This window comes from Oryx dammah, unplaced genomic scaffold, assembly GCF_014754425.2.
Source record: "Oryx dammah isolate SB20612 unplaced genomic scaffold, SCBI_Odam_1.1 HiC_scaffold_18, whole genome shotgun sequence".
Taxonomy (NCBI): domain Eukaryota; kingdom Metazoa; phylum Chordata; class Mammalia; order Artiodactyla; family Bovidae; genus Oryx; species Oryx dammah.
Window position 1 is genome coordinate 80,089,311 of NW_024070202.1, and position 72,089 is coordinate 80,161,399.

Sequence of the window (72,089 nt, forward strand, 5' to 3'; positions counted from 1 at the left end):
GATTTATGAATGAAAAAGAATTGCAAGGGACCTGAACCAGAAGGCTTAAAGACTAGGTCATCTCTTTATGTTCTCAGTGGCAGGACTGCTGATAATTTTTCTAGCACTCTACTCTGCAAGCTATCCTGAAATTCCCCTTTGTATTTCCTTACCCCTATATTTATATTTATCTTCTTCTCCTCTTGCTACCAGTTAAATTATTTATTTCACCATTTCTTAGAAAATCTGATTTGCCACTTTTATCACATAATAAAAATTTGTTTAAAAAGTCTGTCTAAAGGAAAATTATATAGTTAAACACACACCAATTAGCAAAATATTCCTTGTACATTTTAATGCATATAATAATTAAAATTTAAACTTGACATTGGTGAGCCTCTTAAAAAATTGCACATACCTTCCCCCAATAAAATTCTGTAATGAATAGGTGTGCTAGGCATAGTACAATATACTATAAAGGTAATTGAACAGTTCTTAGGCAAGTTGACTCTTATTACTACTTTTTAGGTCTTAGAGACCTGCCAAGAATTCCCTTAATGTATTTCTTATTCTGAGAGAGTATATAGATTGTGGGAATATTTATAATTGTGCTATTTGTTTGACGTGGTTAAAATATTTCATTTTATACTGTTATAGCTTTGCTCATATGATATATTCTGTGTGTGTTTTAAGGTACCAGATTAGGTTGGATTTTATTTTAATTTTTTCTTGGTGATGGAGGGAGTAATATGAAGTAATTATTATTGATATGAAGAATATAAAGGCTGCTGGGAATTGGGGTCAGAGAAACCCCTGAACTTTCTGGTTTGAGAATGAACACAATTCCTAACCCTACCCTGCTGATTCTGAGTACAGGTTTCCCCGCAGATCTGAAAGCAGAATATTCTTATGAAGCCTTTAGTAAGCTGGAGTGGAAGAAAGCAAAGAAACAACTATCTTAAGCCACATCTTGCTAACAGATGCATAGAGTAAAGGGAGATAAAGCACAGATGCTCACAGACACAGTTTAAAGCTATGGCGGCTGGATGCTGAGTGTAGTTTCTGGGGAAGGAGCTTGGCGGTGCCACTCTCCCTGCTAGGCACGTGTGTGTGCTGTGCTTAGTCGCTCAGTTGTGTCCTACTCTTTGGTTCCCCATGGACTGTAGCCCACCAGGCTCATCTGTCCATGGGGATTCTCTAGGCAAGAATACTGGAGTGGGTCTCCATGCCCTCCTCCAGGGGTTCGTCCCAACCCAGGGATCGAACCCAGGTCTCCCTCATTGCAGGCAGATTATTTCCCTTCTGAGCCACCAGGGAAGTCCAAGAATACTGGAGTGGCCTATCTCTATTAATGTGCTTGCTGCAAAACAGACACTGATATTATTTTCAATTTTCACCTCTTTTCACAAAAGTAAAAATTCTCTTTGAATTTCTTTCTCGTGGTAAAAACAGGTAGTAGTGTAGGTCCTTCTGTAAAAGTGACGTAGCATAAGGCAGTGGACAGTGCAGCTGACAGCCTTCCTATTAGGGAGGAAAAGTCATGATCCTACAGTGAAGTCACAAAAGGATAGCGGTCTAGACACCACTTGGCCTCTGGCTTAGTCTTGTGTTTGAGGCAGAGTAATTCCAGGTTTTCAGAGAGTGCATTTGGAAACTAATCATGATGCTGTGCTCCTGGAGGCTGGGTTGGCCTCCAGGAAGGGGCTTCTTGAGAAAGAACCTAAAGAGCTGTCACAAGGAGACCCAGGTCAATTTGCTGTAGAGCAAGGAGGAGGGCTCCTCCACTCTCATACCCATAAGAGCCTCTGTGGCCTTAACAGGAAGCCAGCTCTGACTGTGGCAGCAACAGGCACCAAAGTCTCAGCTCCAAATGCTTGGATTCATTGATGTCCACTGACACCAAAAGCTTGACTCCAAATGCGAGGACTCAGACGTGTTCACTGACAACTCAATTTAGTTGCTCAGTTGTGTCCGATTCTTTGCAACCCCAAGGACTTCAGCACATCAGGCTTCCCTGTCCATCACCAATTCCTGGAGCTTGCTCGCACTCATGTCCATCGAGTCAGTGATGCCATCCAACCCTCTCGTCTTCTGTCATCCTCTGCTCCTCCTGCCTTCAATCTTTCCCAGCATCTTTTCTACAATGTCAGTTCTTCACATGGCTGTAACAAATAAGGACTGAGGAGTTTTTCTTCGCATGGAAGCAAGTGTGAATGACTTCCAGATGCAAATGAGTGGCAAGAAGAAACAGACTGGTTTCTCAGTATTTTTTCAATACCAAGGGCAATTATTTCCTAATAATCTGGGTGGAAAGAAAAGAATAAGAGGAAGAGTTCCAATGAGCTTGAATTGCTGCCAATCCGGTCCATGGGAGCTCGCTGATGTGTACATGGGTCACTACAGGGAGGCCATATTTTGCACACAGTGTAACATGAGGCAACCCCACAAACAGGTAGCAAATAAACACTGATGCTCTGTATGGGAGGCTCATCTCACCGTGTCTTGAGCTTCCTGGGAAGCCAGAAAGATAAACTCACTAGAAGTCTAAATAAACGGAGATGTGGCAATGTCAATGGAGTGCACTGAATAGACTATGGGATGGGGAAACAAGAAGTACGAGCCAAGATTTGCTGAAGGTATTGGAAAGTTTCACTGCATTATTTGGACATTGAGATTATTTATCAAACAGCCCTAATTATTACAAATCTGTCTCACATATTACATGCTCGCATAGGATGCTAGAATTTTCCCAGGAGTCGTATCCTATGATTTTTATTCATTTATAATGAATTGAACCATTAACTTTAAAAAGACTTTCCAGAAAAACTTATATAGCTAATTATAAACTATCTAGAAGGGCTAATTATTCATTCTGCAGATAGCTCATTCCTTCTTTCCCTTATTGCATACTCATTATTTATGAGTTGATCAAAAGATGAGCAATTAAATGTAGAGACTATAGAACAATGATTCTTGAATTGCAGTTTTTAAAAAATCACCTAAGATCTTTCCATCAATGCACATTCACCCATTTTCTGCTTCCATCCCCCAACACCTGTAGAGACCTGACATTGTGGTCCTGAGAAAAGGGTAAAGATTCTGTACTTTAAATAAACACCCCAGGTGGATTCTGATGCAGATGGTCCCAGGACAGTGCTTGGGAAAACATGGCAGAGGACTTTGATTAAATAGCTTTTGCAGCTCTACTATAAAATTTCGTGAGAAAACAAGGTAAGGAATGCTTAGCCTTGTATTCTTGTATAAGGTTATACATATCCTTATTAGCTCCAAGACCAGGTAAGAAAGCTGAGATATGGAAAAATAAGTGGTAGGTAAAATGATATAGAGACACCCTTGTGGGCAGAGGAAAACTGCAGCCTGCTCTTTCTGGGGCCCCCACAAACCTTACACAATATAAACTTCACACATAATAGGATGACAACGAAGTGTAGGTCATCTTATTTTGGTTGGCTCCAGTGAAACCCATTCAGTCCTGCTCATGTGGTAATACATTCTCAAGAAAAATAACAGCTGTGTATCTCCTGTATTGATGTCTGTACCCCCTTGTAACAGAGCATTATAAAGTGAGTCTTGAGTTTTCTATACTACAAATGAACAGGTTTGCTTAAGAAAGAATTACAAGCTCTTTAATTAATTATACTCCTATTCCCCTTTCTACCTGGAGCATTAAATCTCATTGTTTACAAAATACTGGTCCATAGTTCTGTCTAAGAATAAAAGTAGGATTTTATTTAGGATTTCTGGTCACACATTAAGTATCTCAGGACCCTGGTGCCCTTGAGTAATAATCCAGCATTTGATTATACTCTCCTTAACTATTTAGACACTTTCTTTGTCCATGCTTGTTAAACAACCCTGGTCACAACCATAACTGGATCTACTGAGGACAATTAATAGGCACATAATTCTCTAGGCTGCAAGAGAACCAGGCAAAGCCCTATGAACTTAAGCAAGCATTGCACTGGAAAATATTTTTATTACTTTTCATTGTATTAAATCTGGGATTACTTTGAGGGGGCATGGGCTGTGGCATGAGTGGTGGGCTTCTTTAATAATTACTAAATTTAATTCATATTTATTCATTAACTTGCAAAACACAAAACAAGATTTCTTTTTAACTAGCTCAAACTTCTGGATATTTTCTTTCCTTTTTATTCATCCAAAAGTCCAGAAGATTTCTGATTCTTCAAATCAAATTATATCATCTTTTGAGCTTACCTAATTTACAGGAAGGATAGGAAGAAACTTTTCATCAGTTGCCTAATTTAAAGATGTTCTGACACTGTATTTTGTTTACTTATTAAGGTTTTGGTTGAATACCTAAAAATTAATTAAGTTACCACAGCCTGAGGTCAAAAGATATTTCACATTGCCTATTACTTAAATGGAATCTAATAATGTTAGGTTAGTGAATAAAAGAACTATGAGAACCAAACTTGTAAAAGTAAATTAATCAGTGTATTGTACAGTGCTTCTATGGAAATTATGTCATTTTTCCAGTGCATAAAACATACTATTGTCTTAGGGTTTTCTGTATGAAAAAAGAAAATGATATAAGAATGCAAAAACAACAAACATGATGCTTGTTTTTATACCCAGAATCATGGTTTATGTGTAAAAGGTGAAGAAGACATTGAACACTGGGAACCAGCCCAGATTCCTCGTGCACCCTCAGTTTATTCTAAGACTCCTCCCCTCAAAATATTCTGCATAAATTACTGCAGTTTTTTGACTTTTGGATGAATAAAGAGGAAAGAAAATATACAGAATTTTGAGCTAGTTAAAACATCCTATGTCCTGTTTTTGTAAATTAATGAATAAATAATATAATAGAATCTTAACTGTATTTCTGTATTCCATGGAAAATAAAACAAGTCTCCTATAGCCGAAAACACAAACAAAAAGAATAGAAACCTGAAACCAGACCAGAGAGCTGTAAGTCAGGAATGGTGAGCAATATGTAACAAGGAAGGGGAAGACCGTGCTGAAGGCACATTTCTTTATCAGAGCTGTGATTCCAAGATTAAACCTTCTGGCCACAAGATGGAAAAGCTATACTTGAACATTTCCCATTGGGCAGAGACCTTTTAGAAGGTCCAAGAATAGGATTTAGCTTGTTCCAGGATGATAGCATTGTCTGCTTTCTGGCAGAAACAAATACAAATTATATCTATAACCAGGCCTCAAGAGTTCCCCAGATTAAATTATATTCAATGCATACAATGGAAAAGAAATTGTGATTGGGGCCAGCAGAAATCACAAGCAATGGATCTATGTCTCCAAAAATATTCTAAAACAAAATATGAGATCATGACAATTGTTAAAAGTTATAAAATAAAAATTTATAACATTATTATGAAGAAATGATGAATAATTATTGGAATGTAATGAATGAGTAAGGGGCAAACCAGAAACAAGTGACTATTAAAAAAATAAAGTCCAAATTGGTTTGGAAAAAGAACCATAAAGAAATGCTATGTTTACCAACACAGTTCTGTAAAGCAATTATCCTTCAATTTAAAAAAATAATTTAAAGAAAAAAGAAATGTTATATTTGAAACATAAATTGAATTAAAAAGTCAACTGATAAATTATATAGCATATTAGACATAGCGGAAAAGACTTTTCATATTAGAAATAGAAAACTGTAAGATCAATTTTAATAGATTATTCAGAATGCAGCCAAAAGAGGTAAGGAAATGAGACGTGCTGTGCTTAATCACTCAGTCATGTTTGACTCTTTGCAACCATGTGGACTGTAGCCTGGCAGCTTCCCCTGGCCATGGAGATTCTCCAGGCAAGAATACTTGAATGGGTTGGCATGCCCTCCTCCAGGGGACCTTCCCAACCTGGGGACTGAGCCCAGGTCTCCTGCATTGCAAGTAGGTCCTGCATTGTAGTAGACTGAACCACGACATGTGGAATATTGACGAGTGTTAAAGAGAGAATGATAAAGTCTAAGCAAGATTTTGATAGAGCAGCCTGATTACTCCTGATGCTTACAATAAAATGAGAGAAGGAAGATATGATTTACAAATGAAATTACTCAGAAAAAAAGGAAGTGACACTGAAAGATTTGAAGAGTTATTGGCCTATCCATACTGTAAAAAATGAGAAATTGTCGGGAAGAGAACACTAAAGGTGTGGCCAAGCTACTATTTCATAAGATGATAAGTATGGATGAGCCATGTCAATAGACAGATGCTAAGAGTTATTCTCCAAGACAGTAGAAGAATAATTCTATCTTCTGGGAAGATAATTCAGAGATCCGAGGGGCTACTATTTCCAGAAGAGGCTCAGAGACTATGAATCCAGGGCACAGAATGGTGTCAAAAAGGGGCCCATGCTCTTTCTTTCAACAGGTCAGAAGTCCTCCAACTGAAGTTGGGGAGAAAAGGCTTCCCAGAGCTGTGGGGTCCCACCTAGAAGAGGAAGGTGACTATAAGGAGCTTCAGTGACTTTTTACAGAAGACACAAGAGAGAAGTAAGAGAAGTTGATGATTTATATCGGAAAGGATGAGTATAGGGATCCTAATAGAAATTAGGTTTATCATTGATAGAGAAAATTCTTGGAAGATCTTCATGAAAGAATTAAGCACCTGGATAAAAATGGTTCACAACCAATGTTTTCAAATGCGTAAAAAGAGGCAGAGATAATTGAGCTACAATGAAAGACAGGAATACAGAGTGGAAATAAAAGCTCTGCAGTTAGATATTCCACTATATGAGAGATTTTAACTCCAAGTAGTGAAGAACCTCTGATGTGGTAGAGATTGGTGTTATCCAAAGGAAAGAGGTCACAGGTCTATTTGTTACCAAGTCTATCTGCAGTTCTAACATTTCTACCCAGTCCTCCAATACCATACCTTGGGACTCAGCTCCCTTCTCAGAAACCCAAGTTAGAAATTAAACTCTTTTTTAATATGCTCCCAACTCTTTGACCAAAATAACTGTCATCTAGTCTGGTGTGGCAAAAAAAAAGAAAAATAGTTCTTGGTTAATTGTATGTACTTTCAAATGTATTGATCAATACCTGAATCTCAGATTTAAGACTCTAAATTCCACACAATTGAATGCTTACAGCAGTAAGAATTAGCTACCTACAATCAGATAGAGCAAGGCAGATAAATCTCACAAATAATGTTGAATAAAATAAGCCAGGCCAAATGTTCACATACATGTATATTTTATTTATATAAAGAAAAAAAAAAAACAGGCAAAATTAATCTGGCTATTTGAAGTAATTTAGCCTCAGAAGAGTAGAAGAACTTCTGGCAAAGTGGCATATTTTCTAAGGCTTAGCCAGTTTTAGCTCTGAATTCCTGAATACAGCCAGTCAGCCTTCTCTATCTGTAGAGAGTAAGCAGATAGGTGAGCCAAGGCAGTTCTGTAGGCTTTCAAAGTCTTCAACAGATGCAAAGAATCCAGAGGTTTTCTGTGTTCCGTTGAGAGGACATTTCTGTTGTGGAAAGTGCCAGTGGGTATACAGAGACTGGAATTTGGGTGAAGATGAAGACACTGGGTGTAGTCCTCCAGAAAGAGGCAAATGGCCAGGGCCAGCATCCTAAGAGTTGATGCCAGGACAATTTTGCTTAAAGTCAGGGGGCATCAGTTCTTCCAAAGAGCTTCATTATTAATCAAATAATTCCTTTTGGAAGCAGACATATGCAGATACCCAGAGGAGCCCATGGATATCTATCGTAGATCTGAAGATTTTATCCTTATCATTATGGGTCATTACAAAGCACACTGTGAACCCTGATGCTAGATGATAAGTCCGGGTTTAAGGACAGGAAATTTGAAAGACTATGCATTTTACCTAAAGAACTGTGCATTTATCTCTATTAAATAGATGGTTTAAGGGATTGCAATGGATTAATGTTATTGCTTTGGATGGCTTTGGACTGAAATCTAAATGTTTTGCTTTTTTTTTTTTTAATTAACTGATAACCAGGGTGGGGTGAGGGGGGTAGGGAGGCACATAAGAGAGATCATAAGAGTCAAAGCTGAAAAAAGAGACCCATTTTGTTTTCATTCCTGAGTAAAGTGAGAGAAAATATATGGCTCCATTTCACCTGAAAGGTGGTTTCCTAAAGACTAGGCAAGCTCAGCAGTGCACTCAACATGACAGTAGCAGAGATAAACATTCTAGCTAACCTGAGACAGGGAAAGCAGGCCCCTCTCTGCAGGCCACAGTCCTCAAAGCCTTCTGTCACGTGGCTATTTGGCTGTTGACTACTTTCTCCCTGCTCCATGTCAGTCTCTCAAGAAGGGAGGGGCTCTTATTGCCAAACTACAGGTAAGTGCTGATTGTCAAGTCCTGGTTCAGGTTCCCGGAGAAGGCAACGGCACCCACTCCAGTCCTCTTGCCTGGAAAATCCCATGGATGGAGGAGCCTGGGAGGCTGCAGTCCATGGGGTTGCTAGGAGTCGGACATGAATAAGCGACTTCCTTTTCACTTTCATGCATTGGAGAAGGAAAGGGCAACCCACTCCAGTGTTCTTGCCTGGAGAATCCCAGGGATGGGGGAACCTGGTGGGCTTCCGTCTATGGGGTCGCACAGAGTCACACATGACTAAAGCAACTTAGCAGCAGCAGCAGCAGTTCAAATTCCATTCAGTGAGATCCATAGGTTCTACATTCTTGGCTAGGTAACCATGCAAGCTGGTGTTTTTCAAACAGGTGTGAATTTTTCTTGAGGATAGAACATCCATTAAATACAAAGAGTCTCCTATTAGCATAGCCTTTTTTTAAAAAAATCATTTTGAAGCAATTATTGTGCCTTTTCTGGCTTCATCTGAGCCTTGGTATAACAAATGCACACACCACTATAACATGTGTCTCCACCTCGAATTATTCACTTATTAGCTTTAGTCACTAAAATAGTATGGGTTTGTCTGGTCATGAATCCTCTTCCATCATCTCATACTCACCACTCCTCCCTGCATCTTCCCTAATCCACCTTCCCACTGTTCCCCATCTACCCCACCATTTTGGAAACCACAGTTTCATTGTCTAGAGTTCTCTTTCACCTGCTAACCTCTGCTCCATCTACTTCCCTTATTTAAGTGAGTTGACTCTCCCTTGGTGATACTGTGTCCCTCATAACAGCTAAATCTTCCACAACTACATCTCTCTCAATTAAGGGATGGGATTGACTAGCCCCCCATCTCTCTTATATGTTGTAACCTATCACCCCCATCAGGCTAAGTCCCTGTTTTCTTGAGACTCTGTTTTCCAGTAGAAGCCTCTTAGCCTTCCATGGACACACTTCTTAGGGCTGGTCAGCATCTATCACAGACTTGGAAATTCATAGCCTTCCTCCTCCCCATTCCCAACATTAAAACTCAGTTAACTTTAGGGTTTATAAAATCAGCACAGTGTTATGAACCTCCATCCATAGTTCTGCAGGCAGTCTATCTATCAGATCTAATCCCCTGAATCTATTTGTCACTTGCATTGTATAATTTTAAGAGACTTGATTTAGGTCATACTTGAATTGTCCAGAGGGTTTCCTTACTTTCTTCAGTTTAAGTCTGAGTATTGCAATGAGTTCATGATCTGAGCTACAGTCAGCTCCTGGGTCTTGTTTTTGTTCATAAATAAATTCAAGGGATTAGATCTGATAGATGGAGTGCCTGCAGAATTATGGACATAACATCATATAGGAGGCAGTGATCAAAACCATCCCCAAGAAAAAGAAATGCAAAAAGGCAAAATGGTTGTCTGAGTAGGTCTTACAAATGCTGAGAAAAGAAGAGAAGTGAAAGGCAGAGGAGAAAAGGAAAGCTATATCCATCTGAATGCAGAGTTCCAAAGAATAGCAAGGAAAGATAAGAAAGCCTTCCTAAGTGATTGGTACAAAGAAATAGGAAAACAATAGAATGGAAAAGACTAGAGATCTCTTCAAGAAAATTAGAGATACCAAGGGAACATTTCATGCAAAGGTGGGCTCGATAAAGGACAGAAATGGTATGGACCTAACAGAATCAAGAGATATTAAGAAGAGGTGGCAAGGATACACAGAACTATACAAAGATCCCAATGACCCAGATAACCACAATGCTGGTGTGATCACTCACCTAGAGCTAGACATTCGGGAGTCCAAAGTCATGTGGGCTTTAGGAAACATCACTACAAATAAAACTAGTGGAGGTGATGGAATTTCAGCTGATCTAGTTCAAATCCTAAAAGGCGAGGCTGTTAAAAGTGCTGCACTCAATATGCCAACAAATTTGGAAAACTCAGCAGTGACCACAGGACTGGAAAAGGCCAGTTTTCATTCCAATTCCCAAAAAGGGAATGCCAAAGAATATTCAAACTGTCACAAAATTGCATTCATCTCACAGGATAGCACAGTAATGTTCAAAATTCTCCAAGCTAGTCTTCAACAGTACATGAACTGAGAACTTCCAGATATTAAAGCTCAATTTAGAAAAGGCAGAGGAACCAGAGATCAAATTGCCAACATCTGCTGGATCATATAAAAAGCAAGAGAATTCCAGAAAAAACATCTACTTTTGCCTCATTGACCATGCTAAAGCCTTTGACTGTGTGTAACAAACTGGAAATTCTTAAGAGATGGGTATTCCAGACCACCTTACCTGCCTTCTGAGAAATCTGTATGCAGGTCAAGAAGCAAAGTTAGAACTGGATATGGAACAATGGACTGGTTCAAAACTGGGAAAGGAGTACATCAAGGCTGTATGTTGTCACCTTGCTTATTTAATTTATATGCAGAGTACATCATGCAAAATGCCAGACTAGATGAAGCACAAGCTGGAATCAAGATTTCAGGGAGAAATATCAATAATCTCAGATATGCAGATGACACCACCCTTGTGGCAGAAAGTGAAGAGGAACTAAAGAGGCTCTTGATGAAAGTGAAAGAGGAGTTTGAAAAATCTGGCTTAATACTCAATATTCATAAAACTAATATGGCTTCTGGTCCCATCACTTCATGGAAAATAGATGTGGACACAGTATGATGGACTTTTATTTTCTTGGGCTCCAAAATCACTGCAGATGGTGATTGCAGCCATGAAATTAAAAGACACTTGCTCCTTGTAAGAAAAGCTATGACAAAACCAGAAAGCATATTAAAAAGCAGGGACATTACTTTACTCACAAAGTTATGTATAATCTAAGCTATGGTTTTTCCAGTCATCACTTATGGATTTGAGAATTGGACCATAAACAAAGCTGAGCACCAAAGAACTGATGTTTTTGAACTATGGTGTCAGAGAAGACTCCTGAGAGTCTCTTGGACTGCAAGGAGATCAAATCAGTCTAAAGGAAAGCAGTCCTGAATATTCATTGAAAAGACTGATGCTAAAGCTGAAGCTCTGATACTTGGGCCACCTGATGCACAGAACTGATTCACTGGAAAAGACCCTGATGCTGGGAAAAATTGAGAGCCAAGGAGAAGGAGACAACAGAGGATGAGATGGCTGGATGGCATCATCAACTCAATGGACATGAGTCTGAGCAAGCTCTGGGAGTTGGTGATGGACAGGGAGGCCTGGCATGTTGCAGTTCGTGGGGTCACAAAGAGTCAGACACAACGGAGTGACTGAACTGACCTGAAAGATCAGCACACACAGTTCCTTCATATCCTTAACCTCAAACATTTTCTCCTTTAGTCTCTGGCAAGACTAGAGCTCTCATCATCACAGGAAATCTCTTTGTCTAACTATAATCATTGGTCCCATCACTTCATGGCAAATAGAAGGGGAAAAAGTGGAAGCAGTGACAGATTTATTTTCTTGGGCTCAAAAATCACTGCAGATAGTGACTGCAGCCATGAAATTTAAAAAATTCTTGCTCCTTGTAAGAAAAGTTATGGCTAACCTAGACAGCATGTTAAAAAGCAGAGACATCACTTTGCTGACAAAGGTCCATATAGTCAAAGCTATGGTTTTTCTAGTAGTCATGAATGGAGCTGAGAACTGGACCATGAAGAAGACTGATCACCAAAGAAATGATGCTTCTGAACTGTGGTGCTGGAGAAGACTTGAGAGTCCTTTGGACAACAAGCAGATTAAACAAGTCAATCCTAAAGGAAATCAACCCTGACTATTCATTGGAAGGACTGATGCTTAAACTGAAGCTCCAATATTTTGGCTGCTGTTGCTGTTGCTAAGTCACTTCAGTTGTGTCCGACTCTGTGCGACCCCATAGACGGCAGTCCATCAGGCTCTACCATCCCTGGGATTCTCCAGGCAAGAACACTGGCGTGGGTTGCCATTTTCTTCTCCAGTGCATGAAAGTGAAAAGTGAAAGTGAAGTCGCTCAGTCGTGTCAGACTCACAGTGACCTCATGGACTGCAGCCTACCAGGTTTCTCCATCCATGGGATTTTTCAGGCAAGAGTACTGGAGTGGGGTGCCATTGCCTTCCTGATGCAAAGAGACGACTCACTGGAAAAGACCCTGATGCTGTGAAAGACTGAAGGCAAAAAGAGAAGGAGGTGGCAGAAGATGAGATGGTTAGACAGCATCACTGACTTAATGGACATGAATTTGAGCAAACTCCAGGAGATAATAGAGGACAGAGGAGCCTGGCATGCTGCAGTCCATGGGGTCACAAAGAGTTGGCTTATCTCACTAGCCCCAGCTATGATACTATTTCATCTGGATTGTCAGTCTACTATCCTTCTGTTTCACTTCCAGGCGAAACTCTTACTCAAATTCAACCCAACTGCCTGCCTTCTCTGCTTCTTTGTCTCCAGCTAGAGATAAATTACTCAACTGCACACATTGAATTCACTAAAAATTCAAGATTTCTACCCTTCCTTGATAGCTCAGTTGGTTAAGAATCTGCCTGCATGCAAGAGACCCCAGTTCGATTCCTGGGTTGGGAAGATCATCTGGAGAACGGATAGGCTATCCACGCCAGTATTCTCGGATTTCCCTTGTGACTCAGCTGGTAAAGAATCCGCCTGCAATGCAGGAGACCTGGGTTCAATCCCTGGGTTGGGAAGATCCCCTGGAGAAGGGAACAGCTACCCACTCCAGTATTCTGGCCTAGAGATTTCCATGAACTGTATAGACCATGGGGTTGCAAAGAGTCGGACACAACTGAGGACTTCACTTTCACCCTAAATTGGGTGCTCGGTGTTGTCTCACTTCTGAGGATGGGTGGTGAGCTTACAGGATCATTGCTCACAGTGGTCATGTTCCACTGCTCCCTTCCCTACCCTGTGATGGTCTTGCTTTCTACTTGACTGAAAAGCAGAAGCTTGCAATTGGAAACTCCATAAGCTTCCTTCCCTTCCCATCTGGGCACCCTCGTGGAAGAACAGACATTCTTCTCTGTGTCATGGTGACTGGTTCACAGCACTTGGCAGTGATTATTCTTTTCTGTAAATATTCTCCAGGTATGATACCTACCACCAATGATGCTCCCTGTACATCCCAAAATGGAGCTTTCCTTTCCAACAACCAGCAGTTGCTGCAAAGTGAAGTGGCAGTGAAGTGCCTTCCTGGATTTCATTACTGAATACTGTCTTTTCCCACTCAATGCACTTTGGCTGGGTAATTTAACCTCTCGATAATTCCAAATACCATTTTCATGTTTTGGTTTCCAAATTTATATTTCTGGCCTGAATCTCTTGATCTCATGTTCTCCATGCCACAATGTGTTCCAACAGTCCTAATTTACTTTAACAGGCAGCCCAAGGTCTGCACATGCTACTTACTGCCCCGAGAATCTCTTCTTCCTGTGACCCTTCCTTTATCTGCATAACTCCTATTTCTAGGATGCTTTACTCAGTAACACACCTCTGGATCACCTGCCTATTCTATTGTTGTTCCTAGGAAACCTTGCATCACCCCGTGAAAGCACTCATCGTGTCCTCATGATCTGATCCCTCACTAGGAGTTTAGCTGGTTGAGGAAGCATATGTCCCATACCCAGAACAAAGTCTCATTCATAGTAGACATCCCACATATATTTTGAAGTGAATTAATAAATCAACAAACAAGTGAACTTATTAGTTTGAGACTTTTGCCCAGGCCTTTGAATTCAGACCAGTGTTCACTTAAGTGAAAAAATCATACTTTCTGATACTAAAAAGGTAATTGTTTAATTAAATGAGTTAAGCAATGTGAAAGTGCTTTGTGAGTAGCACAGTTGCTTTATAGATACAGAGCAAAACATGGCATTGCTACGCTTGCCTTCATAAGAGATTTTTTTCACATCATCATGGTTTGAAAACATAGCATCATTTTTCAAATGTCTCAATTTTGAGGCCACATAGCCAAGGAGTTGCAAAGTTAAATCATGGAATTATTTAACAATGAACTTGCCAACTTATGTTTTCATAAAATATTAATTGAGTACTAATTTGGAAAGTTGTACCCTACAAATCATAGGAATAATCCCACACATGAATCATTAACATTTGCTATTTTTAATAAATGATTATAAAAGAGATTTTAGTTTTGTTAGGAAAAATCAATTTTCTACAAGTTTAAGAAAATCTATATCTATTAGAATTGAAACTCTGGAAATAATACATTGATGTTTCAGTTCAGTTCAGTCGCTCAGGCGTGTCCGACTCTTTACGACCCCATGAATCACAGCACGCCAGGCTTCCCTGTCCATCACCAACTCCTGGAGTTTACCCAGACTCATGTCCATCGAGTCGGTGATGCCATCCAGCCATCTCATCCTCTGTCGTCCCCTTCTCCTCCTGCCCTCAATCCCTCCCAGCATCAGGATCTTTTCCAATGAGTCAACCCTTTTCATGAGGTGGCCAAAGTATTGGAGTTTCAGCTTCAGCATCAGTCCTTCCAATGAACACCCAGGACTGATCTCCTTTAGGATGGACTGGTTGGATCTCCTTGCAATCCAGGGGACTCTCAAGAGTCTTCTCCAACACCACAGTTCAAAAGCATCAATTCTTCGGTGCTCAGCTTTCTTCACAGTCTAACTCTCACATCCATACATGACCACTGGAAAAACCATAGCCTTGACTAGACGGACCTTTGTTGGCAAAGTAATGTCTCTGCTTTTTATGTTTAGCAAATCGTAATTATTTTATGACATGGTTACCTTAAGAGTCATTGATAGACTTTTATAATTTCTTTGCAGTTTAAATATAATGGGCCATGCATTTTACTTCAGAAATTTTGTAAGTTATGATTTTGACCTTTCTATGAGTCATTTGCTTATACATATTGTTACAATCTTTGCTTGTAATGTTTTCAATTTTTTCCAATAAAATAACCTAACCTAAAAGGAGAATTTTTAAAATTAAAATTGTATATAAAAGAAATTGAATTAGTGAATGTTTTTTTCCTTATTATAAGAATAATAATGTAAATGTATCAATAATTCTTTTCCATTTAATTTTTTTAATTGAGTACTTATGCTTATTGAGTAAGATATAGCTCCTTCCTCACCAGCATTTACTAAAGAAAATCAACTTTGGAGCACTCCTGGAGTTCCTAATTTATCAAGAGAAAAAAAAAAAACCTATTTTTAACTAAGTATAAGTCAAAGGTACTAGAGAAAAGGTATATAATACAGTTCTTTGGAGGGAAGAAAAAGTGGTAGTTCTGCCTGGAGAAATTGAAAAGTCTCAGGAAGTGATTCCTTTTAAAATGCTTTCTGAAGGAAGAATAAGCATTTTGAAAATGGTTAAGTAGAGAAGAGCTCTCAAGATACAAGAAATTTCTAGAACTAAACTATGAGGGTATAAAGGATGCCATATATCTTTTGTAAAAACAACAAACTACTATGTGTAGAGCAGTAGTTTCCAAACGTCAGTGTGCAGGCTTGTTGGACTGCAGATAGCTGATGCAGGAGGTGGGGGGAGGGGGTTGAGAATTTGCATTTCTAACAAGTTCCCTGGTGATTCAGAGGTGACTGTTTTGGCAGGAAAACCACTATATTTGATAAAAGTTGATACTGTTCAGAGAATTTTAGAAGACCATTTTTTTTTTTTAAGGCTGTAGTCAAAATATAAAGATACTTGATATACACGCTAAGGCATTTTTAGTTTGTTTTAGCTAATTGGGAAAAGCAGGAGTAAAAGTATTTTACAATAGATTGGAATGGGAAAAGCCTGTGGGCCATTGATATACATGGCCTAGTTGATAAAAGGGGATTAGATGGGATAACCATCAAAAATACACAGTTGGCAGGGCCTTGGAACTTCTTGACTTGGGAAAAATAGAAGTCAGTAGATTCTGTGAGGCAGCATTAATTACCTGCATATGTATCCACCTGCAATTCAAGAGATCCCAGTTCGATTCCTGGGTTGGGAAGATCTGCTGGTGAAGGGATAGGCGACCCACACCAGTATTCTTGGGCTTCCCTGGTGGCTCAGCTGGTAAAGAATCTACTTGCAATGTGGGAGACCTGGGTTCAGTCCCTGGGTTGGGAAGATCCCCTGGAGAAGGGAACAGCTACCCACTCCAGTATTCTGGCCTAGAGATTTCTATGGACTGTATAGTCGATGGGGTCGCAAAGAGTTGGACACAACTGAGCGACTTTCACTTCACTTCACATTGATTACCTGAGGTTGGTCATTTCCTGAGCTAGGAGCCCCAGGAGCAGTTGCATTTCTGGACTAGGTGTGGGTGTAGGATAAGGGGAGGGGACTCAGTAGGTGATAGGACTGATTTTAATGTGCTATAGTACACTCAAGGACAGGAGCTAAAAAGTTATTTGGAAATCTGTGTCTAGGATTCAGAAGAGGTGGAAGGAGTTTTCATGGATATGCAGATCAGAAATAAGGAAAGTCAGAAGAGTGGGTGAGATTTCCCAGGGAAATACTGTGACAAGAAAGAGACGAGGTTAAGGAAAGAAATCTGAATACTACCTAAAAACCATGGGGAAGAATCCAAGGTAGGTTGCAGAGCCTGGAACTTTCCAAATGTTGATAAAAGATGCACTTAACATTTTGAAACAAAACAAAATTTCCTACACTTGCTATCCATAAAATTCGGGGAACTTTCCTAAAATCTGGCATTGGTATAACTTTTGCCTATCACCCCACTGAATGTAAACATGCTATTCTGAGTGTTTGTGGACTTGCTACAGTGTGTTCTATTTGGAAACACAGAATTTTTAACTGAATTTAGAGATTGAGTCTTCCCTGACGGCTCAGCAGTGAAGAATCTGCCTGAAATGCAGGAGATGTGGGCTCAATCCTTGGGTTAGGAAGATCCCCTGAAGAAGGAAATGGCAACCCATGCCACTATTCTTGCCTGAAAAATCCCATGGACAGAGGAGCCTGCTGTGCTATAATCCAAAGGGTCACAAAGAGTTGGACACAAATGAGTGACTGAGAACACACACACAGGTTAGGAGGCTTGTTAAACTATGTCAAGATGTAAGAAGATACTAAAAGTTTTTAAGCAAAGGATGACATCTTAAAACATTTGTTTATCAAGATTTTTTTGGCCCTTGGAGAGGAAAACAGATCTTGGAGTGTCAACTGGCTACAGGGAGATATCTGACTTAGAGTACACTTGTGGAAGTAGAGAAGTGATGAATGAATTCAAGGGGTACTAGAGATATACGAGCTCCTGGTGGCTCAGATGGTAAAAAATCTGCCTGCAATATGGGAGACCTAGGTTTGATCCCTGAGTCTGGAAGATATGCTGGAGAAGGGAACGGTTACCTACTTCAGTATTCTTGCCTGGGGAATCCCAAGGAGAGAGGAGCCTGGCAGGCTACTGTCCATGGCCTCGCAAAGAGTTTTCCCTGGTGGCTGAGATGGTAAAGAATTTGCCTGCAATGCAGAGACCCAGATTTAATCCCTGAGTTGGGCAGATCCCCTGGAGAAGGAAATGGCAACCTGCACCAGTATTATGGCCTGGAAAATTCCATGGATAGAGGAGCTTGGTGGGCTACAGTCCATAGGATCACAAAGAGTTGGATGCAACTGAGCGACTAAATATCAGAGATATTTAATTGACCATTTCATATCTTGATGCATTTGAGACATGAAGAAAGTCAGACTAAGAATAGCATCTTAGTTTTTTATTTCAGGAATCAGGTGAACAGTACCTCCATTGAGTGAAGGAAAAGGTCTAGTTGACTGAGTGACAGAGCTAAAGAGTAATGTAAAATGTTCGATCTGTTTTCTGAATCTCAGTGCAGAAAATTACTTCAGACACTACAAGGTTATCCATGAATTCACTGTTAGAAAATCAAATGGGAGGAAAAAAAAAAAACCAAATAAACCTCAGACAAATTCAGCTATGAACTTAAGTATATATTTTGGTTTTAAATATTTCAACGGAAAAATAAAACTTTAGCAAATGACTCGATCTCTTTTACCTAATTTGGTTTTCAAAAATTGTGGGGAACACAAGGATTTTGAGTGATTTGAGAGTTTTAGACCTAGTATGCAGATGTACAGTATAAGATACTTTAAAAAATGTTAAGACTAAAGCTAAAATCAAACTCCGGGATTTGTTAAGTTTTTCTTGATGATTTGAAAATGTCCAAATGAATGAGCATCTGATCCCTTCAGGAAGCCTGATGATAACACAGGAGAATTATTCACTCAGAACGAAAGCTCCAGAATGCGTTAGGAGCAGTTGGAAGCAGATACAATTACATCAGGTGAAGTTCTTTTATGACTGCTGGAGTTGCTCCGAGGTGAAAGAGAAAATGCAGAAACTTGGGACTCCAGATGGCAGGAGATCTATTTTTAGGCCAATAGAAACTCATATTTGGTTGGGGCACTTAATAGAATGAGTAGCAGGAATGTGTTGAAAAAGTAATACCTACATTTGAGACTTCAGCATGGAGCAGATGGGAACAGGTGCCATGGAAACGGTCTAGGTCAGCCAGCAAGTAGAAAAATAAAAAGAGAAAAGAGCAAATATTTTAGTGATAAGTTACTCTGAAATTTTGGTTTTCCCTAATCCTTGCTGAGATATTTATAAGTGAAAAAGGGGAAGTAACCAGTATATAGGAAATTTAATTCTGTGCTGGAAAAAAAAAATAATTAAGGTATAATGGTGGTTAGATTTTCAGGCAAGTCAACAAAATGCTCCTTTAATAACTGCTAATATCCCTACTGTGAGACTGAAGTTAGGTTCCTGGAGGCAAGAGATTCTGGGGAAGATGAGGAAGAGGAAGGAAAAAGAGAAAAAAATGAAGATTTTTTTGCTTTCCCAGGTGCAATTTTTTTAAATGGAAAAACTTAGAACTATTTCAGTTTCCAGGGCCACTCGCTATAGCGCATAAAAGTGTGAGTGTTGGTTTCTCATCATGTTGACTCTTTGTGACCCCATGGACTGTAGCCCACCAGGATCCTCCGTCCATGGAATTCTCCAGGCAAGAATACTGGAGTGAGTAGCCATTCCTTTCTCCAGGAGACCTTTCCAACCCAGGCATCAAATCCAGGTCTCCCACACTGCAAGCGGATCTGACCCACCAGGACAGCCCACAGGAATATCTCAAACACTCACAAGACTGTGTGGTCCCCACCAAGATCTGCTTTTCTCACCTGTTCCAACACATTTAGGTATCTCTTCTCTCTGGTCCTTTCCATTCCCTTCTCCCCAACAAGAGAAAGAGCTGAGGCCCATTCAGGCACTGTGACAGCTGAGAGCAAATGGGATTTGACATGAGAAAATCCATGTTCATCTATTGGCTATAAGTTACATGAAATTTAGAACTTGGGTGCCACCTCAAGTTCTCTGATTCTGCTTACACATTAAAAACAAAGTTGTGAATAATTTTAACATCACAGATTAGGGTGATAATTAAAAAAAAAACAATGTAAAAATGAATTGCAAGGTGGAAATTGTAGGGTGCAAAACTTAATGTTGTTAATGTTGTTATCAAATTTTATATTAAGAAAAATGTTGATTGAATGAAATTACCTAAATGTGTGAATTTCTAAATAGCCAACTCCAAAGGCTACAAGGCATGGATTTGTTTGATTAAAAAAATTTTTAAAACCAGAATATCTATTTAATGAAATTTTAAGAATAAAATTAACTGAAGTGAAAAGAAGAAGTTAGAGGAGAAGGTATTTTTAGCCACTGAGATCCTGCCAGGAAGTATACCACTGTGGTTACTAAATTTCCCTTTGCGTAAAATTGGAGCAACGTACCTGCTCCTTGCCCAACTGCCAACATTTTGAGGGAAAGTTTGTCCATGTGTATGAGAATACTTGGCACCCTTAAAAGTAGCTGTGCTGTGTTATTGTTATTATTCAAGTTCATTTAACTTAAATTTAAAATTGGATGTCTGAAAAATTAGTTTACATAGAAAATATTTTACTATGCTATAATATTAAATTTTATATTTTCAATGTGATAGTAAGCATTATTGCAAAGTATGTCTGATAGCTGATCGCTTACTTGTATGATTTAGTACTTTAACTGGGGGACTGAGTTGTCATCAAACTGGGTAGGTAAAAATTATGCTTCTGCTAAGTAAAGCACTTAAATTCATGTCCCATAGAACCATGGACACTTTATTTCCATTCTTCCTGTATGTGTTTCCTCATCTTAAGAAAGAAAGAAATTAAAAAAATGTTGGTATACTTAGGAAAACCTGATGTCTTGTGGGAAAACAGAAAATCCAAACTGGCTTTCAAACTAATAGAACTGAAGTAAAAGAGAGAGTAATTTTCCAAGATCACTAGAAGTCTGTTTTAAAGCTAAGTTGCAACAGGAAGGAAGCTGCGATTTCAAATAGGGCTTTAAAGTTAAGGATCCAATCCAAACTCTATTGCTGCACAGATCCTATTGTGATGGTAATGACATGGTGCGTGGGAAGTGGTGGTTTTACTTGGAATGAGGAGAGAGAGAAACTTGCCATGATTGATGTACCATATGCAGGTCAAACCGCAAACTCACTAACTTACTGGCTGTCCAGCTAAATGAAATTGTGTTGCTTATTTTCCTACGAATTCCAAGTTTTTGTATATATGTCTGTGTTTGTGGGACTACTTCATAAATTGAATGCAGTTTCTTTGTGGGGGAGGGGTGTTATAGTTAACATTAAAGTCACTTTCTATGGGTTTATGAGCGGTTACTAATCAAATTAGAATTGTCTACTCATCAGTGCAATAGAAGACCACCCAAGTGGTCTTCCGTGGTTTGCACTAAGTTTCCTACATTTTAGCAACAGGCTATTGAAGGTAACTAATGGGAAATTATGCATCACCCATCCAAGTGTTTCACAATTTGGCTGGGGATCCAAAAGAATAAATTTGAGATTCCATTATTTTCAGAGCATTTATAAGACATTACTAGAACCATTAAGTGGATTAAATATCTTTTTCATATTTCATCTTCATCTTAACCTTTCCAAGCAAATTAAAGTGTATGAACACATTTGAAGGTGAGCCATAGCAGTAGCAAGTAGTTCTGAAGGATGTTCCCAGACATCCTTTTGGAGTAAAACAGGGGAAACTGGTGGTTGAACAAGAAGAGGCCAAAATTTTCCTAAAGAACCATCACTACCAGCCCTATAGAGTTCAGTAAGGAAAGAAATGTAAACCTGAAATTTCTCAATCCAAGAAGATTAAATTTTAACAGTTACCTTAAAGTTCTGATAAAATGAAAGAGCCTTCAAAGGAAAAAAAAATCAAGATTGCATTTTACTTTCCAGGGAAAATGGCTAGGTTTCAAACGAAAAAAAAATACTAAATATAAAATAACTTGTCTTTCCAAAAGAGAAACTTAAAGTCAGATCTGAGACTCTTTTAACTTTTTACAGAATTCTTAGGAATCCACTTTTCTTCACTAGCTCCAAAACAACAGTTTTCAGAGTGCACTGGTCTAGAATTTTCTGAAACACTGTAACAGTTTCTTTCAAAATAATTTAAAACAGTCAGGCACCAATATAATGAATTATAATAGAAAAAAAGTAAGAAGTCTTTGAAAATCTAATATGTCTTTAATTGATTTTAATTTCTTTAAAGTATGAAAAAACAGTTAATAGAGAACTTGCTATTTAGTACTGTATTTAATGAAACAAAGCAATCATTTTGAACTTTTCAATTTTCTTTAATACATTTTGAGTTTTGAAAAGCTTGAAAAATGGTCAATAGCTTAGATCACTTTCTCAGTGAGGGTTTCTCTTCTGAATCACAGAATACAAAAACTGAATGTGGTGACAATTACCTCAATTCTGTCAAGAATGGTACATACTAATGTTGTTCTCCATCACAGGAGAAGAGTTAATTCATTAGTACAATGTATAGCTTACAAGCCTTAATGTTTACTTTTCTCCTGGATTTATATTTTCACTGGCTTCTGATTGGGGTTTCCCGAGGCAATGGCAACCCACTCCAGTGTTCTTGCCTGGAGAATCCCAGGGACGAGAGAGCCTGGTGGGCTATCATCTATGGGGTGGCACAGAGTCAGACACGACTGAAGTGACTTGGCAGCAGCATGGCACTATTTCAACTTTTAAATTTATTTAATTTCATTTTATCATTTTTTTATTGAGACATAAATCACATATAACATATTAGTTTCAGGTGCACACCACAAGAATTCAGTTTTTATATATGTTGTGAAATGATTATCACAATGCTGCTGCTGCTAAGTCGCTTCAGTTGTGTCCGACTGTGCAACCCCATAGATGGCAACCCACCAGGCTCCTCCGTCCCTGGGAAACTGCAGGCAAGAACACTGGAGTGGGTTGCCATTTCCTTCTCCAATGCACGAAAGTGAAAAGTGAAAGTGATGTCTCTCGGTCCTGCCGACTCTTAGCAACCCCATGGACTGTAGCCTACCAGAGTCCTCTGTCCATGGGATTTTCCAGGCAAGAGTACTGGAGTGGGGTGCCATTTCCTTCTCCAGATCATCACAATAAATCCATTTAAACCCATCACTATATATAGTTAGAATTTTTTTTCTTGTGATGAGCATTTTTAAGATTTACTCTCTTAGCAACTTTCAAATATGCAATACTGTACTATTAATTATAGTTGCCATGCTGTACACTCATGGCACTATTTTAAATGCACCATGTCATCATGATATATTGAGGGCCCATTTTTATTTACTATGTTCTTCTCCTCTCTGTTTTTTTGATAGTAAAGCACTTAAAGCCCACATGAAGAACTCATATCAGAAGAAAGAAGTAATGAGTTCTGAAGGTTTTGGTCATTGTACCCTCCCACTTCTCCCATCTCTAGTGATTCTTTAGCTCTCTTTCTCCTTCCTGGAAAATTTAAAGATATTAAGAGTTTTCCACACGAACACTTTTGAGGGTCAACCTCATGTAAGGTTTCTGTGGTCTGCAGGTCAATGCCAAAGACCAGATAATTTAGACTAAAGCAATGGACTTTGCCAAGTTGCAAGAAACTTAGGTCTTATCGCTCCTGTAATCAACAAGTTGTAAGAACAAATGGCTCATTAGTTACTGATTTCCTGATACTATATAATTAAGTCAGCCCAGTAACAAATACTTCATTGTTGTCTATAATTCTAAAATGTTAACAGTCAGTTAATGACAAGAGAAAACTTCTACATGACAGATAGGTTACAGTCCAATAAAACCTGGCTTGCTTGATGAATGTTTGAGTCTTAGAGTTTTTTTTTGAGAAGAGAGCTAAAAAAAATGTAAATTGCAATATACATAATAAAAAGTCTATTGACACTCGAAGTAGAAATTCAATAAAATATATTCACTCAAGAACCAGAGAGTGAAGAGGGAAAAATTGAAGAGGGATAAATGAAGGGTAACAATTGAAGATGCTGTTTACATTACATGAATATTTTCATTTAAAATCCTATTATGAATAAGTTTGTCCATAGAAGAGCAAAAATGCTTTCTATGTAGCTGGTTTAGGGGTTATACATTACAAAAGAAAGTATTTTAAAATACATCACACATAATACTCAATGGTGAAAAGCTGAAAGCTTTTCCTCTAAAACCAGGAACAAGACAAAGGTGCTCACTATTTTTGATAACTTTAAATGGAGTACAGTCTATTAAAAATATCAAATATTATACACTTGAGACTAATATTGTAGATCAACTATACTTCATTTTAAAATAAATGAATAAACAAATATTGCTTAAAAAATAAAAATTCTCTAATTTCTACAGTTTATCACATAAATCCATATTCCAATTTTAATTAAAGTGGATTTATATCAGAATTAGTTTTTGAAAGGGACTTTGAAGACTATGAAATAACTACATTTCATCTCTTATAATTTCTTTTCTCACAAATGCCACTTTGAGGGGATTAATACTTTAGGTAGCACAGGTACTCAGTTTATGAAAATTATTTGTGCAAAGTGTTAATTTATAGATTGTCTTACCTATCACTGCAAAAACAAAGTTATCCAAAAATAGGTCAGTTGTGCCAAGTAGAAGTCATATATTTGTTCTTCAGCTTTCAATTTACTAGGATTTTGAGACTAATCAAATGGTTACCACCAAGAACTGATCATTTTTATTTCCTTCTCACTGGGAAAACCTAGAATAAGGCTGGAAGCTGAAACTGTGATAGAAACAATGGATGGAGAATGTTAAAAAAAACTATTTCCCCCAAATTAGCAATTTTGATGCTCAAGTCCAGATTGTGGCTATATTAATACAGAAAATGTTGTCCAGCGTTGCAGGCAGATTCTTTACTGGCTGAGCCACCAGGGAAGCCCACACATAGAATAATAATGTAAAAGTTTTCTTTGCACAATCTTATATGCCATTCAAAGAAACCTTAATGATTTTCTGATTTCAGTTTTCCCAGGTGGTGCAGCACTAAAGAATCTGCCTACCAGTGCAGAAGACACAAGAGACACAGTTTTGATACCTGGGTTGGGAAGATCCTCTGGAGAAGGAAATGGCAACCCACATCAGTATTCTTGAAAGAAAAATCCCATGGACAGAGGAGCCTGGTAGGCTACAGTCCATGGGCTTGCAAAGGGTCGGCATGACTAAGCGCACACATTACATTCCCATGTACCAGGCACTATTTAAGGTGCTGCAAAATCAAAACAATTTTCTGCTTTATAAGGGAAAATTTATTAAAATATAACTATTTGTTATGTGGTGCTAGAGTCTAATGCTTTATAATAATATGCTTTAAAAAATGAAATGCTTTGTCACAAATTATTAAGAGTAACCCTCAAAATGTGAATGAATAAGCAAGATTTTTTTCTTGCCTAACTCTACTGAAAAGCCTTACAACTTAAAGCTCAGGACTTAAATATCTAGAGTCTGATATATTTCATCTTTTAAAATGAAGAGTTCAGTATTCCATTCCCATCAACGGTGGATTAGTTTGCATTAGACACCAATCTTCCTGCTGAGAACAACTAGAATAATTGGATAGAATATTGAAAAATATATAAAGAATCATAGAGCTCTCAAGGCAATATAACTTGAAGAAGCAAGGGACACCTGGGGAGCTGAGCCCAAGAGTCAAGGTTGCTTTCCCCTGGAGGCATTTGCTGATTCACCAGTGACAGGCTAGGAGACAGAAAAGTACAGTGGGAGCATTTGCAGGCTGATTACAATGGGAAGTCAAAACTAGAATTTAGGGCCCACTGAAGAGTTTCTGGTGATTTTCCCAAGCTTTTGTTTTGGATACCACAGTAGTTAAGGAGTAACTTAAAGACAAGTACACACAGTGCATCCACCAAAGTAGACCATATGCTAGACCATAAAGCAAGGCTGAATGAATTTCAAAGAACTGATATCATACAGAGTTTGTACTCCATCCACAATTCGAAATCTACAACAATAAAATAACTAAAGAGAAGTCACTCAGTCATGTCAAACTCTTTGCGACCCCATGGATGCCCGGCTCCTTCATCCATGGGATTCTCCAGGCAAGAATACTGGGGTGGGTGGCTGTTTCCTTCTCCAGTGGATCATCCTGACCCAGGGATCAAACCTGGGTCTCCCACATTGCTGGCAGACTCTTTACCATCTGAGCCACCAGTGAAACCCAAAATAACTAAAGAAAACTCAAATACTGGGAATAAAACAACAGTTCTAAATAATCCATGAGAAAAATAATAATATAAATTATGAAATATTTTAACTGAATGATAATGAAAATCTAGCATATCAACATTTGTAGAATGCATATGCATATATGTGGAAAGCATATAAAAACAGTGCTGAGGGTTTTTTTTTTTTTTGCTTTTTTATTTCTTTTAATTGCTTTACATGCTTATATCAGAAAGGCAAAGTCTAAAATCAGTGACCTAAGATTTCACTTTAAAAAGCTAGAAAAAGAAGGTCAAAGGAAAGTTAAAAGAAATAGAGGAAACGATAGCAATAAAGATTAGAAATAGAAAATAGAACCAGAATACACAAAACAATCTTGAAACGAACAAATGTAGAGGATTTATATGATTTGGTTTCAAGATCTATTATAAACTATAACTAATCAAGACTCAGTTGCACTGAAGTAATGGTTGACAAATTCATCAGCAGTGACTAGATAGCCTGGAAGAATACCTACTTAAATAGTCACTTGATTTTTGACAATGATAGCAAGGCAATTTGATGGGAGAAAGGAAGGTTTTTTCACCAAATGGTGTGAGAATAAGGGGATATACATTCCTACTTCATATCAAACACACTAATTTAAGATGGATCACAGACCTAAACACAAATTCTAAAACTGAATGCTTTTAAGAGGAAATATAAGCAAATATTTTGATCACTTAGAGATAGGCAGATATTTCTTTTTTTATTGAAGTGTAGTCAGTTCATGACATTGTGTTATTTTCAGGTATAGCACAGATTCTTTTCTCTTATAGGTTACTATCAAATATTGATATGGTTCCTTGTGTTATACAGTAGGTCGTTGTTGGTTATCTATTTTGTATACAGTAGTGTATACATATTAATCCCAAACTCCTAGTTTATCCCTCCACCTTTTTCCCCTTTGGTAATCATAAGTTTCTTTTCTAGGTCTATAGATCTATTTTTGTTTTGTAAATAAGGTCATTCGTATCTTTTTTCTTTAGATTCCATATATAAGAAATGTCGTATGATATTTGTCTTTCTCTTTTGGTTTACTTCACTTAGTATGATAATTTCTAAGTTCATTCATGTTGCTACAAGTGGCATTATTTCATTCTTTTTTATGGCTAAGTAATATTCTATTGTATTAATATGTATATATGTATATATACACTCACACAACATTTTTTTTATCCATTCATCTGTTGGTAAATATTTAGGTTGCTTCCATGTCTTTTCTTTTATAAATAGAGCTGTAATAAATATTGGGGTTCACATAACCATTTGAATTATAGTTTTCTCTGGATATAAAGCAGATATTTCTTAGGTCACAGAAATTAATATGATAAAATAGGTTTCATCAAAATTAAAATAGTTTGCTATCAAGAAATACCATTAAAAAATGAATATGCAAGCCATGGACTAGAGAAAATATGTGCAGTTTAAATACCAGACAATGATTGGGCATCTAGGATTAGTCTAAGGAATTCTGATAACCCAATAATAAAAAGACAAATATCCCAATCAAAAATATGGACAATGATTCAAATACACATCTTACAAAAGAACATAGTAGCAAAACCAATACAGAATTGTAAAGTAAAATAAAAAATAAATTAATTAATTAATTAAAAAAATAAAAAAAAGAACATAGTCAATAAAAGAAATGTTTAATAATACTTTTCATCAAGGAAAAGCAAATTATAATATAGCCACAAGAATGGATCATTAATAATAATAATAAAGACAACACTAAACACTGGTGAGTCTGTAGTGTGGCTGGTACTCTTTAAACATTATTAGTGGTACAGTGGTGAACAATTTTTGAAAAATTCTGACATATTTTTATATTTATATATTATATATTTATATTATATATATTATATTTATATATTTTATAAAAATCACTTCAGTCATGCCTGACTCTTTGTAATTCTTTGGAGTGTAGCCCACCAGACTCCTCTCTGTCCATGGGATTCTCCAGGCAAGAATACTGGAGTGGGCTGCCATTTCCTCCTCCAGGAGATCTTCCTGACCCAGAGGTTGAATGTCTCTTATTTTACCACTAGTGACACCTGGTTTTCTATGGAATTGGTTTCCATAAAAGTAAATACACATAATTCCACTTCTAGATATTTTGCTCAAGAACAATGAAATGTTCACAGCAGTTATATTTATTATAACCAAGAACTATAAAAACTCAAGTGTCCATAAACAGACTGTAATATAGTCATACAATGAAATATTACTAAGCAATAAAAAAGAAAAAAATACACAAAAAACCATGGATGAGTCTCAAAAAACAGTATGCTGAATGAAAGAAACTTTACCTGAAAAAGGTTTAAAATTCTAGAACAGACAAAACAAATCTGTGGAGGAAAAATCGGAAACAGTGGTTGACTCCAGGAGAGTAGAGACAGGGGTTGACTGAGAAGACACACGAGGGAACAGTCTGTGGATAACACAGGTGTATGTGTTTGTCAAATCTCAGTGAATTTACACTCAATATTCAGCATTTCACTGTGTAAATCTTATGTCAAAAGAAAAAGTAAATAAAAAAGAAATTTATTTAATGACAAAAATCTAAATATTTAGGGAAAATTATATAAGATGTGTAATTTGCTTTTAAATGTATCAAAGAAATTCCATGGACTAGATGAGGATCCAAATGGATAGATATAGATCTTAATAAAGCAAATGTAGTAAAATGCTCATGCTAGAATCTACATGGTATACATGCATACAAGTTTGCATTATAAAATTCTTTTAACTTTGCTGGATATTTGCAAACAGTTATAATAAAATATTGGGTAAAATAAAGGCATAATAAAATCATTTTCACACACACAAAAACACATATATCTGAGAGAATTTACCAACAGAATTCACTAAATAAATCAGCAAATAAATCAATAAATCTGTCCTCTGAGACAGACGAAAAATGATCCAGGTTGGAAGCATGCAAATTCAAGGAAAGAAGTATAACAGAAAAGGTCAATATTTGGATAAGCCTAAACTATCAGATATGCAGATGACACCACCCTTATGGCAGAAAGTGAAGAGGAGCTAAAGAGTCTCTTGATGCAAGTGAAAGTGGAGAATGAAAAAGTTGGCTTAAAGCTCAACATTCAGAAAACAAAGATCATGGCATCTGGTCCCATCACTTCATAGCAAATAGATGGGGAAACAGTGGAAACAGTGGCAGACTTTATTTTTTTGGGCACCAGAATCACTGCAGATGGTGACTGCAGCCATGAAATTAAAAGATGCTTACTCCTTGGAAGAAAAGTTATGACCAACCTAGATAGCATATTTAAAAGCAGAGACATTACTTTGCCAACAAAGGTCCATCTAGTCAAAGCTATGGTTTTTCCAGTGGTCATGTATGGATGTGAGAGTTGGACTGTGAAGAAAGCTGAGCGCTGAACAATTGATGCTTTTGAACTGTGGTGTTGGAGAAGACTCTTGAGAGTCCCTTGGACTGCCAGGAGATCCAACCAGTCCATTCTGAAGGAGATCAGCCCTGGGATTTCTTTGAAAGGAATGATGCTGAAGCTGAAGCTCCAGTACTTTGGCCACCTCATGCGAAGAGTTGACTCATTGGAAAAGACTCTGATGCTGGGAGGGATTGGGGGCAGGAGGAGAAGGGGACGACCGAGGATGAGATGGCTGGATGGCATCACTGACTTGATGGGCTTGGGTTTGTGTGAACTCCGGGAGATGGTGATGGACAGGGAGGCCTGGCGTGCTGCGATTCATGGGGTCGCAAAGAGTTGGACACAACTGAGCGACTGAACTGAACTGAACTGAAACTGTCATTGACTGAGAAAACAATATATGTGTTCCAAGACAAAACTGGGAGTGAGTGGAGTTAGAATGTTCTAAGATTCTTTCGTGGATTTGGTAACAACACCAAGTATTGGACTATGTCAAAGTTACATTTCATAACATCTAGGATAAACACTGTATTAGTTTCCCAGGATTGCCATAACAAATTACCACAAACCGAGTGTCTTAAAACAACAGAAATTTATTCTCTCACAGTCCTGGGATCTAAGGGACCAAAATAAGGTACTGGCTGAGCCACATCCCTTTTGAAGTCTCCAGGGAAGAATCCTTCCTCATCTCCAGCTTCTGGTGGTTCCTAGCAACGCCTGATGTCTCTCGGGTTGCAGCAGCATTACTCTAATCTCTGCCTCCATTGTTACATGGTATTCTTCCCTTGTGCCTCTCTATGCATCTTCTCCTCTTCTTATAAAGACAAAAACCATTGGATGTAGGGCTCACCATGAGTTCAGCATGATCCCATGCTAACTAATTACCATGGCAAAGATGCTATTTTCAAATAAAGGTCAAATTCTGAAGCATGGGCATGAATTTTGGGGAAACACTTACCAATACACTTCAAGCACTAAAAGAAAATGAGAATATATAACAAACAAGCTAACAAAGAGGGTGAAGCAAATATTAAAAATGCAAAATATATTTCCAAAGAGAAGAGATTAAAAGAAATATTGAGGAAATGGATAAAAAATAGTAAATAGGAAGATAGGAGATTAAACCCCAAATATCAGTAATTACATCAAATGGAAACTGACTAAACATTCCCATTTGAAACACAGATTTTTCAGACTAGGGAAAATTTTCAATTACATATAGAGTTAAATTACCTGAAACAACTGCATTAAGAGCAGAACTATGGTCAGTGGAGTTACATAAAATATAACACATATTTTTTTAGATAAAAGATAAAATATTATACAAACACTAATCAAAACAAAGCTGATATTGCCATACTAATATCAGACAAACTAGCTTTTAAAACAAGCAGCATTATTAGAGATATAGATATATTTTATAATAATGAAAGGATTGAGTCACCAAGAAGATTAAAAAAATTCCAAATGTATAAGCATATAATAATATAAGCTCAGACAAGTAAAGTAAGATTTAAAGAATATAGAGAAATTAACAATCTATATATCTCAGTAATTGATGAAAAACTACCAAAAAAGTCAGTATAGATATGGAAGATTTGAAGAACAAAATTAACTTGAACAAATTGATACAGAAAAAAGCCCCCAATGGTTGCATTATACTTATTCTTTTCAATAATTCTTGGTACATTCACCAAAATTGATTGAATTCAAGGTCATAGCAGTGACCAAAATATTTCAAAGTACTGAACTCATCTAAGAAATGTACTCTGAATACAGTAAAGTTAAATGAGAAGCCAATATAAAAATATAACTAGAAAATCCCTAATATTTAGAAAATGAACAATAGAACTATAAATAATTAATGATTCAAAAAGCAATTCAAGTAAGAGCTAAGTAATGTTTTGAAATGAAGTGATTCATAATGTAGCCATGATACACTTTGTGAAAAATAGGTAAACTGTACTTAGAAGGAAATATATATTTTATTTATTGGCATGTATCAATATTAATCAATTTAAAAAACTAAATAAAGAAATAAGAAGATAGGAAGAAAAACAGAAGAAGCAGAAAGTAATAAACTGGAAAATAAACATTCAATAAAGAAGAAAACCAAAAGGCTAGTAAATTAACAAAACTTATAAAGCTTTGGCAATATTGAGAATAAAAGAGAAAATACAAATTATCCATGTCAGAGATAAAAAGAGGAACATTACTAGATCCTACTGACATTACAAAGATAAGAAGATATTATTTTTTGCCAATAAATTTGAAAAGTTTAAAAAATGGACAAATTCCTAGAAAAACACAACTGTGAAACTGTCACAAAAAAGAAATAGAAAAATCTGTATAATTCTATATCTATTAAAGAAATTGAATTTGTAATTTAAAACTTTCCTACAAAGAAACTGAAGGTCCAGATGGCATCACCAGTGAATTTATCCAAATTTTACAAAAACAGGAAATAGGAAAAGAGAGAACACTTCCAATTCATTTTATAAGGCCAGCATAACCTTGATGCAAAAACCTGAAAGGACATTTATGAGAGAAGAAAATGCAGGCCAATGTCTATCAGGAATACAGTTGCAAAATACCACTGAAAATAGTAGTAAAGTGAATCTTGCTATACATAAAAATAGGACTAGATCGACTCAGAAGTTTTATTCCAGCAATATAAGGTTATTTAGCATATAGTCAATTGATGTATTAATACTTACCACATTCATAATAAAAAGAAGAAACATATCATCTCAGCCAATGGATCAAATTTAATAAACATTCATGATTTAGTTGAAAAAAATCTTCAGCAAATTAGAAACAGAAGGGAACTTATGTAATTGATTTTTTTTTAAATCTACAGATATTAAACTTAAAGTTCCCCACCATGTCCATCCAGGGGTTCAAGAATGGAATAAGGATACTCCCAACCACTTCTATTCAACACTTTTCTAAATATCCCAGTTAGTGCAAAAGAGCAAGACAAAGAAATAAAAGGTAAGAAAAAACAATTTCTTTCCAAACAATTGGAAAGAAATAAAATTATTATTTGTAGACAACTTAAATATAGACAATCTAGATAAACTATTTAGTAAGCAAATACTGCAACTTTGCCAGACACCAGATTCAAAAATTAATAATAATTTAAAATAAACTATTCCTAAGTAAACTATTAGAAAAGGCAATTTAAAGAGAAAATTAATACTTAGCACCTCTAACATCAAATATTAGGAATAAATGTAACAAAAGATGTGAAAAACCTCCATACAGCAAATTGTAAAACAATATGGAGAGATAGAAAAAGAGTACCTAAATAAATGAAATAAATGTACTCCACATGAATCAGAAGAGTTGTTTTCAAATACCAAACTGCCTCAAATTAACCTATATATTCAATGTAATCTAATAAAAATCTCAGAGGATTTTAATTAAAATAGATAATTAATTACAATATCTATGTGGAAATTAAGTATAGTGATAAATACTGGACCAGCTATTCTAGAAGAAGAATAAAGTCAGTGGTGTACACTAACACAGACAAATGGACCGATGGAACATAAGACAGAATCTAGGACACCTACTCATATGTAGATACCTGATTTATGATAAAGACCATTTCAGAGTGAAAGAACAATCTCTTCAATAAATGATACTTGGTTAATTACATTTTCAAATAAAAAGAGCTTTTTGATCACTACCTCATATTATAAACAAAAATTCAATTGTAATTAGATCACTTATTCAAATATGAAAGGTGAAACTGCAGTTTCTAGAAAATAATGAAGAAGTTTATTTTATAATCTCAGGAAAGCCAAAGTTTTTTAAATACAACATAAAAATCAACAGATAAAAGATTAATAAGTTGAACTATAAGAACTATTAATAAGAACTACTATTTATCAAAAGACACAATGAAAAGGCAAGCCACATATAGCTAGAGAATATATATAATGTGTATATAAAATAACAGAACCATATCTAGTATATACTGAAGAACTATAAATCAGTAAGAAAGTATGGATAACCCAGTATTAAAGCTGCACTGAGTAATGACCAACACTATTTTTTTTTTTAAAACTCACTTGAGGAACAGGAAGAGTCTCTTCATAGAAAAGGATATCTACTTTGCCAATAAATATAGGATAAAGTGTTCAATCTCAAGCATAAAGGAAATGGAAAATAAAACAATGATGCCACCATATCTCCACTGCTGCTGCTAAGTCACTTCAGTCGTGTCCGACTCTGTGTGACCCCATAGACGGCAGCCCACCAGGCTCCCCCATCCCTGGGATTCTCCAGGCAAGAACACTGGAGTGGGTTGCCATTTCCTTCTCCAATGCATGAAAGTGAAAAGTGAAAGTGAAGTCACTCAGTCGTATCCGACTCTTAGCGACCCCATGGACTGCAGCCTACCAGGCTCCTCCATCCATGGGATTTTCCAGGCAAGAGTACTGGAGTGGGGTGCCATTGCCTTCTCTGATAGAACAGCTAAAAATGTAAAACTTAAAAATCCAAAAATTGTCTGTGTGGTGTGTAAACTGTTGCAACCACTTGGAGAATTCAAAGTTCCTACTAATCTTAAATATGCAGATGACCCAGCAGTTCCATCCATAGATATGTACCAAACAGAGATTGCCTTAAACATACACAAAAAATTAATGGAGAAGAATGTTCTTGACAGAATTATTTATAACAACCAAAAGCTAGGAAAAAATATACTGTCCATGAAAAAAATAGAATGGATAAATAAACTATGGGATTTATATAATCTAATTCTTGACAATAATGAAAACCAGTAACTCACCCAGTACACCTAACAATTTTCATGAATTTCCCAAACATACTGTTGAACAGAAATGTCGGATACAAAAGGCTGCATGATGAATGATTCCATTTATATAAATGTCTAAAAGAGGAAGCGCTGATCTATGACATTAGAAGTAAAGATGATTATTTTTATATAAATCATTTGAGGCCAAAGAGGATACAGTGACTGGTGTGTTTCAAGGATGATGATGTGTAGTTTTTCCTCTGGGTGGTGCTTACTCTATGATCATCCTTTGTGAAAATACAAATGAGTTGAACACAACTCAAGCTGCACACAAATCAGCTATATATGTTTCTGAATATATTTTGTACTTTGATAAAAGTTCACTTAAAAAATAAAAAATTAAAGCCATAAACAATGCATTTTTTAAATTTTATTTTTTTGTTTATCTTTTTTCTTTAATTTTTATTTTTACTTTATTTTACCTTACAATACTGTATTGATTTTGCCATACATTGACATGAATCCACCATGGGTAATTGAAGGATAATTGCTTTACAGAATTTTGTTTTCTGTCAAACCTCAACATATATCAACCACAGGTATACATTTCTTAACAATTTCCCAAGTCATTCAACTGATTGGACATAAATAGACTTTTTTTTTCTTTTTTCTTCTATGTGTTATTTTACAACTGCTTTCAATCTTAAAGCAAATATATTCTTTGAAATTTGAAAATGAACATCATTTGCACAGTTCTTGTGTGTGTGTGTTTAGTCGCTCAGTGGTGTCCGACTCTGTGACCCCATGGACTGTAGCCCACCATGTTCCTCTGTCTATGGAATTCTCCAGGCAAGAATACTGGAGTGGATTGTCATTCCCTTCTCCAGGGGATCAAACCCAGGACTCCTGTTGCAGGCAGATTCTTTACCATCTGATCTACCAGGGAAGCCCACAGTTCTTAAGGAATCACTTAATCCAATTAAAAATGAAAGCTCATTTGGTTTCACTTTCCCATCTTGAATTAATATAATTGCCATGGTTTATTTCTTGTTAGCCATTCACTATTCTCCCAATTCTGTTTCTGCAGTCCATTAGACACTTTTTTTTTTTTCTTTAGTTGAAGCTTGGATCCTGTCCATTCAAACTCCACTGAGCTTGTCTGAAATCCTTGAAAAAGGATGCTGGAAGGTGATAACCTTTGCTCTGTGTATTTCTTTCTTAGGTGTACGGCAGATGGTCTAGTGGTGAGAAAGGACAGTTTTTTAAGAAATTTCAGATCTAGACTAGTCCACTGTGCTGTGCCATGCTTAGTTGCTCAATAGTGTCAGAGTCTTTGCGACCCCATGGACTGTAGCCTGCAAGGCTCCTCTGTCCATGGGGATTCTCCAAGCAAGAATACTGGAGTCTTTGCCATGCTCTCCTCAGACTAGTCCATTACCAAAGACTGCTGCTGCTGCTGCTGCTGCTAATTCACTTCAGCCGTGTCCGACTCTGTGCGACCCCATAGACGGCAGCCCACCAGGCTCCCCTGTCCCTGGGATTCTCCAGGCAAGAACATTGGAGAGGGTTGCCATTTCCTTCTCCAATGCAGGAAAGTGAAAAATGAAAGTGAAGTCGCTCAGTCGTGTCCGACTCTTCGCAATCCCATGGACTACAGCCTACCAGGGTCCTCCATCCATGGGATTTTCCAGGCAAGAGTACTGGAGTGGGGTGCCATTGCCTTCTCCGATTGCCAAAGACTAAATATTCCTAATTAATGTCTATAATTCATTGTGAAAAGTGAATGTTAGTCACTCAGTCATGTTCGACTCTTTGGGACCCCATGGAATGTAGCTCTAACTAGGCTCTTCTGTCCATGGAATTTCTTTAGGCAAGAATACTTGAGTGGGTAGCTATTCCTTCCTTCAGAGGATCTTCCCAATCCAGGGATCTCGAACCCAAGTATCCCACAATGCAGGCAGATTCTTTACCATCAGGGCCACCAGGGAATTGTACTAAAAATAAAAAATATATCTGTTCTATACAATTATTCTCTGGAACTGCAATTCTTAAATGTTTTGGTCTCAGAACCTCTTCACACTCTTAAAAATTATAAAAGACCCCCAGGAAGCCTTTAGTGTATGTGGTTTATATCTGTCAATATTTACCAAGTTAGAAACTGAGAAATTTTAAATACATACAAATAAATTATTTTAACAATAACAATAAAACACTCATTATATCTCAACATATACAACACATTTTGATGGAAAATGACTCTTTTTCCAAACAGAAATGAAGAAAGTAACATTGTTTTACATTTCACAAATCTCTTTAATGTTTATCTCAGTAGAAGACAACTAGATTCTCATATCTGCTTCTACATTCAGTCTGTTGAGATGTAATGTGTCAGGCAGTTTTTAGAAAACGTCACTGTATCCACATGAGTGGTTGAATGCAAATAAGGAAAATACATCATCTATTATAATGAAAATAGGTTTGGCCTCGAATATGGCCCCAATGTTCTTAAGAGACTGCAGGGATTTTAGGACTTGATCTAGAAAATCTATCATATTTCTTCTCTCTCTGGCTGTTTGTTTTTGTTCAGTCCCTCAGTTGTGTCTGACTCTTTGTGACCCCATGGACTGCAGCATGCCAGGCTTCCCTGTCCTTCATCATCTCCTGGAGTTTGCTCAAACTCATGTCCATAGAGTTAATGATGCCATCCAACCATATTGTCTTCTGTCATTCCTTCATCAATTTCTGTAAATGTTCCATGTGGTGTTGAAAAAAAAGTGTTCATAGGAAATTAATCAGTAATGTAATCAATATAAATGTAATATTACTTAAATACAAGAGAAGTAAGTTTGCTGACCTTTGATTATGACCTGTTCTTATATGGCCCTTGAGCTAACTATCGCTTTACATTTTTTAAAAAGATTATTAAACATTGGAGTAGACTCTTGAGGGTCCCTTGGACAGCAAGGAGATCAAACCAGTCAATCCTAAAGGAAATCAACTCTGAATATTCATTGAAAATACTGATGCTGAAGCTCCAATACTTTGGCCATTTGATGTGAACAGCTGACTCATTGGAAAAGACCCTGATTCTGGGAAAGATTGAAGGTGGGAGGAGAAGGAGACAACAGAGGAAGAGATGGTTGAATGACATCACCTACTCCATGGATATGAGTTTGAGTCAGCTCTGGGAGCTGTTGATGGACAGGAAACCTTGGCGTGCTGTAGTCCATGGGGTTGCAAAGAGTCAGACATGACTGAGCGACTGAACTGAAACATACACACCAGAAATATATTCAGCAGACACCATATATAGCATGCAAAGCCTAAAATATTTGCTATCTGACTCTTTATAGAAAGTTTGCAGACTCCTAAATAAATAAACCACCAATTGTATTACTCAGATACAACCATACATAATTTTTCTTCTACTTGGAAAACTTTTTTTAAAAATCAAGTTTGTTAAAAGCCTCCCAGTATATAGATGAATTTTAGAGGTGCTGAATGTTGAACAGGTTCATGAAACTCCCCAGAGAACTTGGGGAGAAGCTCTAGGATTTTAGGTTTTAGGGTTTTAGGTCTGATGGGGGCCAGAAAGGACATTTTTTTCTGAGCTCCCACCTCACAACTGTCCTTAAACTCCAAATTCAAGCTACACATCTGTGCAGCCCTTGCACCTTATTAGTGCATTTTAAGAGAGCCTTATTGGCCCTCTTAGAAATGAAAGTGTTCAAATTTGCAGTATCTACCTATGTCCAAGGTCTCTGTTTCTTATTATTTTGTTTGCTTTATAATGTGTAATTTGCTCATCTTTCTCTTTTAGATCATAAACTCCTTGCATCCAAATGTGCCTTTGAAAAAATCCACATCATTCTAAATTCACATGGAGCCAAATAGTTTATAAATGTTCTTGTCTCACTATTCCTTATAGTTTGTAAAATAATGAGAAATAAATGATGTTTACATATAGTTTGTCATAAAAGTCAACCTAGCGATGAAAGGACAGATTTTGTCATTTACGTTCTTTGTTATACACTTGAATCATACATAACTTTTTCAAACTCCCTACACTTGGTGTTGATCCATGCAAATCCTTCAGTGGGATGGAGCAAAGGGCACCTGAGAGGTGCTGATTCACATGCTGCTCCCAGCACCAGGCTGGCATAAGCCAGCGGGGTGGAAATGGAGGGCCTTGGCCCCCAACAGGAAGAACACCTAAGTGCCTGCTTAGTCTTCTGCATCCAGCCCAGAGTCCAGGAAGCCCCACCTCTTGTGCAAACACAATGATGGAATCTTTCTGGCTAATCCTTCAAGGCTCTGGCTCTCTTTGCCCTGACTGATCAGAGTAAAACTATGTACAACTGAGTATGGAACCCTTGATAATGTATTATGGCTACAAATCACACCTATTTTAAAAGGAACAGCAAAGGCTGGTTGGTAGGAAGGAGCTCCAGGGTTGCAGTTGGCTTGAATCTCAGTTTTGACATTTATTAGCTGTGAGATATCCCTGTGTCTCAGTTTCTCCATCTATAAAATGGAGTAATAATAGCACCTCCCTCTCAAGGTTGTTGTGAGGACTGAATGAGTTGATTCATGCAAATTACTTCATGTCATTTGACTTAGTGAACATTTAGTAGAAGGTAACCATATTATTATCTTCATTTCTATTATATTTTTATTGGTTCTTCACCTCCACCCTCCTCACCTCTTCCTTATCCCTCCTGCCTGATTTTCTCAGCTACTTTTTTTTCTTTTTATGAGATCCTTGTAAGTTAGCTCATAGCCTCGAGAGCAAGATGGTTTTAGAAATACATTTTCAGGATAAATAAAGAGAAAAAAAGGAAGTGGGGTGGGGGTGGCGGGGGGAGAGAGGGGAAGGGAGAAAAGGAGAGAGGGAAGAGGAAAAGGGAAGGGTTGTGTGGGGCAGAACTTTCACTTATTTTTTATTTAAGGTCATCCACTCTCTAGCTTTCTTATCTAAACCCTCTGGTCTCCTGGAAAAAAGGGAGTGTATTTCTTTGAACCATAGAACCCTGACTCCCGGGACATCTCTTCTGTCCCTGGCCACAGCGACCTGTCTTTGCCTGCCCCCATAGGCCACACTTGACATGTATGTAGTCATTCCTCCACCTCTAGTTGACCAAGAATTCTTTCCCACTCTTGGAATCACTGTCCGCACAGCTCTAGGCTGTCATCACCCATCAGAGCTGACCTGGGACACAGAGCAAAGACGCCATCTTTGCCTTTCCATCTTGGTTATGGTACTGCCATCCCAGGAAGCCTACTCCTCCTCTGGCCTCCCTTATGGTTTAACCTCGTTAAACCTGGAGATGCTGCTAAGTCACTTCAGTCATGTCCAACTCTGTGCGACCCCATAGACGGCAACCCACCAGGCTCCCCCGTCCCTGGGATTCTCCAGGCAAGAACACTGGAGTGGATTACCATTGCCTTTTTCTCCAATGCAGGAAAGTGAAAAGTGAAAGTGAAGTCGCTCTGTCGTGCCCGACTCTTAGTGACCCCATAGACTACAGCCCACCAGGCTCCTCAGTCCATGGGATTTTCCAGGCAAGAGTACTGGAGTGGGGTGCCATTGCCCTCTCCCAAAAGGGGTTCGTGATCTCTCTGCACATCTGACTTAATGCAGAGTCTGGCTGGAGTGCGGCTGAAGTGCAAGCATCAGTGGATGAAGCTCCTCAGATACAACTAATTAAATATTCCAATAACTATTTATGCCTTGCTTCTTTCTATAAAGGATTTGGAGACTCTGATTGAGTATTCCTAATAAAGATTTGAAAACTGGTATCCCATTTCCCTTAAAGGAGCTTGCATGTAATTATGTTGCCTTTGAAAAAGGGAACCAAGTAATAAAGAGAGTAAAATTCACCAGTAAAGATGACATGATTGACAATCCTGACATATTTCAGATTTCAAATAACTCCTTGTTATTTGGGAGCCAGGGACACTAAGACCCTGGGAACAAGAGCTATTCAATTTTAGGAGCCAGTCAGCAAGAATCATACCAGGCAGGATCTGATGTGGGTATCTGACATTCCATGCCATGTAAACAAGCCAAAGGGCTCATGGAATCTCTTCACTTGCTGTGTGACTTTTAGAGAGTCAGTTAATCTTTCTTCCTCAAAATCTTCTTTTCTGTAAAAGGAGGGAAGTATTCAATGAAATCAGTAAGAAACCTTCTTTTCTGGGATTTGACCCTTATAAGTCCCACATTACAATTTAATCATATATCTGTTAAATTGATTGACATTCTTTAAAGAGATACTTGAAACTTTTTCTGAGCACCTCTTCTCTCCTTCCCTTAATTTCCAACTCTGTAACAGCTTTAACTCTAAGAATAGAACACGGCATTGAAATAAGCTGTATACTTCTGCATTTACATGGAAGAATTCTTATAGTGGCTTTAGTTGCCTTGTGTGGCTAGATATTTTGCCCTTTGATTTCAAGGCAATAATTCATCCATTTTATTCAATGATGAGACAAGTGTGTATCTGATTCTTTAATTACAGTCACAAGAGACACCTTTCCAACTGAGCTCTGCTTCCTACTGAGAGGCCATGTTTTTCCCTGCAAGATTATATGTGAACAATGGTTAATGAATTAAGTGGAATCACAGTCTCTAAAAATAGATACAGGTATATTTCTTTCTCCTTGCATTTCACCTACATGGTAGCAATTCTTCTTACAGGTATTAACTCAGTGTGGTTGATCCTTTAAAGAGGCTCTTGATTTGGTTCTTCTTTCAAATTATCCTCAGGAGAAAAATGCCAGAGATACCTGAAGGTTGCGAATTAACTCAAGCATAGTATCTTTCTCCCAATGTAACTGCCATTTGCTAAATTCCCAATTAATTCTTCACATCCGCCCTCCACCCACCTATACCCTTGCATATGATCTTAGTTATTTGACACAAGCTACTAGAATCAGTATAGTAGCACCTTGATTAGTATTCACAGTAACTGCTTTCCACAGAGCCTTCAGTTCTATTCAGTTCAGTTCAGTCACTCAGTCTTGTCCGATTCTTTGTGACCTCATGGACTGCAGCACACCAGGCCTCCCTGTCCATCACCAACTACTGGAGCTTGCTCAAACTCATGTCCATTGAGTTGGTGATGCCATCCAACCATCTCATCCTCTCTCTTCCCCTTCTCCTCCCACCTTCAGTCCTTCCCAGCATCAGGGTCTTTTCCAATGAGTCAGCTCTTCACATCTGGTGGCCAAAGTATTGGAGTTTCAGCTTCAACATCAGTCCTTCCAATGAATATTCAGGACTGATCTCCTTTAGGATGGACTGGTTGGATCTCCTTGCAGTCCAAGAGACTCTCAAGAGTCTTCTCCAACACCACAGTTCAAAAGCATCAATTCTTCGGTGCTCAGCTTTCCTTATAGTCCAACTCTCACCTCCATATATGACTACTGGAAAAACCACAGCCTTTACTAGATGGACCTTTGTTGGCAAAGTGATGTCTCTGCTTTTTAATATGCTGTCTAGGTCCTTGAAGTGAAGTGAAGTCACTCAGTCGTGTCCGACTCTTTGTGACGCCATGGACTGTAGCCTACCACGCTCCTCTGTCCATGGGATTTTCCAGGCAAGAGTACTGGATTGGGTTGCCATTTCCTTCTCCAGAGGATCTTCCCAACCCAGGGATTGAACCTGGGTCTCCAGCATTGTAGGCAGATGCTTTACCATCTGAGCCACCAAAGTCTAGGTCCTTAGAATGTACTTATTTTCTTCCAGCAAATTTCCAGGTTGCTTAAGTTCAAGCCCACTTCAGTGCAAGAGGAAGTATTTAATAAACACTTTATCCTTAAACACTTAAATAATTCTTCACTTTGTTGAGGTATGATGAATTCCTCAAATTTCATTAGGTGTGGAAGGACCATCTAGAAGGGATCATTGTTTAAAGGGTACAAAGTGATTTGGTAGAAAAAAAAAAAAAAAGACTAGGAGAGAATATATAATGTCTGACCAAGCAGCAAAGAAGTTCTAAGATGTGGAAGGGCTTCTCATCTGGAAAACCCTAATTTTCCATTAGCAGATGACAAAAGATATTTGGAAAGAATTAATTTGGGAGGGAGGCTCCAAAGTCACTGCAGATGGTGGCTGCAGCCATGAAATTAAAAGACACTTGCTCTTTGGAAGGAAAGTTATGACCAACCTAGACAGCATATTAAAAAGCAGAGACATTACTTTGCCAACAATGGTCCGTCTGTCAAGGCTATGGTTTTTCCAGCAGTCATATATGGAGGTGAGAGTTGGACTATAAAGAAAGCTGAGCACAGAAGATTGATGCTTTTGAACTGTGGTGTTGGAGAAGACTCTTGAGAGTCCCTTGGACTGCAAGGAGATCCAACCAGTCCATCCTAAAGGAGATCGGTCCTGAATAGTCATTGGAAGGACTGATGTTGAAGCTGAAACTCCAATACTTTGGCCACTTGATGCAAAGAGCTGGCTCATTTAAAAAGACCCTGATGCTGGGAATGACTGAAGGCAGGAGGAGAAGGGGACGACAGAGGATGAGATGGTTGGATGGCATCACTGACTCAATGGACATGAGTTGGAGTAAGCTCCAGGAGCTGGTGATGGACAGAGAAGCCTGGTGTGCTGTAGTCTATGGGGTTGCAAAGAGTCGGACACGACTGAGCAACTGAACTGAACTAAACTGAATTTACCTAGGGAGTTCCAGTCCTGCTGTTTCAACATAATCACAAAAATGTCCAAATAAATATGTGAATACATATACTTAAGCACAGAGGGCAGTAACTCAGAACTACAGCAAATATGTCCACAGAATAACTCTACTAATGATACAAGAGACTTTTCACCCTCTTTTGACTCCCTGTATGAATTCATGTTGGGCTTTCCAGGTGGCTCAGAGGTAAAGAATACACCTGCCAATGCAGGAAACACGGGTTCCATCCCTGGGTCAGGAAGATCCATTGGAGAAGGAAATGTCCACCCACTCCAGTATTCTTGCCTAGGAAATCCCATAGACTGGTGGGCTACAGTTCATGGGATTGCAAAGAGTCAGACACGACTTAGCAGCCGAGCACACTGATACATTAGGCAGCAAGCATTTTAAAGACAGAGATGAGTCTTTGACTTTTTGTTCCCAGTGTCTATCATGGCTCCTGGTCTGTAAATGGTGGTCAAAATATACCAAGTAAAGAAAAACAACAGTAACTAAGGATTGTAATCTCTTGCCTTTATTTAATATAACACTACTAAAGTAGTAAAAGGTCTATATTTTTATTATCCTTATTTTATAGAGAAGGAAACTGAGGTTTAAAATAATAATTTACTTGTCTGAGATCTGTCACCTCCAGAGTCCACAATCACTTATATAAAAGACTACTTTTCCAAGGTGCTTCCTTGAAAACTTTGAAAAACAAATTATTGTTTACATTTTCCAAAAGATTTTTGTATAGTCATTGGAAATTGAAAGCATCTGCTGTTCTCATTTTAAAAACTTGTAAAAGAGGCAAAAGAGTAATTAAATAAATTCCATATACATCCAGCAAAGAATACATGGAAAACAATATCATTTTAAAAGCTTTTTCTCAATGCTCACTCTACAGGATTTGAATTGAAATAATCCTTCCAGCCTCTGTACTGAATATTTTATTAATAATTGCTGTGGGCTCAGTTAAATCATTGGCCTTTGTCAGATTTTCCAGGATCTCATCTTGTCTTTGCTGGCCCTCATTTTGAGCCTGGATTTCTGCTTAATATGATTTCAATTGATTGGGCAGTGCTTTGCTGTCTTTCAGGAAGATCATACAAAAGCCAGTAAGAAGTACAATATTTCAGACTGGGGTCTACTGCTGCCTTCTCATCTTCTATATCATTTGTTATATTTCCTGTGTTGACAGTTGAAACCCTAAAGGGTTGGCCTTTACAAGCTTATATTTACTGTTCATTCATCACAGAAGTCTATAAAAAGAGTTATTCCTAAATAATTCAATGTAAAACCCTGAGCTAAACTTGGGAGAGAAAGACTACTACTGGGGTGGTAAGCTGCTTGATTTAGTCACAGTTACACATAGCATAGAAAAAATAAAACAAATACACTTTGTAATTTCACTCTAAAAGACATTTATTTTCTTTACAGAAATAAAAATCTGCTTAAAATACATTCCTGCTGGGCATTCTGTAGTCTTGTGTTGTTCAAAAACTATATTCATTTGTCTCATCTGCAGAGATTTATCGGTTAATCTTTAAGTTTCTGGTTAGAAATTCATATATGTGGGTGAAATGCATGTAGGCCTTTGGCTTTTCATTAAATATTTTTTCTGATTATAAACAAGTGCATTCTCATTCTGGAAAATATGGAAAGTGCAAAAAAAGAATAATATAGGAAAAGAAAGAAGTTATCATTCTTTCAATTTGTTGAATTAATTAAAATTAAATCTCAGATTGCTTCAATGGGAAAAGAAGAATTTTAGAAATAAAGACATACATACATATACATATATATATATATGTCTGATGTAGCAGAATCAAATAAGAAGCTGGAATTCAAAGAAATATTTATTACACATGGAATCAAGAGTAAGAATGGTGAGGAAAATGAATGGCATTACAAACAATAGGGCTATTTGGGTTTCTGCAGAATCTAAGCCTTGCTCTTGGCCACCAGCAACACTAGAGATGAGAGTTGATCAAAACCAAAAATGGGTTGGAAATACCTATCTTGTTACAGCACTTCTAAATCCACAAGTCACAAATAACTGATGCTATTTCATCCTTCTAACAAAGCTATGAAATGGAATTTTATTATCCTTCTGGAGATAAGAACACTGAGTCTCAGAGAGGTGAAATGGCTTACCAAAGCCACAAGACCGATAAATGATCCAACCAGGACTACAAACTATGTCTTCTAACCCTTAGACTAGGGATTATTCTGTTAGATTTGGATACTTCTAGGTAATGATGTGGAGAAGGCAATGGCACCCCACTCCAGTACTCTTGCCTGGAAAATCCCATGGATGGAGGAGCCTGGTAGGCTGCAGTCCATGGGGTCGCTACTAGCCAGACATGACTGAGCAACTTCACTTTCATTTTTCATATTCATGCATTGGAGAAGGAAATGGCAACCCACTCCAGTGTTCTTGCCTGGAGAATGGGCTGCCGTCTATGGGGTCGCACAGAGTCAGACACGACTGAAGCGACTTAGCAGTAGCAGTAGGTAATGATGATGATGACCATCATAGTTGCGATAAAGCTAATTATTTCTTGTTTTCTCCTCGACACTGTTCTAAATGCTTTACATGCATTAATTCATTTAATAACATGATGTCATAATCCCCCCAAAGTTCACAGTACAAAATTCTTTCTGTGTTTACAAATAGGTAATTTCCCTTGGCATTGTGCACAGTTATCACCTTCACGGTTCTGGAATCCAGAGAATTTATGCTAGATTGTGTGAAATGCTAGACAGAAGCATGGAAGAAGCAGATGGCTACCCTCAGGCCTAGATAGGAGAAAATGGACCCTGACTAGGGAGAGAAAAATCAGTATTATTTCATATAATAAAAAGGCTGATACTGTTTCCCTGACTCAAACACATTTCAAACAAAGTAAACGGCATTTTTATTATCTTCTTTTCTAGTTTGGAGCTATCAGGAAGTAGAGTTGCTTTTAAGTTAATTATAGATGAAGTCAGTTTGCAGAGGATTAGTGGTATTTCATTACTTTGAAATCCTGGTTCAATTGTGTCTATGCAAAGCATTTGCTGAGGAATAATACGTGAGTTTTATTTTAGCAAAACCAGCAGAATTTAGTTTTAGTCATGGGTCATAGATGTATATATAAAACCAAATCTACTCTATGAAATATATGTTGAAATTTCATCATTTTTTTCTTTCTTTATCCCCCGGCCCAGAGATTCCTATATAGCTTTTACAAGCAGGTTCACAATCTCTACGAGACATCTGTTGTGTCCAGTTTCACATCCATTTGGCCCACCTTTTCTCCAAACCTTATGGAAACCAGCTACTAACAGGTATCTAACAGGTGTATCTGGCCCCATAGCACCTCAAAACTTTCACTTTTTGCCCTGGGACTTTTTTTTTCTTTAATCACACCACAGGTATGATGAAAACATGCCTGACATATGGAAATCATATGTCAGCAGCCTGTGTACACGAGAGAATGAACACTCTTGACCAACGAGTAATAAGTATGAATAAATGCTGTTTTCTTCTATTGTTCAGGTGGGCAGTTCTGAAGCAAATTCTCCAAAGCTTTCCGAAAGGGTGTTGAGGAAGGGAGTCCCAGTTGCCCTCAGGAGGACCAATAGGAGAGTACTCTTTTTTTTTTTGCACTGGCTTGAAACCTTTCCCTGGTTCACTCTCTCAAGCCTCCATTCCTGTTCCTTGGAATCACTTCCTAAAACAAACTACCTGCACACAATCCTTGGCTCCAGCTCTGCTCTCTGGAGGACCCCAGACTAAGGCAGTCAACTTTGCAAGTGTCCCTAGGAAACAGAACTTCAGGATGCGGTATGGTTTAGGATCTCTTCCTGGCTAGACTGTGATAAGAGCTGCATAGCTGAGACAGCCTCCTGGGGATACTATGGGCCTGCAGTAGCCCCACAATTCCTAAGATTCTCAGGGTGGCTGAAGGGAAGAAGGTACAGTTACTAGATAAAGCCAAAGGCTGCGGCTCTTGAATGGTACTGGAACAGAGATCATCAAAGGACTGTGGAGTTGGTTGGCTTTGATTAGTTGCTTTTAAAACCTTAAACTATATAAATAACATGACTCAAGATAGCCAAAAACCAACTCTAAACATGCTGGCAAATCAAGAAGTTTCCACGGAAGTATTTTAAGAGATCTAAATTTTTGAATCTACAAGGCAGATTCATGATAATCAGACTTAGGATTTAATTATAATGGTAGTAGAACAAAAAAGAGACTGCATATACTTCCTCAATAGGCCACCTAGACAAAAGGAGGAAAAGAGTGTAATCCTCAGATCAGAAGAAAAATAATGGAATACTAAGAGCTAGGATGAGGAAAATAGGGTGGATGTTCAGTTCAGTTCAGTTCAGTTGCTCAGTTGTGTCTGACTCTTTGCAACCCCATGAACTAGCAGCATGCCAGGACTCCCCGTCCATTACTAACTCCCTGAGTTCACTCAAACTCATGTCCATTGAGTCAGTAATGCCATCCAACCATCTCATCCTCTGTTGTCCCCTTCTTCTCCTGCCCTCAATCTTTCCCAGCATCAGGGTCTTTTCAAATGAGTCAGCTATTCACATTGGTGTCCAAAGTATTGGAGTTTCAGCTTCAACATCAGTCCTTCCAATGAGCAGCCTCAACTGATCTCCTTTAGTATGGACTGACTGGATCTCCTTGCAGTCCAAGGGACTCTCAAGAGTCTTCTCCAACACCACAGTTCAAAAGCATCAATTCTTCGGCGCTCAGCTTTCTTTATAGTCCAACTCTCACATCCATACCGGAAAAACCATAGCCTTGACTAGATGGACCTTTGTTGGCAAAGTAATGTCTCTGATTTTGAATATGCTGTCTAGGTTGGTCATAACTTTCCTTCCAAGGAGTAAGTGTCTTTTAATTTCATGGCTGCAATCACCATCCACACTGATTTTTGGAGCCCCTCCAAATAAAGTCTGACACTGTTTCCACTGTTTCCCCATCTATTTCCATGAAGTGATGAGGCCAGATGCCATGATCTTAGTTTTCTGAATGTTGAGCTTTAAGCCAACTTTTCCTCTCCTCTTTCACTTTCATCAAGAGGCTTTTTAGTTTCTCTTAACTTTCTGCCATAAGGGTGGTGTCATCTGCATATCTGCTGCTGCTGCTGCTGCTGCTAAGTCGCTTCAGTCGTGTCTGACTCTGTGCGACCCCAGAGACAACAGCCCACCAGGCTCCCCCGTCCCTGGGATTCTCCAGGCAAGAACACTGGAGTGGGGTTGCCATTTCCTTCTCCACTGCATATCTGAGTTTATTGATATTTCTCCTGGCAAACTTGATTCCAGCTTGTGCTTCTTCCAGCTCAGCATATGTCATGATTTACTCTGCATAGAGGTTAAATAAGCCAGGTGACAATATACAGCCTTGACATACTTCTTTTCCTATTTGGAACCAATCTGTTGTTCCATGTCCAGTTCTAACTGTTGCTTCCTGACCTGCATACAGATTTCTCAAGAGGCAGGTCAGGTGGTCTAGTATTCCCACCTCTTTCAGAATTCTCCCCAGTTTATTGTGATCCACACAGTCAAAGGCTTTGGCATAGTCAATAAGGCAGAAGTAGAGATTTTCTGGAACTCTCTTGCTTTTTCAAACATACAGCAGATATTGGCAATTTGACCTCTGGTCCCTCTGCCTTTTCTAAAACCAGCTTGAACATCTGGAAGTTCACATTCACATATTGCTGAAGCCTGGCTTGGAGAATTTTGAGCATTAGTTACTAGCGTGTGAGATGAGTGCAACTGTGCCATAGTGAGCCTGAACAAATTGAATATATAGATTCTTTTGTACCCTCTGTGAGTTTGAGGGCGCAGGCCATGTCATCCACTACAATGGAAATAGAAATCTCCTGCCCAGTTTCCAGACTAAGGCAGTTCACAGAAGCAAGCCCTAAGCTTAAGGGAAGGAAAATGAGTCCCCTTGAGAAAGGACCTGCCATGACATTAAAAGTGTACACAATAAATATAGCCCCAGGATGTGCATCCCTAGAATAAATAATTTGGGACTTAAGGAGTAGAAGTAGGATTGGTCACTCTCACATAACCCTGTGACCTTTCTTTGTTCCACTGTGTAATATGTGCTCCCATCTCCTACTGTAGGCTCTCTGGGCTCAGGGATGACACTGAATATCCCCAGGATATTCCACTGGGGATACTCACCAATGAGGTTCACTTACCTAAGGCTGTGAACTTACCTGGGCATTTCTGTTGGCATGTTGGCCCAACATACTAAGAGAGGGGCTTCCCTGGTAACTCAGATGGTAAAGAATCTGCCTGCAAAGCCGGTGACTTGGGTTCAAACTCTGGGTTGGGAAGATTCCCTAGATAAGGGATCAGCTACCCTCTCTGGTATTCTTTTTTTTAATATTTATTTTTAATTGATTGATAATTGCTTTATAATATTGGTTTCATTTATGTCATACATCAACAAGAATTAAGGACAGGTGTACATATGTCCCCTAGTTCTTGAATCTCCCTCCCATCCTTCTAGGTTATTACAGAGCCCCAGTTTCAGTTCCCTGAGTCATACAGCAAATTCCCGTGGCACCACATGACCCCAGGAATACCATTTCTAGGCATATACCCTGAAGAAACGAAAACTGGAAAAGCCACATGTACCCCAGTGTTCACGCCAGTATTCTTTCCTGGAGAATTCCATGTACAGAAGAGCCTGGTGGGCCCCAGTCCATGGGGTTGCAAAGAGTTGGACACAACTGAAGTGACGTTACACACAAGCACATGCCAACAGAGCAGCAAGAAAGGGGCTGGCATACTGGAAGGGGTAATTGATACCTTTTACCATGAAAAGTAAGAATTGTTACGACAAAGTGAAGGCACGAAGCCTCTAGCTTCTTCTAGGCCTAATAAGAACTGTGAGTGGGCAATCACAGTAACCTTGGTCAGGTTTGTGCAAGAATAAAGGAAACCTAGTATGAGCTGTCGTGTAGAGAGACAGTGATGATCAAGTGAAAAATGTGACCAGCACAGGCCTCTCCTATGTGCCAGGGTCTCCTGTCTTTAAGGCCCATCTCTCACTCTCGCCGTCACAACTGAGCTAATTTTGCACAGACGTAACCTGACTGCAGCCCACCTCAGCTGCACCCCCTACTTCTGACTTTCCACCAGAAGTCATTCAGATGCCGTGAGACATGACTTCTCAGGGAGTTCTTTGGCACTCACCCACACACAGACTGGAATTGTGAGAGAGCTAATGCAATATGGGGCAATCCTTAGTAAGTGGAGAAGCGAAAGCTGTGGATAAATGCTCACCCTTCCCTCTCCTTGGACAGACAGGTCTAAGCCATAGTTCAACAGTCATCTCAGAAAATCTTGGCAGGGCTAAACCCTTGTTGACATCAATGGTAACCAATCTAAGAACAGTCTTTTGTTGCTTTTACTTTCTCACTTATTTTAATCTTCCCTGTGCCTCACTTTCCCCAGAACAAACTACCTGAATGCAAACCTTTATCTAGTCTCAGTCAAGGTGACCCAGGGTTCCCAGGGTTTGCTGACTCAAGCTGGCATGGCTTGTGATCTGCTGGGTTAGGATCACATAATTTCATAGTTGAGCTTGGAATCACTGTGCAAGACAATAATGAAAAGAGAAATCATTTTTCTTAAATATTCTGCCATGCACAAGATTGTTTAAAATATTTAAAATATTTTCAATGCAACAAAATATGGTAGATAAGAACACATGTACTGAGATGGGAAAGAAGCGAAAAAAAATCTTTTTTTTTTTCCTTGTTAGTAATTTTGCATTCAGGGCTCAGAGTAAATTGTGCTTTTTAATACCATAATGAGATAGCTCATGAAGGCCCACATCTTGTTTGTTTCTTAAAAAATTTCTCCTAAGTGTTGCTAAAAAGTGGAAAAATATATTTTTCTTCTCAGATTTTGCATTTTTAGAACCTACTTTCTGACATAACTTATCAGGCAAGCAAAACAGATACTTTCATCACAATGAGTTTCTTATGGTATAAATATTAGTAGATGCTCACTTGGAGACATTGGGATTTCTCATAGAGCTCACAGAGCTCTTTAGTAGAATGTATTAGGTACACAGTCATAACAGAAGGAAAGAAATATGCACTAAATCCAAACTCAACTTTAACACTAAAGAAGCGAAAGGAATCGCTATTTGACAATTTGTTGAAAGATTTCTGAACAACCTAAACCAGTTTGAAATGCAGTGGAAATTAGAAATAACAACATGATAAACTGTAAAAAGGATGCTTAAAAAAATATGTATATGTATGAATTTGTGTGTGTATATATATATGTAAATAAATGCATACACATATTATATATACATATACATTATACACACATACATCTATGGGATTTTGAGTGCCAGTTCTCAGAAAACATGCATATAGGGTTATGGTCTATTCTTTTCTTTTCCAGTGTTGTCAAAAATCCTTTTCTTGTTCTAGAATTGAATAAAGGTTGATTTTTTTTTTTTCCAGAAGGATCCTGGGTTGAGACAAGTAGTGTTAGGGATCCAGATCCTTTAGAAAAATTATTTACTAAAAAATAATAAAGATGATCAAATGCACCAGAAACAGTAAATATGAACTGTTCTGAGATACTGTCACATACTTACCCTCAGATTCAACCTATTAGGGAAGCAGTGTGAATAGGGCTTTCTGGGAAGCTGGTTCAGGGCAGTCTCTGTCTATTATGCTTGTTCCCCTGACACTGTTATCAACAAGACCCCATTCTACTTCTAAAGTGTCCCAGTCTGGACAACAAACTTTTGGTCACCCAATAGATACCAACTCTGAAGACAAACTGTTAGATTTATATCACAGATTTGTATAAAATTTCACCACATCTACACATCAAATAGGCCAATTAAACTCTAAACCTCAGTTTCCTCATCTGTAAAATAGAAATACTCATATTAATGACAGTCTTTTCAGCCTAGTGTCGATATAATGATTGCATGTGTTAATTAATAAAGAACCTAGAACTGGTTTAGTTCACAGCTATTGTCAAATAAATACTAGCACAGCTGTTTTTATCATCGTTTGATGCTTTCCTGATTTAAATCCAGGAGCGCAGGAGCCCGTCTTCCATTCCAAAGCCATGTCTTGAGGATACACCTCTCCTCTTCCCCTCCATGTGCTACCACCACTCTGGGTCTCTCTTTTAGAGTGTCCCTAACGGTTGCAGAGCCTGGATCTCTTTCCTTTGTCACAAGTGTAGCCACTTGGCTTCTCTTCCAGTTCTAGCTTTATGCATGTCACTTTCAAATTAAACCCCATCATTGCCCACTCATTTTAAACTGAATTTTGAAAATAGCTTATCGTTAGATTTCACAGGAAGTCACATCCGTCAGTCTGGGGTTGCCAAGAAGGAGGGTGCTGGAACTCTTCCTAATCTGTCTTCTGTTCTTTTCTGAGTGGGCATTCATGCTTGTACAGCCTGCATCTTGGCCAGGAAGGCCTACCTCTGCTGGGAAGGTTAGGTGGGAAAGCACTGAAATTGTAGCTGGGAGCGGATGCCAGGGCGGCAGTTGCACATTGATCCAGCAATACCAGAGTTCCCGCCGAGAGAGATGGTGGTGGAAGTGATGCTTTAATTGTCCTCAACACTGCAGCTCAGTTCATGAAGAACACAAAACTATTATTTAAACAGATGGCAAACCTGCCCATCCATAACCAGGCATTTAATGAGATAAAACAGAGCAGCCAGGGCTGTAGGTGTGTGAGTCCAGACCATTTTGGAAGACATCAATTTAATTGCTCTTCTATTTTTGTGAAATCTGTTCCCAGATGCCTTTCTTACCCTCTATTCTACCTTCCTCCTTTATTTTTATCTTTCCTGCCTTTCTGGTGTTTGGATCACAATCAGATGGACGGTTTCCTTTTGTGACTCCTGGTGCCACAGTTTTCAAATCATGAGTGTAATTGGGGCAGCCTGGCAAAGCTGAAGGCATATGGACTCTGGTGCAAGGAAGACCTGGGTGTGAATCTCTGCTCAGCTATTTAGTAGAAGCTTCCTTTTCTATAATATAATGATAGCACTTTTGTGAAATCCAAAAAATGTAATATATGAAAAAATGTCAATTATAGCTCCCAACTCTTAGTGGGTGCTCCATTAAAAACAAACAAACAAACAAAAAGAAAAAAAACAAAGGCTGCTATTATTATTAAGCCCAACTTTTCTTACATGATATTGAGTTTAGGCTCTCCTAAGTTACTCTTCTCAGTTCATTTAAGCACAATACCCAGGATCATGCCCAAAGAAACACAATTATGCGGTACTCGTGATCACTTTATTGTTTCTCACTCATTGCCCCCCCTGAATTTCTCTTGCCCCTGCATAAAAGCATCGATTGCCCTTTGTACTGTGTCCGGGAGTGGAAGACTTACTAGTTGGTCCCCATCAGTGATCAAGTCCTTATTCAAATCCATAAAGTTCGTTTCTATGGATGTCTACATGCATAAAAGCTGAATGCTACAGGTGCACTGAGCCAGGCATAGTTATAGCCCCTGCCTTTCAGGTTCAGTTCAGTTCAGTTCAGTTGCTCAGTCATGTCCAACTCTTTGCGACCCCACAGACTGCAGCATACCAGGCCTCCCTGTCCATTACCAACTCCCAGAGTTTATTCAAACTCATGTCCATTGAGTAAGTGATGCCATCCAATCATCTCAACCTCTGTCATCCCCTTCTCCTCCTGCCTTCAATCTTTCCCAGCATCAGGGTCTTTTCCAATGAGTCAGCTCTTCACATCAGGTGGCCAAAGTATTAGAGTTTCAGCTTCAACATCAGTACTTTCAATGAACATTCAGGACTGATTTCCTTTAAGATGGACTGGTTGGATCTCCTGGCAGTCCAAGGGAGTCTCAAGAGTCTTCTCCAACACCACAGTTCAAAAGCATCAATTCTTCAGCGCTCAGCTTTCTTAATAGTCCAACTCTCACATCCATACATGACAACTGGAAAAACCAAAGCCTTGACTAGACAGACTTTTGTTGACAAATTAATGTCTCTAGTTTTTAACATGCTGTCTAGGTTGGTCATAACTTTTCTTCCAAAGAGTAAGCATCTTTTTATTTCATGGCTGCAGTCACCATCTGCAGTGATTTTGGAGCCCAAAATCACTGCCTTTCAGGTTCTGTGTGTCACATAGTTAATACCTGAATACATGTATAAAAGGATCCTCTAAAAAAAACCAGAAGGTACTCTGTTGTATAAATAGTGCTGTTTCTGTTCTTTGAATGTTTTATAATCCCAATGGTACCCTGTGAGGTTTGTAAATGACTAGCATCATTTCTCAAATGCTCTAATGCAGGTTTCTAGAGAAGAAGCTCTTCCAGTGTGAAGCTTTAGTACAGCTAGGAACAGAATAACTAGCTCTACCCTATTTTCCAAAGCATAAAAACAAAAGTTATAAAGTAAACCAGAAGTAAAAAGGAATAAAAGTGGTAACATGAGACAGTTAGCTGGGGTGTCCAGTTGAGAAGAACTAAGCTGAAAATGAAGCATATGCCAAGGGCTGGAGTCAGCCATGTGAAAGTCTGAAATGAGAGGAGGGGAAGAGGGAGAGGGAAGGGATCCAGGATTCAAGGCTGTTTGACCATGAGTGGCCAGGTGCCTGCAGGTTCCATGGCATTGTTATCCCATAGGAAGGCAAGCTAGCACCAGGGTCTCCCTCTGGGTGGGTAATTGCAAGGGGAGGGGAGCATGCAACACAGATGGAATGTCAGCTCCGTGTGGTGCTCCATTTTGAACACCCACTCACTGATCTGGCAGGTGTGCTACTGCTGGTCATTAGGTGCTACGCACAGGCAGCATCCAACCCTGAACAAGCCCCACCATCCGTTGTTGGTGAATGTGTCTTCTCACTCCCCCTAGTTTGCACTTCTTTAACTAGCAAACCAGGATCCCATCAAAAGGTTCTGTTTTAAGAAATGACTTCATTTCAGCAAAAGAAAGCCCTATAGATACAATATGAAAAAGCATCATGATTTGATTTACATTTTAAGGGCTCAAAGAATTGTAGCTTAGACCAGATTTTTTTTTTCTATTTTATGTTTTATTATGAGGAAAGGATTTGTGTCCATACTCTCTTTTCAAATCCTGATCTAAACCAAACCAGAGATCTTGCCTCCCTCTATTCAGCTATAGTTTTATCTTAACAGTTTTAGGTTAAGACTGAGTTCCCTGTAAAATGACACAGATTTTTGCCCTAAGGCTAAGGGGAACCAGATCCAAACACAAATGAATTTAGGGACCAGACATCTATATAAAGGGCAAGGTGTAAGACAGTGGTCCCCAACTTTTTTGGCATCAAGGACTGGTTTTGTGGAAAACAATTTTTCCGTGGACTTGGTAGGTAGGAAGGCTTCAGGATGATTCAAGCACAGTAGGGTTGAAGCTCCGATGAGAATCTAATGCTGCCCTTAATCTGCAAGTAGGCAGCTCAGGAAGTAACATGAGCGACAGGGATAGGCTGTAAATACAGATGATGCTTTTCTCCCTCACTGCTCACCTCCTATGTCACCTCCTGAAAGGTCATGGACCAGTACCAGTCTTGGCCCAGGGGTTGAGGACCACTGGTTTAAGGGCAATAAGGGAATGGCAGAGTTGGTGGCTGTGAAAGTGTTGCACTCAATATGCCAGCAAATTTGGAAAACTCAACAGTGGCCATAAGATTGGAAAAGGTCAGTTTTCATGCCAATCCCAAAGAAAGGCAATGCCAAAAAATGCTCAAACTACTGCACAGTTGCACTCATCTCACATGCTAGTAAAGTAATGCTCAAAATTCTCCAAGCCAGGCTTCAGCAATACGTGAACTGTGAACTTCCAGATGTTCAAGCTGGTTTTAGAAAAGGCAGAGGAACCAGAGGTCAAATTGCCAACATCCACTGGATCATCTAAAAAGCAAGAGAGTTCCAGAAAAACATCTATTTCTGCTTTATTGACTATGCCAAAGCCTTTGACTGTGTGGATCACAATAAACTGGGGAAAATTCTGAAATACCAGACCACCTGACCTGCCTCTTGAGAAACTTGTATGCAGGTCAGGAACCAACAGAACTGGACATGGAACAACAGACTGGTTCCAAATAGAAAAAGGAGTACATCAAGGCTGTATATTGTCACCCGGCTTATTTAACTTCTATGCAGAGAACATCATGAGAAACGCTGGGCTGGAGGAAGCATAAGCTGGAATCAAGATTGCCAGGAGAAATATCAGTAACCTCAGATATGCAGATGACACCACCCTTATGGAAGAAAGTGAAGAAGAACTAAAGAGCCTCTTGCTGAAAGTGAAAGAGGAGAGTGAAAAAGTTGGCTTAAAGCTCAACATTCAGAAAACTAGAATCATGGCATCCGGTCCCATCACTTCTTGGCAAATAGATGGGGAAACAGTGGCTGACTTTATTTTTGGGGGCTCCAAAATCACTGCAGATGGTGATTGCAGCCATGAAATTAAAAAATGCTTACTCCTTGGAAGGAAAGTTATGACCAACCTAGACAGCATATTAAAAAGCAGAGACATTACTTCAGAAGCAAAGGTCTGTCTAGTCAAGGCTATGGTTTTTCCAGTGGTCATGTATGGATGTGAGAGTTGGACTATAAGGAAAGCTGAGTGCAGAAGAACTGATGCTTTTGAACTGTGGTGTTGGAGAAGACTCTTGAGAGTCCCTTGGACTGCAAGGAGATCCAACCAGTCCATCCTAAAGGAGATCAGTCCTGGCTGTTCATTGGAAGGACTGATGTTGAAGCTGAAACTCCAATACTTTGGCCACCTGATGCAAAGAGCTGACTCACTGGAAAAGACCCTGATGCTGGGAAAGATTGAGTGCAGGAGGAGAAGGGGACGACAGAGGATGAGATGGCTGGATGGCATCATCGATTCAATACACACGGGTTTGAGTGAACTCCTGGAGTTGGTGATGGACAGGGAAGCCTGGCATGCTGTGATTCATGGGGTCGCAAAGAGCTGGACACGACTGAGTGACTGAACTAAGCTGAACTGAGAGTTGGTGGCTAAACAAGGGAATGCAGGCCCCACCTAAGGAGATACAAATGCAACTTTTTTTTTTTTAATGTGAAAATAAAACTTTTGCAGGCTGGTTTGATCACAGGCTTTAATTTGCACACCTTGCTTAAATGATTAAATATATTGCTTATCATCTAAACTTTTAGTACTAGACATTTAAAAACTTTGTTTACAAAACAAAAACATGCTGGCTCCTTTTCAAAATTTTCTTATTTCAGTAGACCTAGCTTTCATAAATTTAGAACTATTTTTGCAAATCTCCATATGACCTCTTTAGTTTCCACTGACTTTTTCACACTGAAATTTGGAGTATAGCTGGTTGAATAGAAGTGCAGTAGGCTCAGAGACAACTTGCTTGATTATATATATTCAAGCACTTTTAAATTTACTTGATTTTGCCATACATCAACATGAATTCGCCATGGTATGGGGAGGGAGGTGGGAGAGGGGTTCAGGATTGGGAACACATGTACACCCATGGTGGATTCATGTTGATGTATGGCAAAACCAATATAACATTGTAAAGTAAAAAAAAAATAATAATAAATAAATAAATTTACTTGAGAGTATAAGGTACACTCATCTCAACAATGAGAAAATTCATTCTTTAAACTGTTACATTTCTATTAAATCTGAATTCACCAAACATTTAAAGAATATAGTCTATGTGAATACATAGCTTACAGGTGACTTCTATTCTACAAAATATAATGTGGTAAGTTCTATAAAGGAGGGATGGATAATTTGATATGATTAGATAAGGAGTTTTTTCTATCAGTTTGCCAAACTGGCAAGTGCGAGAAAAATGGTTCACATATACAGGAAATTTCTGTAAAGCAATATCTTAGTGCAAAAAAATGGGTTCACCTCTTGGCCTTCATGTATAACCCTTGGTCTTAATGGAAATTGGTGTTGTGGTTTCCAAGACTGAGTGCATAGCATAGTTTCAGAGATCAGGAACTGCTTTGGGAATGACAATGATATGTTCTATGCCAAGACACAGAACAGTACCTTGCACATGGTATTTATTCATTCAATATTTGTTGAATAACTAGATGAATGGATCATTCAAGGTTCAGTTAAGAGGACTGGAGGGTTTTGTCTTGTTTTTGACACATGATGCCCCTGAGAAATATGTGGGCAGTTATCACAGTCTCTAATGTGGATCACTGAGCTCACCAGGTTGCTTCCAGGTGTGGAGATACCTCTGTAATCATTTGACTTAGTAGGGCAGATGGTCAGTTACAAGTAAGAGTTAAACATGAGCTTCTCCTTGCACTCTTCCCCTTTCAATAACATAAGTGTTTCAACCTATGAGATAAAACTTGCTGTGGTGTCAGAGTCTTCAGTGCATCTCAGAATAGTTATTTTCCAAGTTTTAGAGTGGTAGGGTAAATTCAGTTGCTTAGTATTTGTGTTTAAAATCAAACTGACTATATCAATGCTTTCTCGGCTTCTTTTTAAGAGAATATTTGGGGACTTCCCTGGTGTCCAGTGGTTAAAACTTCACCTTCCAACACAGAGGATGCAGATTTGACCCCTGGTTGGGGAGCTAATTCCACAAGCCTCAGGGCCAAAAAACCAAAACATGTTTTAAGCAATATTGTAACAAATTCAATAAAGACCTTAAAAATGGTCCACATCAAAAAATCTTAAAAAAGGAAAAGAGAGAATATTTAGCTTATCACAATACTAATATGCAGTACCTAGTGCATGCATGCATGCTAAGTAGCTTTGGTTGTGTATGACTCTGTGCAACCCTATAGACTGTAGCCCACCAGGCTTCTCTGTCCATGAGATTCTCTAGGCAAGAACACTGGAGTGGGTTTCCATGCCCTCATCCAGAGAAGCTTCCTGACCCAGGGATTGAATCTACATCTTTTATGTCTCCTGCACTGGCAGATGGGGTATTTACCACTTGTGCCACCTGGGAAGCCAGGAGTACCTGGTAGTCAGTAATAATAAGAGATATATCAATAACCTCAGATATGCAGGTTATTGGCCTGGCTTGGCCTCCTCCCCTTATGGCAGAAAGTGAAGAGGAACTGAAGAGCCTCTTGATGAAAGGGAAAGAGGAGAGTGAGAGAGTTGGCTTAAAGCTCAACATTCAGAAAACTAAGATCATGGCATCTGGTCCCATCACTTCATGGGAAATACATGGGAAACAGTGTCAGACTTTATTTTTCTGGGCTCCAAAATCACTGCAGATGGTGACTGCAGCCATGAAGTTATAAGACGCTTACCCCCTGGAAGGAAAGTTATGACCAACCTAGATAGCATATTCAAAAGCAGAGACATTACTTTGCCGACTAAGGTCCGTCTAGTCAAGGTTATGGTTTTTCCTGTGGTCATGTATGGATGTGAGAGTTGGACTTGAAGAAACCTGAGCACCGAAGAATTGATGCTTTTGAACTGTGGTGTTGGAGAAGCCTCCTGAGAGTCCCTTGGACTGCAAGGAGATCCAACCAGTCCATTCTGAAGGAGATCAGCCCTGGGATTTCTTTGGAGGGAGTGGTGCTAAAGCTGAAACTTCAGTACTTTGGCCACCTCACACAAAGGGTTGACTCACTGGAAAAGACTCTGATGCTGGGAGGGAATGAGGGCAGGAGGAAAAAGGGGTGACAGAGGATGATATGGCTGGATGGCATCACCGACTTGATGGACGTGAGTTTGATTGAACTCCAGGAGTTGGTGATGGACAGGGATGCCTGGCGTGCTGCAATTCATGGGTTGCAAAGAGTCGGACACGCCTGAGCGACTGAACTGAACTGAACTGAGTATGATATAGACCACACTATATATGTTGCAGCTGCAAAGCACATAGCCATGGATCACAGGCTATCAGGAGATAGTTTCAGTTCACTTCAGTTCAGTTCAGTCGCTCAGTCGTGTCCGACTCTTTGCGACCCCATGAATCGCAGCACACCAGGCCTCCCTGTCATCTCAAATATTCTGTCCTGGCCTCCTCATAATATTAACTTTCAATGATTGAATGCTATTTTTTATGAGGTCCATGTCAGGGGCTTTATTTGCACTCTCTCATTTTAAAGGTGGCTGTTGCTATATATAAATTAAGATGATATATCTGATGTACAAAGAGAAAAGTGACTTGTCCCAAATCACATACAAAGTACCAAAGACGTTGTGCATATTTGCATTTCTTTGATTTTGTCCATTGGCTTCAAGTCCAGAAAGTACTGTTACTCTGAATTTCATTTACTAAGATCTACTTTATCACACACAGTTAAAATAATATAAAAAGCATAAAATAAAACAGGACTTAAGGGGAAAATGCCCAAGAGGAGCCCACCTGAGTTTTCCCCTGGTGTTTACACTTACAGGCACACAGACTCTTGTCAGTTTTCTCCATATGAAACTCTTCCCAGTTTCACACATGTTGTTGCCTCTGCCTGGAGTGCTGTTCCCTAAATCATCTCAAGATACCTCAGTCTAAATCAGGTCACCCATTCATTTTTCCTTGGTGTCCTGATATTTTTCTTTCTAGCACTTTCTACAGTTTTAGTTTGTATTTAATTTTGTGTTTATTTTGTTAATGTCTATTTCTCCCACAAAAGTAGGAACCAGACTTTTTATGTCTTAGTCAGCTATTACAACAAAATATCATAGACTGAGTGACTGAAACAACAGATATTTACTTTCCACAGTTCTGAAGACTGGAAAATCTGAGGTCAAGGTATTATCATGGTTGGGTTCTGATGAGAGCTGTCTTGCTGTGTCCTCATATGATGAAGGGAGAAAAAGGGAGAAAGGGAAGGAGAGAAAGCTCTTTGGTTTCTTTTTGTAAGGGCACTAATCCTATCAAGAGAATCCCACCCTCACAACCTCATCTAAACCTAATTACTTCCCAAAGACCTCACCTTCAAATACCATCACATAGGGGATTAAGACTTCAACAGGTGGAAAAAAAAAAACCAGACTTCAACACATGAACTTAAGAGGGCATACTTCAGTCCATAGCAGTCACATAGGACAGTGTTTGCCATAAAATAAGTTCTCAATATTTACCTAATGAATGAATGAATTAAAATGTCCAGATGTATCTAGTTCACTTTGGAAGTTACAAAATTACAACTGGAATCCAGAACAGGGGGGGTGCTCCTATAACAAAGGATGCACAGCCAATTTAAGCCAAGAGACAAGTTCAAGGGCTGCTGAGAAACCAAGGCTATCAGTGAAAGCTGCAGGACAGTGATGCTTAAAGAAGTCTGAAGTGAACACAAGTGGAACATTGGGTTACAGCCCACCTCTGGGCTACAGTGAAGCTCTGACTTTTCTTTGTCTTCTCTCTCAAGCAGGATCATGATTTGTGGGACTCAGTGAAAAATAAGAATTTTTGAATTGTTCAAAAAACAAGGGCAAGTTCCATTAAACTACTAAAATATAAAGTCTTTTGCTTTTGTTCATGGTAGCTCTCTTAACTTGTGTTATTTTCATTTGCTATTTAACATTTTTGCCTTTTGTGGCTTTTTTTAAAGAAAGTTTTATTTATTTGTTTGTTTCATTTTGTTTTGTTACACTGAGTGGCATGTGGGATCTTAATTTCCCAATGAGGAATCAAACCAGGGCCCATTGCAATGGAAGTGTGGATTCTTAACCACTGGACCACCAAAGAGGTCCTTTCAGTTCAGTTCAGTTCAGTTCAGTCACTCAGTCGTGTCTGACTCTTTGCGACCCCATGAATCGCAGTACACCAGGCCTCCCTGTCCATCACCATCTCCCAGAGTTCACTCAGACTCACGTCCATTGAGTCCATGATGCCATCCAGCCATCTCATCCTCGGTTGTCCCCTTCTCCTCCTGCCCCCAATCCCTCCCAACATCAGAGTCTTTTCCAATGAGTCAACTCTTCGCATGAGGTGGCCAAAGTACTGCAGTTGCAGCTTTAGCATCATTCCTTCCAAAGAAATCCCAGGGCTGATCTCCTTCAGAATGGACTGGTTGGATCTCCTTGCAGTCCAAGGGACTCTCAAGAGTCTTCTCCAACACCACAGTTCAAAAGCATCAATTCTTCGGTGCTCAGGTTTCTTCAAGTCCAACTCTCACATCCATACATGACCACGGGAAAAACCATAGCCTTGACTAGACGGACCTTAGTTGGCAAAGTAATGTCTCTGCTTTTGAATATACTATCTAGGTTGGTCATAACTTTTCTTCCAAGGAGTAAACGTCTTTTAATTTCATGGCTGCAATCACCATCTGCAGTGATTTTGGAGCCCCCAAAAAGATAAAGTCTGACACTGTTTCTACTGTTTCCCCGTGTATTTCCCATGAAGTGATGGGACCAGATGCCATGATCTTAGTTTTCTGAATGTTGAGCTTTAAGCCAACTTTTTCACTCTCCTCTTTCACTTTCATCAAGAGGCTTTTTAGCTCCTCTTCACTTTCTGCCATATTTTAATGTTGTTTAAATGTAAAGAAAAATAATAAATATTTTAATTATTATCATGAACCAGTGTGCAATGAGAATTTTAGATGTAAATATAAGAGCTTTTAACTCCTAATTTAAATCATCAAAATTAGACAATTCATATTCTGTACCTTGTATGTGCATATGTATTTCATTCTTACCAGCACTATAGGAACACTGAGTGAAACTAACTCAACTATTTTTATTTCTTGACATGTGCACACTATACCAACACTTTATATCTTTGCTTTATTGATGAGTAAGGAAGAACAGAAAGAAAAAAGGTCAATATTCTGCTGTATTTTTCCCTCTCCTTCAGTGTCATCATTTTCAGTGTAAGTGGTTGGCTAGTATAGGAGAATACCAGGATTAAGAAAGAATATGCCAGGATTTCTTGGTTGGTTGTGTCTTAGAACACAATTGCCTTCTTTCTGGTTTGAACAGAAAACATGGACTCCTAGGGATGTCAATGTCTCCCCTTAGTCATAAACATAACACACTCACCTTGTCCATACAATAAGCCTCATCAAACTCCCAGATATAGTGGATCCACTGGAGGGCGGAGTGTCTGTGTTCATGAGGAATCCAAATGCTGTAAGTGAATGAGGCAGTGAGGAACTCACCATCACTCTCCGTTGTTCCCTTTGATTGACTTACAAAACAGAAGTCCACAGTCAACAGTGGACAGAGGAGGAAGGTGGGGAAGGGAGGACCAAGTCTAAGCCAGTTGTCTGAAATTCTACATATTCTTTTTTCTGTGTCTCCATTTATTTTCTCTATCATTTTTCATTTTTCAGTGGAGACAGAGAATTCTGTTTCTATTTCCTCCCTGAATCACACTGTTCAGAGGCAGCCTGCGATGGTCAAGAGAAGTTGCTACCTTTGGCCCACTTTTCTACCTAAGATCAATAAGGCAGAGATGGTCACAGGGATGGGCATCCAGGAGTTGGCTGCTCTCTGTGATCTTACACACATGACTTTTGCCCTCTGTGGAGCCACACATCTTCAGTGAATGACTTACACTGTTTTCTTGTAAAGGTCACATGAATTTAGGCATTAAACAAATTGGTAGATTAGCTAATATTAGAACACTTTTTTTTTTTTGCTAACAGCAAAAACTCTTGCAGTTAACACCCCTAAATAAAGAAGCATTTTAAATTAAAGATACATAGTATAAAATTTTTGCCCTATAAATAATAATCATTGTAATTATCCCTCACCAGAAACCAAAGAATTGGTGTGCTTCCCATGGATAAACATTGGCAACTATTCTATTTGCACAGAGAGCATTACAAAAGCAGAAACACTCCATTATTTAAATATTATTAAGAAAAAAAAGGATTTCGCCACACTTTACATCACATGAAAATGTAAGGTAGCATGTGCAAAACTGTTTAAAGCGCTTGTTAAAGATTCTTATAATAAGAAAGGCTGGGAAAAGTAGAGTCACATCTTATCAAAACAATCTAAGAAATCTTAAGAATGCTGCTTTTCTAGTAATACATAAATATACACGAACATGAGCAAGAATCCAAGTAAAGAAACAGTTCTTATTCATAGGATTGACAGTTTTATTATTACACCAGCCTAAAATAACATATAATGGTGTGTGAGTGTGCACTGGAGTTTCTAAAAGCAGCTTTTAAGATAGGCTTAAAGTGAGAAGGGTTCAACTTTCTTCTTTAAATTCTGGAGGATGGGGTCTCCTGGGGATAAAGGGGGAAAGTGGAGATAAACTTTTAATGCAAGCTCTATTCTTGCCACAGTTTGTTTTATTTATTTGTTCAGCTCTATTTATCATGTAGCTACCATATGCCAGGTCCTATGGATATAGTGAGAGCCTTGACAAATACACACTCTGCCTTGAGGAAGCTCAGAGCACACACAAGAGATAGTCTATCACAGAGAAGGTCGCAGGGAAGTAAAAGGTATTTAGGAATACTTGGTGGGGGAACCCAGCAAGACCAAGGGTGATGGGGTCAAGGAAATCTTCCAGGAAGAAGAAACATCAAAATTAAGGGCCCTGGGATAAGTGAAATGTGACTGGTCTGCAGTGGGGGAGTGAAGAATGCTGAATCAGTAGAAATCCTGAGAAATTCCTTCAGGACCCGGCTTTTTCAATTTTTCTTAATTATGAGCTGAGGCTCCTTGTAGATGATTAGAAGACAATTGGCTAAATTAGTAGAAATTTCTAGGACTGAAAAACCTAAGGGATTGCTATGACCATTACTGTTAAGTGTTGATTTGAACGTGTGTAAATAACAGACGAGGTTGAATCAAAGGTAAACCAGTTGGGCACACACAGAGCAGGGACCATTGGAAACAACAGCTACACCCAAAGGGCTACACAAAAAGGAAGCATGATGTCTCTTTTTTGGGCCAAGCCTGCGGGCACCAGGGAATTTTTGTCTTTCTGGGTGAGGGAGCTGGCAATAAAAGCTTATGAGTTGGATCTGGATGTGTGTATATGAGGGTTGATTTTTTTTTGGTATTATATACAAGTAAAGGAACCTAAGACATACCATTGACATCTGTATTAGTCAGGGTTCTCTAGAGAAACAGAACCAATAAAAGATATAAGAGGAGATTTATTATAAGTAATGGTCACACAATTATGGAGACTGAAAAGTTCCATGGCCTGCAATCTGCAAGCTAGAGAACAAGGGAAGCTTGGGGAAGAAAGGATAAGTCAGTCCGAATCTAAAAGTCTGAGAACCAGGAATACTTATGTCTGAAGAAAGAAGAAGATGGCTGTCCAAGCATACAGCAACTTCTCCCTTCCTCAGTCTGTTTTTCTATTCATTTCTTCAACCAACTGGCTGATGTCCTCCCACACTGGGGAACGTGTTTTTCTTTACTCAGTCTACAAATTCAGTGCTTATCTCTTTCAGAAACATCCTTGCAGACATATCCAGAAATGTTTCACAGGTTATCTGGGCACCCCTTAGCCCAATCAAGATGACACATAAAATTAATCACCACAATGATTCAAATGCCAACCGTTGGCATTTCGTTGGCCTTCAAAAACTGTGTTCCAGGCAGACGGAATAACATATTAAAAGACTCAGAGCCTAAGGGGAAGCAGCATCTCCAGGTGACAGAAGTACTTAAATAAGAGTTGTTGTTTAATCGCTCATCTGTGTCTGACTGTTTTGAGATTCCATAAATTGTAGCCGGCCAGGCTTCTTGTCCATGGGATTTCCCGGGCAAGAATACTAGAGTGTGTTGCCATTTCCTTCTCCAGGGGCTCTTTCCGACCCAGCAATCGAACTCATGTCTCTTGCAATGACAAGTGGATTCTTTACCACTGAGTCACCAGGGAAACCCTTCCTTTCTATGATCTAATCAACTGACCTATACTGGAGAAGGCAATGGCACCCCACTCCAGTACTCTTGCCTGGAAAATCCCATGGATGGAGGAGCCTGGTAGGCTGCAGTCCATGGGGTTGCTAAGAGTCGGGCACGACTGAGCGACTTCACTTTCACTTTTCACTTTCATGCATTAGAGAAGGAAATGGCAACCCACTCCAGTGTTATTTCCTGGAGAATCCCAGGGACGGCGGAGCCTGCTGGGCTGCTATCTATGGGGTCACACAGAGTTGGACATGACTGAAGTGATTTAGCAGCAGCAGCAGCAGCATACCTATAAGAGAGTAAGATCATATTTTGGAAAGAAATGATTTGAAGTAAAGAGATGTGGGCAGTGTTTTTGATTCTGTCTTAATCTCTACTTCAAGCCTAGAAGTTTCTACATAAAAGGTTCATGATTACTTAGCAAATGAATATATAATTTATTTTTCATTCACCATTGATACACATTGGGAGTGATCTACTAATGCAAATAACAACACAGAAAATATTTATTTCATTTTATTGCTGCATTATACTTTACCATATTGACATACCACAATATCCTAGTCAATTGGCAGCTTTTTTCATGCAATTATTTTAAGCCCAGGTCCTTTCACTGTGTGGTGACACAAAATGCTAGCTGTGTCTGACTTTTTGCGACCCCATAAACTATACAGTCCATGGAATTCTCCAGGCTAGAATGCTGGAGTGGGTAGCCTATCCCTTCTCCAGCAGATCGTCCCAACCCAGGAATCGAACCAGGGTCTCCTGCATTGCAGGTGGATTCTTTACCAACTGAGCTATCAGAGAAGCCCTATGCCTTGAACTGGTAAGCAAATGTAGAGAACGTGGAGCTCCACAGTCACCCTGGTCCAGAAATAATCCCCAAACACACACATAGGCCATTGGTGAAAAATACTCATGTGGCCTCACCTCAGTAAACATGTTGGAAAATGCAGGTGATTGGACAGTTGCTTCCCAGAAATCTCTCTCTACTATGTAAATAGGAGGCTGAGATGAGGGTTTTATGTCACTGTTATGTCAGTCTTTTCCTTTATAGTTTTCAATTTTGGAGGCTTGTTTAAAAAAATAGCTCTTCACTCAGGAATTAAAGAAACATTCACCAATATTTTTCTAACATTTAACGTCTTTTTAAACCAGGTAGCTCAACCATAACAACATCCATTCTCCTCACTAATTTGAAAGGGCATTTTAATCAAATACTAATATAATACTAACATACACACACATTTGGCGTTGTTCGCACTTGATTGTATTCTATTCGTCTTGGGCTCATACCAGCACTACTTTAACTATAAAAGTTCTGTAAAAAGTTCTGTTTTTTTTGTTTTGTTTTTTAAATTCTGTGCCTCTGTCTCCAAAACTATCTGATTAAAAAAAAACTTTGCTATCATATGCTCATTTCTGTATCTACAATAATTATCTCTCTAAATCTCTTCCTCAATTCTAAAATAATCAGAAGAATAGTTCAATTAGTAGATAGAGACAAAGACAGATGATAGATACATTTAGAGGATAACTTACATATTTTCATTGTTTATTTTTCCTGTTTAATTTAGGAGACTGGTGTTCATATTCAAATTTTCTTATGTGTCCCTCAGTATGTTCTCAATGCTAGAAACTCGGTATATATTAAACAAATACTTGCTAAGTGGATCGTATTACCATATTGTGCACACCTTTCATTAAATTACTGCCAGACGTTTTATATTATACTTTTGTTGCTTAATAAAAATACCTTATTCTATTATAGCTTTAAACTGCTTATTGCTAGTGTATAACAAAGCTAGCTATTTTGGAGCATCTGACTTGTAATCACTTAGAAGAAATGGATTTCTCTGTAAAACTTTCATGACTAAGAATGAGCTTCTGTTGCTTTCATAAATGAGTGATAGTTTCAATGGCTATAGAATTCTAGGTTAAAAATATTTTCATGGAAAACTGCAAAACATGAATCCTGTTATCTACTATTTATTGTTACTGAGATGTCTGATGCCAACTGGATTTTTCTTCCTTTTATTTAGCAACTTTTGTTTCCTATTGGATGCTTAAAGAATTTTTAATTATCAGAAATTAAAACATTTCACTCAAATATGTTTATGTCCAATTACCTCCTTTAATATTTTCCTCTGTCATAACCAAAAATCAAATCTTCAACTCAAGGGCATTTTTTTCAATGACTTACTAATTTTTGCATATTTTTTTCTAATCAATTGTGAAAATATGATTTCTATAGGTTTACTCCTAGGCATTTCTTCCTTGTTTCTTTATCTTTTCTCCATCATAATTATCTCATACTTCTCCCCTAAAGTACAAAAAATTTTGAATGCTTGACTACTAATTTCACTAATTTATTTTCCTGAAGTAGGGAATCTACTCTTCATTGACTCTACTGTATTTTAATTTGGGGAATTTAGAAAATTTGAAGTCAAGTTTTACTTTACGTAATTGATGTAGTTTAACATCAGTTAAGAAAACAATTAAATATATTTTTAAAAAATTTCATTGCTAATTTTCTAGTAGATTTATTTCCTGGGTGGGATGGTGATGGAATATTTCCTCTAAATTCCTTAGATTGGTGCCCATGTTGGAAATAAGTGTTTTCATAAATATTATTTTTAAAAATTAAGGGTTTGTTCCCATCTCTGTTCAGTTCAGTTCAGTCACTCAGTCATGTCCAACTCTTTGCGACCCCATGAACCGCAGCATGCCAGACTTCCCTGTCCATAACCAACTCCTGGAATCCACCCAAACCCATATCTATTGAGTCAGTGATGCCATCCAACCATCTCATACACTGTCATCCCCTTCTCCTGCTGCTTTCAATCTTCCCCAGCAACAGGGTCTTTTCCAATGAGTCAGTTTTACGCGTCAGGTGGCCAAAGTATTTCAGCTTCAACATCAGTCCTTCCAATGAACAACCAGGACTGATCTCCTTTAGGATGGACTGGTTGGATCCCCTGGCAGTCCAAGGGACTCTCAAGAGTCTTCTCCAACACCACAGTTCAATAGCATTAATTCTTCTGCACTCAGCTTTCTTTATAATCCAACTCTCACATCCATACATGACCACAGGAAAAACCATAGCCTTGACTAGACAGACCTTTGTTGGCAAAGTAATGTCTCTGCTTTTGAATATGCTGTCTAGGTTGGTCATAACTTTCCTTCCAAGGAGTAAGCATCTTTTAATTTCATGGCTGCAGTCACCATCTGCAGTGATTTTGGAGCCCAGAAAAATAAAGTCAGTCACTGTTTCCACTGTTTCCCCATCTATTTGCCCTGAATTGATGGGACTGGATGCCATGATCTTAGCTTTCTGAATGTTGAGCTTGAAACCAACTTTTTCATTCTCGTCTTTCACTTTCATCAAGAGGTTCTTTATTTCCTGTTCACTTTCTGCCATAAGGGTGGTGTCATCTGCATATCTGAGGTTACTGATATTTCTCCCAGCAATCTTGATTCCAGCTTGTGCTTCATCCAGTCCAGCGTTTCTCATGATGTACTCTGCATAGAAGTTAAATAAGCAGGGTGACAATATACAGCCTTGACGTACTCCTTTTCCTATTTGGAACCAGTCTGTTGTTCCATGTCCAGTTCTAACTGTTGCTTCCTGATCTGCACACAGATTTCTCAATAGGCAGGTCAGGTGGTCTTGTATTCCCATCTCTTTCAGAATTTTCCACAGTTTATTGTGATCCACACAGTCAGAGGCTTTGGCATAGTCAATAAAGCAGAAATAGATGTTCTTCTGGAACTCTTGCTTTTTAGATGATCCAGTGGATGTTGGCAATTTGATCTCTGGTTCCTCTGCCTTTTCTAAAACCAGCTTGAACATCTGGAAATTCACAGTTCATGTGCTGAAGCCTGGCTTGGAGAATTTTGAGCATTATTTTACTAGTGTGTGAGATGAGTGCAATTGTGTGGTAGTTTGAGCATTCTTTGGCATTGCCTTTCTTTGGGATTGGAATGAAAACTGACCTTTTCCAATCCTGTGACCACTGCTAAGTTTTCCAAATTTTCTGGCATATTGAGTGCAGCACTTTCACAGCTTCAACTTTTAGGATTTGAAATAGCTCAACTGGAATTCCATCACCTCCACTAGCTTTGTCCATAGTGATGCTTCCTAAGGCCCAATTGACTTCACATTCCAGATGTCTAGCTCTAGGTGAGTGATCACACCATCTTGATTATCTGGGTTGTGAAGATCTTCTTGTACAGTTCTTCTGTGTGTTCTTGCTACTTCTTCTTAATATCTTCTGTTTCTGTTAAGTCCGTACACTTTCTGTCCTTCATTGTGCCCATCTTTGCATGAAATGTTCCCTTGGTATCTCTAATTTTCTTGAAGAGATCTCTAGTCTTTCCCTTTCTATTGTTTTCCTCTATTTCTTTGCATTGATCACTGAGGAAGGCTTTCCTATCTCTTCTTGCTATTCTTTGGACCTCTGCATTCAAATGGGTATATCTTTCATTTTCTCCTTTGTTTTTCACTTCTCTTCTTTACACAGCTATTTGTAAGGCCTCCTCAGAGAGCCATTTCGCTTTTTTGCATTTCTTTTTCTTGAGGATGGTCTTGATTCCTGTCTCCTGTACAATATCATGAACATTCGTCCATAGTTCATCAGGCACTCTGTCTATCAGATCTAGTCCCATTTCTATTATTCCTACCCTAGTCCCTGGTAACTTCTTTTCTCCTGTTTCCATGAGTTATTAAAAAAAAGTTTTTTTTTAAGATTCCACATTTAAATGATAGCATGTGGTATTTGTCTTTCTCTGAGGATCTAATGTATAACTTTAGTTGATAACACTATATTGCATAATTGAAATGTGCTAAGTATAAAATTTAAATGTTCTCACCAAAAATAAAAAATAAGTAAGTGTCTGAGGTGATGGATGCGTTAGCTCAATGGGGTAAATCCTTTCCCAATGAAAAATATGGATCAAACTGTCATGCCACATGCTTTAATATCTTACCAGCTTATTTGTTTATTATACCTCAATAAAGCTGGAGGGAGGGGAGTAATTTTTTTCTTTGCAGTTTATTTATCCTTCACATGACAATCCCTGCTTGTTCAGTTCTGTTACTCACCACTACTTGAACCTGAAACTGTCCCAAGGACACAACAGTTCCAACGAAAGCAGAGTGGTTTAACAGCTTAATTGTATTGAGTCCATTTTCCATCTGTGATTAGAAGTGAGGGAACCATAACCAGAAGATCCACAGCAGTGACTTATTTATGGTGGGAACCAGAGTTCACTGGGCACCACCCACTTCTCTAACTGGTGTGACTGCCTTAGTGACCCTGTAGTAAGTTCCCACTTCACTCAACAAGTCATCCTCACCAAAGTCAGAGCTGCCACCTCCTAAAGTTCTGGCTAAAGGTAATTTGCACTAATCTTGTTTTATAATCATATTTCTTAACTAGCCCAAAGATAGCTGGAGCATGTCTCCCTTTCCCTGACTGTGAACAACTGCTCTTAAATGGAGCCAAGTGTCTCAATGTTACATTTTTGTCAGGGCACCATCCAGGTAAAGTGTAGGCAGGCTGAGAGCATGGCCTGTAGTTCTGAAGATGGCAACTGTAAAGCTACGAGTTCTCGTTCTGGGCTTCCCTGGCCTACGATGTTCTCCATCTCCCTTCTCTCTTAAGGGTGCCTGTGGGTTCCTGTCCTTTCAAGTCCCACATAGTTTTATCCTTTGCATGAGATAAAAGTCAGGCTGGTTGATCTTCACCTAGGTTAGTTCTCACCTAGATTCTGTATTCCTGAATTCCATCCAGATTTCTCTTTTGTCAATAGTGGGTATCCGTTCTGTTTTTCTCTTCTTTCTTTCTTTATTTTTTTTTGTTTTTTGTTTTTTGGGAGTCCAATGTGACAATTCTCTATTTTTTTTTTTCTAATGAAGATATCAGAGAAGAGGTTGTTAAATATGTGTCATCAAAGAAGTCTACATTTCTGTATTAGTTTTCATATTCTAGTCCCATTAGCTTTAAATATATTTTATAACATGAATCTGAAAGAAAGAATGAAAGAGAGAGAAGGAAGGGAACGAGAGGGGGAAGGGAGGAGGGAAAGAGGGAGGGAGGAGGGGAGAAAAGATGAACCCAGACAGCAAAGCTATCAAAACACCATAGTGACTGGTGAATTTATAAGGATTAACTATTTCTAACTGACAATAGCTTGATAGCCAATAAAAGCAGTGGAGGACACCTGGTAATATTAAACTAATTTGAAGGGAAAGTAACAGTAAAAAGAAATATACTAATATATGTCTAGTTTCACTATCCAAGATAAACCCTTCAATCTGCCAAATTCATCCTCTGGGTTTACAGCAGACCAGAGTCAATGCTGACCTTTAAGTAACCTCATGTTGATGCCTTTGGTCTTTGTGGAAAACACTGGAGTAGCTTTA